The sequence below is a fragment of the Coffea eugenioides genome, chromosome 5, assembly GCF_003713205.1.
Source record: "Coffea eugenioides isolate CCC68of chromosome 5, Ceug_1.0, whole genome shotgun sequence".
Taxonomy (NCBI): Eukaryota; Viridiplantae; Streptophyta; class Magnoliopsida; order Gentianales; family Rubiaceae; genus Coffea; species Coffea eugenioides.
The window spans coordinates 6,054,870-6,116,322 of NC_040039.1; the positions used below are offsets into that span (position 1 = coordinate 6,054,870).

General features: G+C 35.2%; 3 protein-coding genes across 4 annotated transcripts; 1 reads left to right on the plus strand and 2 right to left on the minus strand.

Moving 5' to 3' along the window:
* Window positions 1-17,769: 17,769 nt before the first annotated feature.
* Window positions 17,770-22,166, minus strand: LOC113772085. 2 transcript variants are annotated; one of them, XR_003468472.1, is made up of 3 exons: window positions 21,553-22,166; window positions 18,893-18,981; window positions 17,770-18,057 (listed from the first exon to the last, which is right to left on the minus strand). XR_003468472.1 is itself a non-coding variant. In XM_027316627.1 (2 exons), exons 1-2 carry the CDS (start codon window positions 21,973-21,975, stop codon window positions 18,961-18,963), a joined length of 444 nt encoding a protein of 147 aa, XP_027172428.1. In that variant the 5' UTR covers window positions 21,976-22,166; the 3' UTR covers window positions 18,084-18,960. The 2 variants fall into 2 exon arrangements, 1 of the variants encoding a protein (XP_027172428.1); XM_027316627.1 differs by lacking the exon at window positions 17,770-18,057 and having other exon boundaries at window positions 18,084-18,981.
* A 6,938-nt stretch (window positions 22,167-29,104) lies between these two features.
* On the plus strand, window positions 29,105-32,553 carry LOC113772313. The gene is made up of 2 exons (XM_027316906.1): window positions 29,105-29,775; window positions 32,258-32,553. The coding sequence occupies exons 1-2, from the start codon at window positions 29,353-29,355 to the stop codon at window positions 32,306-32,308; spliced, it is 474 nt and encodes a 157-aa protein (XP_027172707.1). The 5' UTR covers window positions 29,105-29,352; the 3' UTR covers window positions 32,309-32,553.
* A 14,343-nt stretch (window positions 32,554-46,896) lies between these two features.
* Window positions 46,897-60,335, minus strand: LOC113772503 (replication protein A 70 kDa DNA-binding subunit D-like). The gene is made up of 11 exons (XM_027317115.1): window positions 60,247-60,335; window positions 59,400-59,418; window positions 56,533-56,624; window positions 56,351-56,447; window positions 56,130-56,254; window positions 55,936-56,014; window positions 55,716-55,845; window positions 55,486-55,637; window positions 55,274-55,394; window positions 55,034-55,178; window positions 46,897-47,162 (listed from the first exon to the last, which is right to left on the minus strand). The coding sequence occupies exons 3-11, from the start codon at window positions 56,618-56,620 to the stop codon at window positions 47,023-47,025; spliced, it is 1,077 nt and encodes a 358-aa protein (XP_027172916.1). The 5' UTR covers window positions 56,621-56,624; window positions 59,400-59,418; window positions 60,247-60,335; the 3' UTR covers window positions 46,897-47,022.
* Window positions 60,336-61,453: the final 1,118 nt, after the last annotated feature.

Below are 61,453 nucleotides of genomic sequence, written 5' to 3' on the forward strand. Positions count from 1 at the left end.
TAAACAGCTACTGTTTTATTCAAAACTGAATTTTCATGTATTTTATCCGATAAATGAATTGGTTTATGAGAAAATTGGTGTTAAAGAGGTGAAATTTGACGGGAAAATGATACTTTACGATACCAATGGATAACAGTTACAACACAATCACAGATTTGATATTTTAAATAGTGAAGAATCGGTTCCATTTCGATTACATATTTTTTGGGATATTTTTCAAAATAGCACTACAGTTCTTCGAACATAAACTATAGGTACTGTACGTATATGCTATTCTTTTCCCTTTTACACCATTCCTTTGACTTATGTGCTTTCTCATAAAAGATTCTCATTCATTTTTTAAATGGAAAAAATTAATGAAATATGTATAATTCGAATTAAATACTATTTTAATTATTGCCATTTTGCTCATACGTTGCAAGACTGATAAAAAAATCGTAAAGCGTTGCTATTTTTATGAATGACAACTTTTTCTGTAAATGGCCCGCTCTTTATGTCTTTTTTTTATTATATGTCAACGCACCTACTTTTAACGAGCATTTTACATCTAATTTATTTAGTACTATAAACAATGATATTCAGAATGTTTCTTTCCCCTTTAGACCAACAATTTTGACTTGTGAATTTTTGTGCTCTAAGAAAAAAGATTTTCTCTTACCTTTTTTTTAAACTGCAAAAGAAAAAATCAATTTTTCCCCATAAATCTCAAAAATGCTTATTTATACACATACCATCAAGTATGTATACAAGTATAATAACTGTACTGACTAAGTAACGTACTCAGTTTTAATCATTAATAATACATTTTTATGTTATTTTAAATAACTCTAAAATATGGGCTACGTATAAGTTTTTTAAGCATAATACAATATTATGGCCATAAATTAGCATGTTTTTGTCATTAATCAAATTTACTATGTTATAACTAAAACTCACTATTTCTGTATAAAAACATATTTTTACTTCAAATAAACTTACTCCCTCAAAAGTATATTTGGGATATACTATTATAATTTATCTCTTTAAAAAATATGTTTCATATTAATTACAATTTACCTTTTCGACTGCAAAAGTTACTAATTTATTACGTTAATTTACTATTTTGAATGACAAATTTACTCCCTTATTTTTACCCGTAATCCTATTCAAGTGGATAGGTCTAACGGATAATCAAATGGTCACTAAAATTTTTAGAACCTATTATATCATGTCTAAAACTGTGTTGTTTACCATATCGATAGTTATGGGACCATTTTCTCGGATGCTTAAGCTGAACACTTGGGTACTAAATTTATATATGTATATAAATATAATGAAGGCTTGAATCCTTTCGCTTACCTCCACTTTTCCTTCTTCCAAATTATTATCCTGCACGTGTGTCCGATAATCATTTATTATTTCTTAAAATTTCGGTACCTTCTTTACGCACATTTTTTGTCCAAGGCATTTGCAACATTTTTCCATTGGTAATGGGTATATTTGCAAATACATAAATGCCTCTGATTTTAACATGCAATAACACTTTCTGGCCCAACTCGTACGGAAGCCAGTGCTTTATGGTTGCATCCGCAGACGATTCTCGTATATTTCCTCTTCACGCGTTGTGCAACAATTAAACGTCTCTGTTTGGACTGTATATAACGTCAACACGTGTCACTCTCTGCCAGCCTTCCTACCATAGGCATGTTCCCACCATAAAGGTTTCCCCGTCGAGCCAGCCCTTTTCAGACCGACATAGCCGGTTGCCAATCATAGGATCAACTACAAAAGACGCCTTAATATAAGGAGTTGACTAGATTCTCCACTGTAGAATTGACGGATAAGCCCACGTTGTAGTTCTTTGGTTGCTTTGTAATTTATTTGTTTCTTGTCGCTCTTTTGTTTGACCGATTGCTGTCTTTTCTGGGCCACATAGATAGGTGAGTTAATTATTTGAAGCTATTACTTTAGCCTTAGTTGTTTTTCTATTTTCCGCTTATGCCATTCGTTTTGCCTTGATTGAAGATATATGTTACAAGCTGTTTGGCTACTTTGTAATTCATTCTACTTTGGCCCTATTTTGATTGAACCCATTGTTCTCTTCTGTGGACGACAGAGATAGGACTGATAGGTCAGTTTTTGTTTTTATGCTTCTTTGAATTGAAAGATAAAGACGGCTTCTTCTGTTGGAACTTGGAAGCTTCCGTTTGACTCTGAGTAACTTTAATTTTCATATTTGCAATGCTATATATATCAATCGTACCTTTTTCTTTTTTGCCTTATATTGTATTTATGTTATTGCCTATTTTTATGGTACATTTTTGCCCCTTTATTTTCCCTTTTACTAATTGTTTCTGCTTCCCCAGGTCAATTGGTAATTTTGTTACCCGCTGTTGTGCTACGTTTTCGTGTCACGGGGAGTAGGTAAATTTTTTGCCTTTTTGTTTGTTACTAAGACCAAGGTAAGTTTGATAAAATTGAATTTAAAATTTAAAATCTGAATCTATTAAATTATTGAATTGTTAAGTATTAAATATAATATATATGAGTGCATATCACATTTAGTGATAAGTAAATAGTTTATCACTTAATTTTGGGAGCAAATTTTGTATAGAAAATTCAGTGTCACTTAATTAATTCAGATATTCAATTTTTGGTTATCAAACTGTTTGAATATGTTAATATTTGAATTAATTAATTTTAAGTGTTGAACTGAATTATCCAACGGGATCTAAGAGTGTTGCTTTTACCCCTGCATTAAATGCTTGTGATACTTCCAAAATACGTACACATCTCTCTAAACCCCCCCCCCCCCCGCTTCTTGACACTTTCAATTTGTTTTTGTTATTTGCAAACTTATCAGAAAGATATACATTTATAGATTTTTCTTCTTGTTAATGATGATATTTGTTGATTTTTTTTTATCAATTTTACCTTTTTATATATTTACTCTTTTAACAAATAACAAATTGCTGTCTCTTTGCTGTTTTAGGTCCCTTGGTGTTTTCTTTTTTTATATTGCTCTTCATAGTACTTTGTTTCTTGCTTTTACCGTTTTCTTTTGTTTCCAAAAATTTCTTCCTCAGGTGAGTTGCTTTCTTTTGCTTATTCTCAAGAATTCTACATCGTATATTATGCTTATTTTATTTGTTAATATTTCCCTTCTTTTGTTCACTTGTTTGTTCCGGAAAGACCTGGCTCCAATGAGCCATTCTTTTGGTCCTTTATATGCATGCTCATAATTTTTTTTTTATATTTTCCATAATTTACTGGTTTCTTTTATATTCTTAGAATTCGTCTTTCTCATTTTCAATATTTTAATGGTTTTTTTCAATTAATTTCGTAATTCCAGTGGTTCTTCGAATGTTTTGTTTATGAACCACATGCACGTATATAAAAGTATATAAAAGGGTGAATGATTTGCATGGATAGGCAAATAACTACTTAAGTTTTTTTGCTGTATCATTGGCAAATTTATTTGAATTTGTACTAACCAATGATGGTTACAAAATATACCATGCAATGTAAATTCTACCCGGAACAATCAGCTTCAACTTATATAGACATATATATATATATATATATATATATATATATATCTATATGTATGTATCCATTAAGAAAACAAAAAAATATCCATAAAAAAATCCGAAGAAGTTGTGATGTAATCATTGTTACTTTAGCTAGCTAAAGCAAAGAAAATATTATTTCTACCAAATTTAGATTATTTTCATAGCCCTCTTGTTAGCATTTGTTCTTGGTGTTCCTTGAGCTTTTCACTTTATCTTTTATTACACAATTATAATCATGAGTATTTTTTTATTATATTGTAAAGTGGCTCTGTTTGGATTTGACTATTTTTCAAAAACAAGTTTTTCAACTACAATTGCTCCTTTTGGATTGGTCATTTTTTCAAAAATAAGTTTTTCAAATACACTATTACAGTGATATACAATAATTTAAAAAACATCTCATCTATATAATATATCAAATATTTCAAAATTTTTTTATATGCAAAGCTAAAGTAAAATTTTTCAAAAACACCCCTAAAAGTAGCTAATCAAATATCTTTTTGCTTCTGTTATACAACCATATCCATCAATTCATCTTCAAGGTACAATTACTATTTAAAACAAATAAAAAGCTAATACATCCATCTTACTTTACAACTAACTATTATTTTATTCGTTCATTACAGTTTCTCCAATCAATGCATTCTTGATGCAGTATGATGGACCAAACAATGATACATTGGTATTCATTTTATAAAATGTCCCTAATTTACATCAATTTTTCTCCAAAACACATTTAACACATATTTAGATCTTAATTGCAGGTAATACCATCAAAATTTATGCATCACTTGGAACCACACATAAGAAGAAGAGCAATTTTCAAAGTTGAAAACAAATTATGATTTCTAAAACTAAATGAATATCCTCAAAACTCTGGATGGAAAAAATTCATTATTGATCACAATCTGCAGCCAAATTCACTACTACATTTTTTCCACATTGGAGTGATGACATTTAGAGTTCAAATTTTCAACCCAAATCACTACACTAGCTTCTACAAATGGAATATCACCCCTATTGAAGCACATATGCAAAAGTAGCATGGTAACATGATTACTAATAAAATAAATCCATAGAATTTAACAATACAATATCCTATTTATTTATTTAACAATTGCAGGCATTTTTTCTGCAAGAGAAAGTTTCCTCACAAAGTTCACATTTTATGTAGTCGTCAAGCACACAGACACGGAAATTTTAGTAAGCCAAATTTTTTAAAACATATTAACCCATAGACATACAAAAAAATTGCACATAAATTTACTTTAACCATTTACATTATTCTGCAGGAAATTCATCCAGAAGATACTGCACAAATATAATCATCTTCTATTACCAAACAAAAACAATATAACCATCTTCTATTACCAACACAAATGTTGGGACATCAAAGTTAAAGATAATCTTTTAGCCTATGAATGGAAAAAAAAAATGCTATGATACCATATTATTAGACTAGGCTATACTTTCATAATTATCCACTTAGGCATGAACGAATGCATATATTCAAGGGCAAATTATTCAATTGGCCCTTTAACTCTTTGTCTAGGTAAAATTAAGCCCTTCATCTATTTTTTGCTGACTTTAAGCCCTCGAACTTGTAAAATGGGGAACCCGTGACCCTTTCAGCCAGTTTCTCCGGTTTTGCAACTGGAGGACCAATTCACACGAACGCCAGTGTACTTCTTTCAAGGGCATTTTTGTCCTCATATTCTAAGCAAAAAGGGCACACATAGTCCACCTTTCTATTTGATTTCCCTTACCTGCCTTACTCTTCCTTGCGCAACCCCCACGCAATCCCATGGCCGTCTTTGTCGCCACCGCAGCAGCCGCGGCCGTCGCGGCCTCCCAGAAGCTCTCTCCGCTCACAACCCCTCCTCATGACAAGCCCTTCTGCTCTTCCTTCTCAAAAATCCTCTTAAAACCCTGCCACCCCGTCACCCACACCCGCAAAGTCCACTGGACCGGTGTCTCGGCCGCTTCCAAGAATCATATCTCCGACGTCGTCTCCGATGTCTCCGACGATTATGACGACAAACCCAGAGAGGAGTGAGGCAAGCATAATTCAATTAACAAGCGCTTTGATTTGTTAAGTTTTTAAGCTGAAATCCCAAGTTGTTCATTGGAAAAAAAAAAAAAAACCTCATCCTCTTTTGTCAAACAAACTTCGTTGCCTGTTTTCGCGATCAAATTAGTGACTTGGCATGACATGAAAATAAAGAAAAGAAAAGAAAAGAAAAAAGAAAAAGGGTGCAGTTGAAGCAAATGATCGGCTCCACAAATCCTTAAAAGGAACAGAAAAGAAAGATAGGGAAAAAGCCAGCCATGGTTTTTTTACCTGCTGTAGCAAAATCAGCAGGCCAGCAATGGCTGAAGCAAAAATCGAAGCCCATTTCATCTTCTCAACAACTGCTTTTTCACCTCAAGAAATTCAATATATATCCACACGAAGAATGGAATCGCCAGAGTGTTCGAACCCTGATTTTGCAGTCTACTTCTGATTCCGTCAAGCTTCACAAACTCGATGACTTCGATTCCGGTAACTCCATTTTCCTTGCACGCTTTTAGCCATCAGTATGGTAAAAATACGATCTTTGTCTCTGAGTTCATCTTTTTTCAAAGCCCTTTTGCCCATTGGATGTAATGTTCAGTTTCTTTAATTTAATTGTTTTAATCCGTATTGTTTCTTCTTTTTTTTTTTGAATTATTTGTTTACTTTATTGTCATGGGTCATATGCCTGCTACAGGCTCCATGAGTAAGGGAGGGATTAGCAGCATTTTGTTTTTTTTTTTTGTCCTTTTTTGTTAGAACGTCTACTATGTGTGCCCTTTTTGCTTAGAATATGAGGACAAAATTGCCCTTGAAAGAAGCACACTGGCGTTCGTGTGAATTGGTCCTCCGGTTGCAAAACCGGAGAAACTGGCTAAAAGGGCCACGAATTTCCCATTTTACAAGTTCAAGGGCTTAAAGTCAGCAAAAAATAGACGAGGGGCTTAATTTTACCTAGACAAAGAGTTAAAGGGCCAATTGGATAATTTGCCCTATATTCAACGATGAACTTATAAAAGTTGCTCCAATATAAAATAACTATAAAGTTACGCCTTTCAACATTCAATATTTTTCCCATATTCTCCAATTTCATAACTATGCAATACATATGAACTATCTATTTACTTCATCATTAAATTACATTCTATATGATAACCTACCAACAATTCTTTTCAATTACCCTCATTCAATCAAAACTAACTACCTCACTATTGTAAAATATTTTTCTGCATCTTCATACACCACGTTACACAAAAAAAAAAATTAAAAACATTAGCACACAAATGCACTATTAACACGGGTCACGTATGTCCACCCTGCGCATACCGCAGGGCCCTTGGACTAGTTACTAATAAAAGGCAAGATCAATGAATGAAACAGCAGAGAGTTATGGAATTGAAAGCAAGCAGAACAAGAAGACGGAAAGGGAACAATGAAAATGCAGCACACTTAAAGCGAGGTACTTCAGAGGAGAACAAATTTGGAAGATGAAACAAAGAAGAGGGGATTCGTGGCGTTGGCAAAGCATTCTAGGGGCCAGGAAACTGCTAGAAGAAGGTATCAGGAAGAGAGTTGGTGATGGTAGGAGTATAAACATTTGGGATGATAAGTGGATTCCTGAGTCAGCAAACGCAATGGTCAAAACAAAAGGGGGGTTGTAATTTCAGAGTCACAAAAGTTAGTGAGTTGATAAAAGGAGGAGACTGGGATGAGGAAATGCTGGAGGCAAACTTTGAAAAGAAAGATAGAGAGAAGATAAAGAAGATACCAATCGGTCTTTATCCTATAAAAGATCAACTGTATTGGGCATATTCCACTTCTGGATAATATACAGTCAGGTCTGGGTACAGGCTCGTCAAAGACATGCAGAGGCAAAAACAGAGTAAAAGATGGTCAGGGGCTTCAAGCAGTAGAAATGTAAGCAGATCACAGTGTTGGAGGACCTTATGGAAATTGAATACGAAGCAAAAATTAGAACATTTTATATGGAAAAGTTTGCAAAGGATATTGCCTGTGAATGCATCTGTAAGCAAAGGTGTGGAAATGGTGAGCATATGTGTAAGGGGTGTGGTGAAACTCCAGAAACGTTGGAACATGTATTTTTCCATTGCAAAAATGCCCAATTGATATGGAAGCATGCCCCTGTGAGGTGGGATGGGTTGCAACAGTTCTGTAAAAATTTCTGGCTCTGGTGGAATGAGCTAACGGGAGCTGTAGAAGGAGAGCAGGGGGAGGAGCGTATCATTTTAACAGTAAACCTGCTTTGGCAAATCTAGAAAGCCAGAAATGCAGTAGTATATGAAAATAGGACACCAAATCACTTTCATGTTTTGGAAATCACAGGACTTGAGATGTGTTCCATCAAGGAAGGAGAGAATAAAAGTAAATACTGATGCAGCTTTGGACTAGAAGAAAGGAAAGGCAGGATGGGGAGCTGTAGCCTGGAACAGCGAAGGTAAAATTATAGCAGCTTGGGCAATGCCTAGAGGTATCTTTTGTGAGGCAAAACTGGAGGAAGCATTAGCCTTAAGACATTGCTATGGTCAAAGCTGAAAAGGAAGGTTGGAAACAGGAAGAATTTGAATCCGATTGCAAAACCAATATAGACAGGTTAAATGCTAGTGAAGAGGATGATGCAGAGACTACATTCATTCTGTCTGATATCAGAAAGCTAAAACAAAAATTCGATAAATGTTGTTTCTCTTTCACTGGAAGAGAAAACAACTATGTTAGCCATGTCTTAGCAAAATTTGCTGTTAATTGTTTAATTGAGATTGAGTGGAAGAATAACTTCCCAAGCTGGCTGCTTGAAGCAGTAAAAGCTGACGTTAAAGGGCAGTTGCCCAGAGATGTAAATGATTGATTAGTAACGAAAGTCGATTAACGAAAGTCGGTTGCCGGTTGGGAAAAAAAATGAAAGGAAAGAACAAACAGTATGAATATACTTCTTCCTTCCAGAACGACTTTTCATCTCCAAGGCTCTCCATCATCAATCAAACAGCATAGCAGTCAGAAAGAAGAAGAGCGAGTCCTCAGAGCCTGGGCATAGACTTGACAGTATTTCCAGAGATTTACCTTATAAGAGAGCGATAAGAATATTAGGGGCCTAAAAATGTACACGTCACAGGGTAATTATCTTTGCCAGACGTTTTGTCTTTTTTCCAAGCCACGAAGGACTCTTGATATTTTACTACGCTTAATCCAGGAAATCACAAAAGCCAGACGTTTTGTCAGTGTAGAATTTAAGGATGTTTGAACGGCAAAACAATTATTCCATTCCTTTGTCCAGTGACGTGGAGGCTTGCAGCGGAAAAATTAATTAGAGAAAATTGTTTAGAACGTTTGCTAAATGATATATTTCGTTATTTATTTTTAAAATATTAACTTTATATCCTTTGTATGTTCAAGTTCATAAAATTTGATTCTATCCTAAGTTTCCGGCTACTAATTAGTATAAAATTACCACATGACTCGTCATTTTTTATGCACAAAAATATCAAATCTCATCTTTTTAGTAGTAAAAAATAATATGAATTGAGTCAAATTTCACTTTTTAAGAGAAAATCTAAATATGAATTGGGTTAGATCTTATTTTTCTATGAGAAAAAATGAATATAAATTGGCTTATTTATTTAATTACGAATAAGATATGATCTTTTTGCACATAAAAAAATGATCGTGTAGAGGTTACGTTATGAATTCAGAATAATAAGTTATCGAAAATCTGAATTGCTACTAAATTTTATAACTTGATTTTTAAGGGACGTAAAGTTATTATTTTAAAAGTGAATGATGAAAAAAATCATTTGACAAAATATGATGATCATTTTAAATGATTTTTCCAATTAATTAAGGGGAGAGAGAAGAAATAGAAAAAGAAGAGAACAAAGGAAAGAAACACGTGTAGCTAGACGACCACATCGGACGTCACGTGCACCCCGAGCAGCCCATGAATGATGAGAACTCCGAAAGCCCCCAAGCGGCTTTTTATCTATTTTTAGGAACGAACATGCACCTACTATGGGTTTAAATAATTAGTTAATTATGGGTGGAACGAAAATGGGTTAGATTCATTTTGGTATCACCCAAATACCTATTAAATCCCATTTTATTTTTTAAACTGTTTTTTTTCCTTATTAATCAAATGCCTCAGCATTGCTTTGTCTTTTTTATATCATCTTAGTTTGTTTGTTTGACCTTGTAAAACTTCTATACTTCTTTTCATATATTGTGTGGTAATTTTTGAAACTAAACAAAATTTACCAGATATGAAATTCATAAAAGATCAAATTCATGCAAACAAAAAGCATAGATAAGAACTAGTTCAGTGTTTTGCACCAATAAATGATCAATAAACGACCAATTCGCTAGCTTTTAACATAAGGAAACATCAGAAAACAATTAAAGAACATGGAAAGAAGCATACACAAATTCTTCTAAATTTTAAAGCTAAAGCCAATGGTTAAGCATATAATATGTTTGTGGAAGAGCAGGTTAGCACTCAAATCGCTATCAAGAAAGGACAATGCAAATGGTATAAAAATTTTTGACTGCAAGTATATATACAAGTCAAATTAGTAGTTTTAGAGCAAATATCGGATCGATCCCACGGAGAGCTACTTTGCAAGTACTAAGTTCTTACTTACTCTATTATTTAAACTTAATAATCAATTTGAGCAGAAGAAGTTATAATTATTACTGCCTAACTAGTCTTAATTAAATAATTGCAAAGTAATAATGGAGAAAATTCAACACTTGAGTCTAGGGATATAGATTCCACTTATGACATAAACGATACAAATGAATAGATTTACCTCTTGTTAACTAAAGATTCATTTTCAATATTACCAAATCTCATTCTCATGATGAAATGACCTAAAATAGACTAGTTTTCTCTATTCTCATAGTGAATAACTAGGTTTACTCTTACTTACTTTATGAAATGCAAATTTGATGCACCAAATTCATGCAAATAAAGAGCATAGATAAGAACTAGCTCAGTGTTTTGCACCAATAAATGATCAATAAACGACCAATTCGCTAGCTTTTAACACAAGGAAGCATATACAATTCTTCTAAATTTTAAAGCCAAAGCCAATAGTTAAGCATATAATATGTTTGTGGAGAAGCAAGTTAGCACTCAAATCGCTATCAAGAAAGGACGATACAAATGGTAAAAAAGTTTTGATTTTCTTATACTAGTAATTTGGAAAAGGTTTCAGATTTCATGTACTCAATCTAGTGAGGTTTCTTTCCTAAATACTATCATAACAACTTCAACACCCATTGCTAATGAACTTGTAGTGTAGCAAAACTTTGCTTGGTAATTGACTCACAATTTGTATCTGCACATTCTGTTCCCCAAATAGAGAAAAGGGAGACCCAGAAATCCTCAAATTGCATAAAAATTTGAAGTTTCAAAGTTAGATATCCTTCAAGTAGTGCTAGGAAACAGGAAAACGTGCAACAGATCTTTTCATATAATTTGATAACCTTTCAAGAACAAACAACTTTTTCATGATTTATCAGCCAATTGTCTATTGCGCAGCATAACTACATCGGAATTGATCATCATAAAAGTCTGTGTAAAAGACAAAAAGAAATCTTTGTTATCTGTTTAGCTTTCTTATCTGTTGTTGGTGAGAGAGAATAAGATATCTTTGATTCTTGACGGATTCCTTCAAAAAAAAAAAAAAGATTCTTGACGGATGGAAATTGCTGGCCTGCCTAGGAAAGACAAATGCTGGTGTAATATTACGAAACTCTTCAAATAGGTGAGATCTTAATGTACCATTGAAATCTTAATTTTATATATATGTGTGTAAGATTCAATAGAAAAGGTGAAATCTTAATATACCATTGTTTCCTGAAAAATGTTTTTGGGGAACGTTAGAGAGTGGCGTCGTCCAGGGAAAAATGTATGCATCTTAACAAGATCAGCTCAAAGTTTAAGTTTCCAATTTATAAGATATTGGATATTTTAATAAAAAAAACGTTGAATCATTCAGAAGTGTAATTTATGTCTTTTAAAATGAGATTTATGTCTTGAATTTTGTAACCTATGTAATGATTAGGTTTATGAATTCATTTAGTGGATTTTTACTGTTATATAATAAACTTAGACCTTTTCAATTTGTAGTTGAAAATATGGTATTTATTCCTATATTTTAATACTCCTAATTTCTCATCCTATAAATAGAGGCTTTTATCAACCAAGTCTTACACATACTTTGCTATCTTTAGACAGCCTTTTATTTTTCTTTCTCTCACTACTATTGGAGTTGAGAGGGTAAAGAATAGGGTTTGGGTTCAAGTTGTAGTCTTGTACAAAGTTTTTCTTTTATAATAAAGAATAAGTTTTTCTCATTGGACGTAACTTTAGTGATGAAATCGAACCACGTTAAATCTTACGTGTCACTTATCTTTCATGGTTATGGTTTGATTGTCATTAAATTATTATGTACTTGAAATCTCAATAGTTATATATTCTGCGTTTGAATCCCAACAATTACTTCCCGTGGTAGCAAAACGATATCTAGCTTTAGGGAGTGATGCACATAACAAGCTTTTTAGATGCGGTTCAATCCCTCGGGAATAGACGTAGTATATATAGAAGCTTAACTTCATATTTGGCACCTGATTCATAGATTTTGTCCGCCAAGGATGCTCGAGAAGCATATTCCAATAGCATTTTATACACTATGGTATCATCTCTTGGCAAGTAACACCTAGAGGTGGCAAAATGGCCGAGATGAACAGGATTTGCTTAAGTTTGATAGGACCAAATAATATGGATTTAGTACCAACCTTGTCTATATGTGATTTGGAACTAATTTGGACAATCACTTTGGAATGACTTTAGATTGATCTCACCCAATACCTACGGATGGCAGCAGGGCGGGATTGGGACGGGAGGTAGGCGATTGCCCACTACCTCCCCTGCCCCGCCCCGCTTCCTCTGCGGGTGCTCCCCGTGGTGCACTAGAGAGAGAAATTAATGCTTTAATGATCCAAGAAAAGGAGAAAAAGGTGTGGGGATGGATGGATGGATATAAAGTTCTTAGCAGATTTTATTTGTTAAGCTCCTTCTGAATAGGAGAAGAGAAGCTCTCATTTTAGATAGATGTATCGCACCCGTGGAGGAGTAGCAAAGTTTTGAAACATAAAGCAATTAGAAGATATGAAAACTAGATAAAGTAACCAAAGGAGGGTTGCTCAGAGGATTTATGCTAATGATTGTCATCATCATCTTCAGATAATTTCCGTCTTCCACGCATCCCTGTAATGCACAATTCACCTTATTATATTTCAGTGGAAAGTTCTTTCTCTCTTCAGTATCATTTGAAAATTTATCACTTTTCTGTTCAGTTAATTATCTGTTAATCTTGGGAATATCTTTTTGGTAATTAGAGGTACACAAAAAAAGGTTCAGTGTGTCTATTGACACCACATTACAGTTATCGTTTTAGAAGGAATGATATAAAGAAAACTGGGGTGGTAATTAAGTGCTTTTTCTTTGAATTATTGCTGTTTGTACTGTAGCTGAAATGTATGTGTTTGTGATTTTTTTTTTTTTTTTGATAAATATTTTGTAGCTGTTTGACATCTCTGCAATTTTGTGTAGTCAATTGAAATAATTTGGGCTTTCTTTCTTACATGTTGAGCTCTCTGTAAATGAGCAGCTGGCAGTTTAACTTCCATGCTGAAGTAATTCTAGTTGTGGTATTGTGCTAAGAATCAAGAAATTTGGCTTCTCAAGATTCAGAGGTTTAAGGGCTCAAGGTGGCAGACTTGGGATTTCTGATATTATATTTATGTATAGATTTCCCTCTTAACTATGGCTGTGAAGACATTGAATAATATATGGATTAGACGGCGCAATGCCCTTGTGGAGATTGGAAGTGCCATATTATTAAGTACAAAGGAGATGACCAACCAACTGTTGGATCACATTCATGAAGAATGAAACAACAATTTCTTCGTTGAATGAAGTTGTTTTTACTCCTTATGTTGGCTAGATATTTCGAAGTGATGATGAAGCTTTTGAATGTTATAGCAACTTTGCTCGAAAGAATGGGTTCTCAATCAGGAAAGCCTGTCCAACAGAAAGCCAAAATTCAGGGATTTTGTTTGTTACCGTTCAGGATTTAATCAGTCAAGGAAGAAAGCCAATGTGGAGCATCCACTGGATCGAAAATCAGTACTGTGTGGTTGTTATGCAAAAGTGTACCTAACGAAGGAGGTTGTAGATGGCCAAGCTCAATGGTATGTCTCTCAGTTCAGTAATGTTCATAACCACGAGCTAATGGAAGGTGTCTCTCAGTCTCTCAGTGCAGCTACTTCCTACCCACAGAAAAATTCAAGAGGCAGACCAAGAGCGCATCCTTCTACTCTCTAAAGCTGGATTTCCCGTGAATGGAGTTAGAAAATGGTGTTCAACCAAATCAATTGCCTTTTATTGAAAAAGATGTAAGGAATTGTGTCAGGACATGTGAAAAGACAGTTCAAGAAAATGATGCTATGCTGTCTGAGAAGAGGGAACTCAGGTTAGCTGAGTTGGCCACCAGGGAGTAGGGGTGTATTTGGAAAAGACTGAAAAATCGGTTGATCCAATCTAAATTGGATTTCAGATTTCAGTAAAACGGAATTAGGCAAAACTGAAACATATCGAATTTTAATATTTAGTAAAACGGTCAAGAAACGGATATTAAAAATATATTATTGAATGACCGATTACTGGCTGAATTTTTAAAATTTTTACAATATATGCACATATAAATATTAGTTATATCCATACATATTACTAAGTACTAATTAGTAAATAGTAACTAATTATAACTTAACCAGTAGTTGATGACTACATATTACTACTGACAAACTCATTGATTAGTTTAACTATTGACTATTTAACTGCTCTGTGTACTAACCACTAACTATTTGACATTTAGTATTGGTTTACTGCATTACGGAATTGGTTTAGTATTAGTTTACTGCATTACGGATTGATTGGAGTTTGTATTGGGGAAATGACAAGATGCAATGTTGACTTGTTACTTTTTGTTTACTTAATGTAATGATGAGTTGATGACTGATCATGTGCTGGTGTTTTTTTTTTAGTGAAAAGCTGAAAAAACATATGCAATATTATTTTGGTGTAATGATATTTTTGTAGAAAATTGAAATATTTTAGCTTACTATCAACATTTAGAATTTCGGATGTTACCAAACTACCAATTCTCCGACCAAAATCCAGGTGCCGTTTGGCAAAAAGAGATCGGAATCAGGAATTGAAATGATTCCAATTCTTTCTATTTGGATTACATGTATTGGATTTAGAATCTTAGAGTGAATCATTAAAATTTGAGAATTCTCAATCCCTAACAAACTGTGGGGTTTTGGTGGACTCCCAAATTTGACACAATTTGACTTGAAGACTTCAAAAAAGAAAAAAAAACATATCATTTTCATCACTCTATTATGTTGACCCAACATTCATGGTAGCACCTTACCATCAGATTTCCTCTTTCATCTTCTCTCTCATCCCGTATCCATTTCATTATCATCATTTTCTCTCTTCCTTCTCTCTTCACTCTCTCCTCCAACCCTCCATGGCAACAGCCCCAACCTATTTAGTTCTTTCTCTCCTTTCTTGTTAATCTCTCTCTCACTTTCCCTTTTCTTCTCTTTTCACTCTCTTCCTCTCTTCTCCAATACTCCATGGCAGCCGCTCCTCTCCATCTAGTTCTCTCTCCTCTCTATTTTTTTTCTTTTTGTGTAAGCCTTTCTCTCACCTCTTGTCAGTCGCTCTCCCAAGTTCTATAGATTGCAAGGTTGATTGGTGATGGTTAGGTTGAGGTTCAAGAGAATTTGGTGAAGCATGAGTACGTCAAAGTTGGGAAGAAGGAAATCGGAAAAGGGAAAGAAGAAAAAAATAAATAAAAGAAAATAAAAATATAAGTTGATTCCAAAATCTTATAAATATATACCAAACACTAGTCATTGTAATGATACTCTTGATCAAATTTCATACTGAATTTTTGGATGTGATTCTAATTACTCCGATTCCTAAGCTTGAACCAAGGCCCTCTCCCCTCCAATTTATCAAACTAAAGTTTGGATAGTAATCAGATATTTATCTTGACAAACTGATTATTAAATCCCTAAAAAATTTTTTTTTTGAATTCTCGATTACCAGCTGATGAACACCTCTACTAAGGAGGGACTTAAATTCCCCCTTGGGTGTAGGTCGAGAGATCAAATCTCTCGACTTACATTTTCTTAACTAGGCTTCCCTAGAAATTTTCACTAATGGGTGCACGAGGCATCCGTCTAGTTCGGTGGCGGTTCAATCCCCTCTAGGTCTCTATTGACTCCTTTGGCTTCATCCTTTCCCTTTTATGTAAAGTAAGAGTAGGAGTAAGAGTAGAATGGAAATTATCATGTTGAGGGGGAAAAAAAATAAGAGTAGAACGGAAATTATCGTGTTGAGGGAAAAAGAAAGGCTGTCTAAGATGAGACGAGGGAGAATGATCTCCAAGAGCATCTTGAGGCTTGTAATGCCATGGCACAGAAGGATGATGGATTTGTCTATAACTATACTATTGAGGAGTAGAAAATATTGCACGGGCTTATGGAGACTCCATTTGATGGAATATCCAAGGCTGTCCAAGTCGATCTGAAAACTCAAGTTGGGTCAATGATCGTTCCGGTGGGTCCAATGATGTGAGCTCAAGCCAAGCACCTCAATAAGTCACTTCAAGCCCTGGTTTGCATTGTCCAACAATCAATTGGAGCACCAAATATGGAATCCAATCTCGTTACCTTGCTCCAAGCCACAGATGAAGATGATTCTTGAAAGGTCGAATGTTAATTGTTAGTTAGTTGTTATTTTGGACATACTTAATAGCTAAATAAAACAATCCAATCATAAGCTTGGATCCGTTTTTAGTTTCTAGGATTTTGGGCCACATGTTAAGATCCACTTAGTTGTTAAGCCTAGGTTGTTAGGCCCAAGTCTGTTAAACTCATGTTTGGGTACGTTTGTGTCAAGACATTAAAACATCATTTTTCCTCTTTCAATGGCAGAATACAATAATTTGACAACATCGTTCTTGAGGGATTTCTTTCTTTGGCTCTATGAGCTTCCATTGAACATCTAGAATCGTCTAGTGTTCATATTTGGCTAATCAATCAAAAATTACATTCTTGATTGTTGCGTCTTCTAACAAATTCCTAGGATTCGCTAATTTATTTGATTATAGGTCAAGAAGATTTGCAATCAAGGGGATTAGAGGAGTCTGAAATAAAAAATTCCACTTAATTCAAACCTGTGAATATCACCATCGGTCCAAGGTTCGTTGTCGCGATCCTCATCATCAACGGGATTCGTATCACCGTCCGTGCATTTTCAGTTTTTGGCGATGTTGTTACATTTGACACTACTTATCGTTCAATTACTTACAATCAGCAACTTGGGGTTTGGTTTGGCATAAGCAATCATGGGAGCAATTTTGCTCGGCTGTGCTCTCTTACGAGATGAAACATCACAGTCGTTCTCTTGGGCCCTTACAGGTTCACAGTGAAGCCTTGATCTTTCATGTTCTACTTCTTACCTCGCACTTACGGTTACTGTCGTCTCTTTCTCGTACAGGTATTTGGTCATGCAACCTATTTTTGACCAAGTCTCCAACCAGAAAATGCATGGCATATTTTTCTCAAAAATGTCCCAGCTCCCATTTCCCGTCCTCTCAAAAGTGGGGGTGGGATAGCCTTTTTTCGAAGGAAGCATTACTCCGATTCCTTCATCAGAAATAGACTTCGAAACTGAATTGGTGGATTTTTTACATACGAGGGACTATTTTTGCATCGTTTTGTATGTCAGACACTAAAAATGGATTATTTTTTTTCAATGTGAGGACCCATGTTGATCATTCTCCCTCGTAATAAACTTCAGCAATCAAAGCAAAATGTACTGCATATAGCCTCAAATTCTGTTCCACAAGTTGAGCATAAATGTACGAAAACCCAAAATTGTACCTTGTCCCAATTGATAGAAAATGCAACAAAAAATAAAATAAAATAAAATAAAGTACCTTAACTGGATATTAAAATATATGGACAACAGAAAGATGGCAGTGTGTGTGCTAATGTGTGAAATTGTGGAAAAGAAGTAAAACTAAAAATTAAGTGTCATAAATGAATAGCTGGATTTCCTGCTTCTACGTTAGACCGCATATATTTAGACACTGAATGAATGGGTTGACGTCTTAAAACAAATGAGTTCACCTAATTACACTATCACCCAACTACAAGCCCTCCAAACATGCCCAAAACATGTCCAAATTCCCCATTTTGACACCCACAAGTTGTAACATACACATGTTACGCAAGTAAAAAGACTTCCCATCTTCCATGATACAAATGTTGCAGACTTGCCAGGAATTTTGAAAGAACCTAACATTAGAAATAAGGGTAAAAAATGGTGTTAGCTGCAGCAGGGGCATCAATCGCAAGAGGGACACCAACTTATCTAAATTACTTATACATGAGGCCACAGATTCCCACCTGAGTAAACATGGTGACAAGGCAGTTCAGAGATCAAACTGCATATCATTCAAAGCATTCTTTTCCCGCTCCAATATCAGGTAACCTAGATTCTATATAGTGTCCTAAGTTAAAGGCCTCAAAAACAAGAAAATGAATGTTCAGCAATACAACATATTTTGTGCAAAAAGAAGCTATCAACAGGTTTCTGCTGCGTCCCCTCACAACGCATCTAGGTGCCATTCTTGTGGAAAAGGTCATTAAGCTTTAACAGTGTCTTTCGACTTAGCTTGCAAGGATTCTGTCAGTCTTCAAAGAGACTGAAGAGATTAACAGGTTCTGATTTTTTGGCAGTCAAATAGGCCGAAAGAAACAAAACTATGGACAGTGGGAAAAGTGAGACACCATAGGTTGAGTTGGCTCCTACTTCCTGAGGGCTTTCCCAATTTTCAAAAGCTTACCTTACTGAATTTGCAGCCCAGACTATGGATAAAATGACAAATTGCTTAAGGCACTGGAATGCATGTACAAGACGGGTATGAGTTGAAGCTCTAAACTAGAGAGAATAGGAACAACAATACAATTAGCATATCAACGAAAAAACTTGATCAATCGAACATCTGGCCCTAACCAGCTGGGCAGAAGATTCTTATATGGTACCAAAAACAAATCCCTAATCACCAAACGACAGGGTTCATATGCACTATAGCCTTGGTGATATTGATTTTTATCAGTCTGAACTTACCAGACCACTTGCAAGGTAGATAAGCAAATCCAACTTGGTGCTGACTCCTAATAGCCTTGCCAAGTTCTTCACATGTTATTCCGCTCGTTCTAGTCCAATTGATAAGAAAATAACCAATGAGAAAGTTAATTAGTAAAATAAAGACCCAAAAAGGCAAAATACAATGGCAGACGACAAACTAGAAAAGTCATAAGTTCCACATTCTGTGCATCAAAAGCTGTCATGATGTCGACAGTAAGATGAGCAAATAAAGGGGAAACTTAATCACAATTCTGTTCACACCCTATATTAACCAAAACATATCCTGAAATTACATCAGCAGGTGCACTAAAATCAAGAAATTAATCGAGTAATGCCTCCAAAAAAGATTGATGCATAGTTTGTCACACAATAAATAAGAAACTAAATGAGGCTATTATGCTATTGAAATCTGTCAAACGGTTTTCAGAATTCACTTAATAATGGGAGAAAACTACAAAGATGTCATACAAGGCAAAAACTCTAAGCTTATTAATAAGATATCTAAGTGGTGCCAAAAAGTTCCAACCATAGAGTCCAGCATAAATCAAGTACAATGCAAAACAATTCTACTGTAATTGCAGATTGAAACCAGATTTTTTTTCTTGGGACATGAAAAACCTCTGCAATATGAAGCTAAAACACCAACATTGTTATCGTAATATACTTCATCGTTTGCAGATAGGTTAGCAACAGTAACATCAGTCTAATGTCATCTGAGAAAGGTTCAGGCAAAATTTGAAAGGTGATTAAGAGAGTTAACAGAATTTTAAGCAGGACAGTGCTGTTTTGAAGTGCAGGCATTTGTTAGACTTGAGCCACATCAGGGGACGTGTGAAGAAGACAGTGGACCACCTGGATTCATTTGCTACATTTCTGCTTTCAGTGTATAAAAGGCTCATGCCTTTCATGTTCTCTTTCAGCTTTTTGGATAACCTTTCTGACCAGGGAGTTTCTAGCAATAGGCAGGAGATAATGTGGGCATAATTCTTTACACAAATTTGCATAAGATTTGGAGGAGGAAGTCCAGATGAAATAATTGTGGAGTTTAGAAAAATTATGCAAAACGGAACTTTTGGAGATTAAGAGGATAAGTTTGAAACTCCAAAAGCTTTAGTAAGAGGAGATTAAGAGGATAGGTTTGAAACTCCATTCCTTCCTACTCCCATGCGTGAATCCTAGTATGGATCTCTCCAAAACGGAACTTTTGGAGATTAAGAGGATAAGTTTGAAACTCCAAAAGCTTTAGTAAGAGGAGATTAAGAGGATAGGTTTGAAACTCCATTCCTTCCTACTCCCATGCGTGAATCCTAGTATGGATCTCTGTTTATGAGTGGTTTAAAACAAGAGATTACACCAATGGTTAAACTGGTTAAAATCTACCACTTTGCGAGATACCAAGAAAGCTGTTTGAAACTGAATAGATCACTGAACTCTTGGTTCCTTCCCTAAGACTTTCACACTCCTCTTAAAAATGAACATCAACTAATTCTCATAAACGTCAACTAAAAAAGCCTAAACCCGGTCAAAACTCACCAGTTTCTCTTCTGAGCCCCAAAGAAAACCAGAGCAGAAACACAACCAAACTTCCAATAATTTCAGAAAAAAAATTACCCTACGAATTTCCAGGATAAAAGAGAGAAGGGACTCTCTGTCTCAAATGTGATGAACCCTACACTTTCAGGTATGTCTGTAAGAATGCCAACCTGAAATTCATATTGTCAGGAGGGGAGGATTTTGTGATTGCAGAAGAAGGAGAAGAGGGAAGTGATGGATACTGTGACTGTGGAGGGGAGTGATCAGGATACTCTGATGGAACATTCAGTTCATCCTCTAGCTGGGGTTGCTAAGCATAAGACGATTAGAGTTAACGGGAACATTCAAGTGAAGCCGTTGTCCATCTTAATAGACAATGAGAATAGTCATAGCTTAGTGGATGATGGTATAGTCAGGGAGATCAAATGGGAGGTAAGGAGTACCAGCCCACTGCCTGTTACAAATGCAAATGGAGGGAAACTACTCTCTACTAGAGTATGCAGCTTTTTAAATTTTTAAAAATGTGTGATTATGAGTTTCAGCATGTGGTCATAACCTTGAAGTTAAGAGGAAGTGATATGGTGTTTGGAGTGGACTGATTGGCTAAGTACAGCTCCAATGCAGATAGGCTTCTAGCAGTTAAGAATGAAATTGGAGGAGGGTATGTTGACCAAAAATGAAGAGATTTTCCTGAAAAATGACAGCCAACCAAATGGTGTCGTTGTAGGGTGGGGTGGCGTTGTTAGACTCGAGCCACATCATGGACTCGTGTGAAAAGGACGGTGGACTACTTGGACCAGCGAGTTACACTACTGCTTTCAGTGTTTGATAAATTGCCTCAAAAAAATTTCTTTCTAGTACCAGATTTTTCGTCTCACGAAAAGCACTCCGGTGAAGATTGTCAGCTGAATCAAGCACTAATGCACAAAACTCCTACAGTCCACCGTATACGCACCACACATCATTAGCTAAAAGCAATTAAGCAAACACAAAAGAATTGAAACCAAACCCAGTTTGTATCGATCAAGTAGATGAAATGGCACCGGCATAATTTGACCGACACACAAGCACGAGACAGGATTCCAGAAAGGAGAAAGTTCAATTACCACAAGTGAGATTAATTGGCTTGCCATCTTCTCAACACTCCCAAAGAATCCTTTCTTGATTCCTCTGCGCTTCGCTTCTTCTCTGGATACAGTTAATTTCACCAACTCATTGTTTTCTCCCATTTCGAAGACGAAGGCTCTGTTGTCCTTGAGTTCAGAGACTGGTAGCGGGATCCCTTTCACATCTTCACTTTCAAGGGAAACCATCCACTCCGGGTACTTTCGCACCACCTTCTGTATATGCTCCCAATGCTTGACAAATTCTGACGCACTGAAGGCGTAATGGTCCCCTGACTCAATTGTTTTTTCGTCGACAGCCTTCCGTACCCATTGCTTCAATTTCTCCTCATACCCCAGCCTCCACTCTGTGAATTTGACATCCTTACCAGAACGGTTGATAACAAGACAAAGAGCCTTGCCCATTCGACAACCAAAAATGCAGGTCGACTTGTAGCGATTTGTGACGAAGAAAGTAGAGGAATAGGATTTAGAGGAAGTCAGTTAGCCGGAGGGCGGCGGCGTTTCCTTAGATGCACTAGACTGATATGATGAGGAAAGTAGAGGAGCAGGATTTGACAGGAAGTTGGCTAGGGTATTTTCGTCTTAAACCATCAGAAAAGTTACTTTTTAATAAGTTGGAAACGGGTGAAGTGCTAGCGCGAAATTATATGCGGCCGTTTTTAATTTGTGTCCTCGTGTGACCAAAGTCAATTTGGCAGACACTTCAAAGGTTTCCCGTCAGTAACCTCATCTTGAAAACTATTCCCAGACTAATGCACTTTCAAAATATATTCCCTTATTAATCTACTTGTTGCCATATGGACTTTCAGTATGAAAAGTATTCACATTTCCATCTTATATTAAGAGGTACAATCCACATCAATATATTTTTAATACCTTTTCAATAGTTCAAATTTTGCTACTTATGTACAATCTTAAAGATAAATAAAAATATTTCTCTATCTATTATTGAGTTAATTAGTATTTCTCACATTAGATTGGCTCATGTAGCGTGTTAATTTTGAGACTAACACTGATCTAGTTATATTTTCTCTCTCCTATTTTTTTGGAATGTATTCTCTTTTGATAAGTCAAAAAATGCAAGAGAATTTTTTTCGAATTTTCTTTCCCCTTATAGTGGAATTTTTATAGTTCATGTAAACTATGATTATTATGTATCTTGAAATGTTTACTCGTACTTCAAACAATTTGAGTTTTTGCAAACTTCTTAAAATTTACAAAGTTAGGAGGCTGCGATATATAAAATTGCAAGTAACAAGAAAAAAAGAAAGGAACTTGTGATATAATAATCAAGAATAAAGCTAGGAAGGAATAATGGCAGCAAAAAAAAAAGGTTCTTCAGCAAAATCATTGCAATTTGAAGGGTGATCAACAATTTTAAAATACTAATTATGGATCCACTTTCCTTTTTTAATTTATTTACAGAATGTCCTTAAAGCACTAGATAAAGAAAAACTACGTAATATATAAACAAAAGATTTACAAGTTATTTTTTTCCTTTCGTGGGGAGTCTACATGGCAATAACTAGATTAATAAGGGAATAAAAATTGAAAGAGCATTACTTTGGGATTATTTTTTGAAAAGTAGATTATTTTAGCCAAAAACTCGTAAGTATAGTACTCCCTCCGTCCCACTTTGATAGTTCTGTTTCTTTTTTCACACAGTTTAAGAAAAAGTAGTTAACCTTGTTGGAAAAGTAAATTTAGATTGCTATTTTTCTAAAATACCCTCACATTAAATATGGTACAACTTTATGGGAACTTGAATTGATGGTAAAAAAAGAATCAACTCTCATTAAATGGGGTAGGTTTATAGTAACAACTACTTACATTGAATAAGGGTATTTTAGAAAAATTAAAATACAACTACATTCTTTAATTGGAAAGTGGAATACAATTTGGAACAGATGAAAAAGGAATACAGGACTATCAAAGTGGGACAGAGGGAGTATTAAATTAGTTGTTTCTAAATTATTTGATCCGGGAATATTCCAATTCCTAAATCGTTTTTTGGTTCAGCCTTGTTTCCATAAAGCCTGATGCGGTGAACAGTTGTAGCTGGAATCCGATTGTGTGATTGATTCCTTTGTCCATTTGGAAACTAGTTATTAGGAAGTTTAGCCTTCTATAAAGGGTTATTATCACTTTACTCCCTTAACCTTTATAGCTACTATTAGTTTACTTCTAACGTTATTTTTTAGTTAGTTTACTTGCAAAACTAACGATCAAAACAAACAGCGTTATATGATTTAGATGAAATGACATATGTACTCCAAAATAATAGTTGATGACAACAATACTCATTTGTTCTAAAGTTGTACTGAGCGGGAAAAAGAAACATTACATAAGAAAATAAAAAGTTTAGACTTACCAAAAAGTTCAGATAATTTTTTTATACTTACGAAAAAGTTTAGATAAGTCTAGAAAAATTTCATATTATAACCTTGTAACTAAAGTAGTCAAGAAATTAAAAGAAGAAACAAGAAATAAAGAGAAAAAGAATTAAAAAATTAAGGGATTCGTGAATGGTTTAGGAAAAAAAGAGAATAAAAAAAAGGCTAGATATCATTTTAATAGAAAAGGAATTAAAATAAATCAAGACACTTGCAAATGTTATGGGCAAAAAAGAGAAGAAAAAAGGGTTAAGGATATTTTTGTCCTAAAATTTAGTAACAATACAGAAAAAGTCACATGACCAACTTTTCACTCAACTTACTGAGCTGGCTAATGGAAATGGATAAATTGACTAAAAAATAATATTAGATGGTAAACTAAAAATAGCTTTAAAAGTTGGAGGGGCAAAGTGATAATAAGTCGGCTATAAATACTAACAGTATAACAAGTTGTTGCTTGAAAAAAGAGTTGAGTTGTGTTGAGTTTTGAGAGTGAGTTTGAGAAAAACCTTCATAGTTGAGATTTGTGAGTTATCAGGGGCGAAAGGTTACCACTTGATATTGTTATTATTGAGATTTAAGTTAATAAATTGTTCAATATTTGTTTGTATGTTAATTCTCCTCTTTTTTCCATATATTTTCATATATATATATATATTAAGATTGTGCATGTATTTTTGTACCAACAGTAAATATTAAGCACCTGTAGCATATGCTTGAATTAACAGCCATGATAGTTGTAAAAGGGACATGAAAGGTCAAGGTCAAATATCATAGTGATAAAAAGGTAAATAAAGGAGGTAAAATGAACACAAGAAGCACACCAATGAAAGCTTACTAATCATTAAAAGATGTATAAGATACAAGAGATAACACATAAATACCTTGTACAAGATCTATAGCCTTAATAAGGAGTAATCAGACAATTTGACAGAGATGGTGGATCAGTACGGACTACAGAGTAACAGCTCTAATAGCAAAATTTATACAGTGATATATTACAAGATTAAACCATGGTGGAACAATCAGTCCATAAAAACCAGATTACATCCATTCAACCGTTATTTTCTTTCAGATGGTCCTTCCTAGGGGTGCAAACGAACTAAACGACTCACGAGCTGATCATAAGTTAATCAGTGAAAGGATCTACTCAACTCAGCGTTGATAGAGTTCGAGTCGATCTCGGGCAGCTCATTTAGCCAAACAACTCGAGTATTGATCATTTTTAATTAAGGTTGATAGCTCGTTGAATCTTATCGATATAGGTATTAAGTTCTTGTAAATTTCCAAAATACCTCATTTTCTAATCGAGTTCAATACATCGAACTCAAGTTTTAACTCGATTGGATTTGAGTTCGCTCGAGCCCAAATGAATCAAACTCGAGCATCTCAAAAACGTTAGTGAATCGAGCTTGATTCATAGAATTTCAAACTTGATCGAGTCGAGTTGAATCTCGAGCAGTGTAATATCAAGTCGAGGTCGAGTTTAAGTATAGCACTGTTAGGAATCAATTCGACTCATTTCCACCTCTAGCACTTTCTTGCAAGCAGAAGCATATGGGAAAACAAAAATACAAGCAAACACTCTTTTAAGCTAATTCTATAATAGCTATATACTTTGAAAGTAAAGGCAAGAATCGTGAAAGTATGCACTCATATGCTATACAACTATAGAAAGATTGCTCAACGCTAAATGTCAAACAAATTATAAGAAAGAAGAGCGAAAGAATATGGAGCTATACTGTGGAATTCCCCTCTGAAAGCTCAAATCATGAGGGTAAATAATAATTTACTGAATGCAGAAGGCATACAGAAGGCATAATAACGATAATAACTTACTGAATGTGGAGTAAGAGAAGATGAAAAACAATGCATATGATAATAACAAATGAGGGAGCAGAACCAGAAAACCATATTCAATGAAGCTAAAGAAAGAAAAGGGAAAGCATGCCAGGAACTAAAAATGCAGGGAAAAGTCACTACCAATAGCAAGGAAGTCGTTGATTAACTTACGAAAAGAAAGCTATCTACCCTATAAAAGTGGGAGTTACCTGAATGAACAGTAAATGGGTGTCTCAATTAGTTATTTGGCCATCGGTTGATTTGTTTGTCCCATTATGGTCCATTTGCTCGGTGCCATAGATTTGGAGATACTGCTTTAGCCTTAGTTGTTGGCTACTTTCCGCTTGTGCAATTCGTTTTTGCCCTTTATTGAAGACAAGACAGATAGGATGCGGATCTGACTTTTGTGGAGTCTTCAGTCAACTCCACATAAATGGAGAATAAACTTGAGAGGGACACATGTTGATGCTGACATCAAGATATTTATAATAGACAGAGGATTGAAATGATAGCTACACAAAGAGTATTCTAACGGCACAACTAGAAGGATTGAAATGACAACCTTGTTGGTATGCACAACTAGAAGGATTGAAATTTTAACCAAGTATGTTGGATCTGAATTGGATTTAGATAAGATTTGATTCATTAAAATGCCTACTTGAATTTAAATTTAAAATTTTATTCTAACAAGCCTATTATTATATCATTGATTATTCATTTTTCATACCAAATATAATTGTATTTCTACAACATGTAATGTGAGGCAAACCAAATGAAATTTCACACTACGTATTTTTACTAGAATTGTTTCTTTAACTACCCATGATATTAATCTTTTAACTATTATAAAAGCAAAAAAAATAGGTTATAGTGGTTTTGCACTTGGTAACATAAAATTTTGAAAAAAAAATATATGATGGGCATTTTAGGTGTAATTAAAGGTGTAAATAAGTCGAACTCAATAGAATTACTCGCAAGCTTAAGTTCCCGCTGACTGAGTTCAAATAGATCACATAACTTGAAGAGCTCAAGTTTAAACCTAATATGTGAGTCTCGAAAATTTATCGAGTATAAACTAGCTCAATTACACTTCAATATTTATATATAATTTTATATTTATTAGTATAAAATATCTATCATGTCCTTTGTTTAAAAATGTATAAAACATTAGTTTGTATTACTTAAACTTGATTGGGCTCGACTAAACTCAATTGAACTGAATTGAGTTTAATGAAACTTTATTGGGTTGACTAAGCTCAATTAATTGAGCTTGATTGTGCTCGATCTAATTGAACTCAAGTAAGGTAAAATAAATTCGGTTCAAATTCAAACTCAACTTTCAACAACTTAACAAGCAAGGGTTCAACTTCAAGTTTTTTAGTAGTGTATTGCTTGAACTTGATTTGATATAATTGCACATTTAAATGTAATAACATACAGTAATATGTTTCTATATGTTGATGCATTATTTTTGGCAATAAGTAACAATTAAGCATGAGTACAAATTTCCATAAATATTAATTACAATTCTATTATCACAATTTTCTTCACTTGTTTATTAATTTTATAACAAGTGTTCCACAATTAAATATATAACTCGAAACATTTTTTCTACTTGCAATATTTAGTTATCCTACTTTTCAAAAGCGATATAAATAATCGACCACTAAATATCAAACTTACTTGATGTTTAACAATTTTAATAACGAATACTTAAATTTTTGTATCTGTATATATAATTGACAATAGAAAAGATTTATATATGCTTGAGGAGGTAAAATTAGTAAAAAAGTCATGAAGAGGCATCCTTACATTTTTATAAAAAAAAAAATTGCACAGATAAAGTCTAATATTCATAAGGAACATTTCAAGAGGATATAAAACCATTCTAAAAATCCTGGTGGCAAGGTTTCATTTTACGAGGACATAAGCAACTAATTTTTAATATTTTGAGGAACTATGAAAATTTTTCTGAAATCTTGGATTTATTTATGCTCCCTGGTGCTACCATTTCGCCCCACTGGCGCGTAGTTATGCGGAGTATTGTGGACCACAAAAACGCCAAGATTTGACGGCACCGCAGGCCGTCCAGCCATCCCTTTTCAGACTGACATAGCCGGTTGCCAATCATATGATCAACTACAAAAGACGCCTTAATATAAGGCGTTGACTTGATCGTCCACCCTGGAATTGCGGGATAAGATGCACGTTATAGTTCTTTGGTTGCTTTGTAATTTATTTGTTTTTGTCCCTATTGTTTGGCCCATTGCTGCCTTTTTGTGGGCCACGGGGATAGGTGAGTTAATTCTCTGAAGGTATTGCTTTAGCCTTACTTGTTTTCCTATTTTCCGCTTATACCATTCATTTTTGCCTTGATTCAAGATCAATGTTACAAGTTGTTTGGCTGCTTTGTAATTCACTTCTTCTTTGGCCCTATTTTTGATTGACCCATTGTTCTCCTCTGTCGACGACAGGGGTAGGTCAGTTTTTCGTTTTTATGCTTCTTTGAATTGAAAGATGAAAGACGGCTCCTTTCGTTTGAACTTGGAAGCTTCGCCGTTTGACTCTGACTTTCTTTTGTTTTTTATACTTGCAATGCTATATATATCATCCGTACCTTTTTCCTTTTTGCCTTATATTGTATTTTTGTTATTGCCATATTTTTTATGGTACATTTTTGCCCCTTTCTTTTTCCTTTTATAATTTAAAACCCATTTGTCATATCAATAAAATTAATAAATAAAACTACATAATTTTGTATTAAATAAAAAAATTGAATAGATATATTAAACGAGAATCCCATCAACCTTGCATCGCTTCTGCCCACTCTGGGCAGAAAAGTGGACTTTCCTTTTTTTTTTTGTCAGTAACGATACATTTGTATAATTTACTTTATCCTAATCTATTAAACGGAGAATCCCATCTACCTTGCATCGCATCGCTTCTGCTCAGTCTGGGCAGAAAAGTGGACTTTCCTTTTTTTTTTTTGTCAGCAACGATACATTTGTATAACCTACTTTATCCTAATCTAAGGGGGAGGGGGAGCCTAAGGAAACTGTGGTAGAGGACTAATGGATATATAAATTCAACTAAATTAAGGGAGTGTTATGGTACAACTCTTAAATTTTTTTCGTTACAGGTGAGGTTTGAATCCTAGCCTACCGTCCAAGAGGGACTTAGCCCCTCACTGATGGACTTTCCTGCATAGATGTAACCATGTACTTGCTAACGGGAAACCCTTGAAGTGTCTGCCGAATTGACTTTGGTCACTCGAGGACGCAAACTGAAAACGGCCGCATATAATTTCGCGCTAGCACTTCACCCGCTTCCAACTTATTAAAAAGTAACTTTTCTGATGGTTTAAGACGAAAATACCCTAGCCAATTTCTTCTCAAATCCTGCTCCTCTACTTTCTTCATCATATCAGTCTAGTGCATCTAAGGAAACACCGCCGGCCTCCGGCTAACTGACTTCCTCTAAATCCTATTCCTCTACTTTCTTCATCACAAATCGCTACAAGTCGACCTGCATTTCTGGTTGTCGAATGGGCAAGGCTCTTTGTCTTGTTATCAACTGTTCTGGTAAGGATATCAAATTCACAGAGTGGAGGCTGGGGTATGTGGAGGAATTGAAACAGTGGGCACGGAAGCCCTTCGACGAAAAAACAATTAAGTCAGGGGACCATTACGCCTTCAGCGCGTCAGAATTTGCCAAGCATTGGGAGCGTATACAGGAGGTGGTGCGAATGTACCCGGAGTGGACGGTTTCACTTGAAAGTGAAGATGTGAAAGGGATCCCGCTACCAGTCTCTGAACTCAAGGACAACAGAGCCTTCGTCTTCAAAATGGGAGAAAACAATGAGTTGGTGAAATTAACTGTATCCAGAGAAGAAGCGAAGAGCAGAGGAATCAAGAAAGGATTCTTTGGGAGTCTTGAGAAGATGGAAAGGCAATTAATCTCACTTGTGGTAATTGAACTTTCTCCTTTCTAGATTCCTGTCTCGTGCTTGTGTGTCCGTCAAATTATGCCGGTGCCATTTCATCTATTTGATTGATACAAACTGGTTTGGTTTCAATTCTTTTGTGTTTGCTTAATTGCTTTTACCTATTGATGTGTGGTGCGTAAACGGTGGACTGTAGGAGTTTTGTGCATTAGTGCTTGATTCAGCGGACAATCTTTACCGGAGTGCTTTTCGTGAGACGAAAAATCTGGTACTAGAAAGAATTTTTTTTGAGGCAATTCATCGAACACTGAAAGCAGAAGTTTAACTAACTGGTCCGAGTAGTCCACCGTCCTTTTCACACGAGCCCATGATGTGGCTTGAGTCTAACAACGCCACCCCACCCTACAACGACACTATTTGGTTGGCTGTCATTTTTCAGGAAAATCTCTTCATTTTCGTCAACATACCCTCCTCCAATTTCATTATTAGCTTATCTGCATTGGAACTGTACTTAGGCAATCAGTCCACTCCAAACACCATATCACTTCCCCTTAACTTCGAGGTTATGACCACATGCTGAAACTCATAATCACACATTTTCGAAAATTTAAAAGGCTGCATACTCTAGTAGAGAGTAGTTTCCCTGCATTTGCATTTGTAACAGGTAGTGGGCTGGTACTCCTCACTTTCCATTTGATCTCCCTGACTACACCATCATCTACTAAGCTATGACTATTCTCATTGTCTATTAAGATGGATAACGGCTTCACTTGAATGTTCCCGTTAACTCTAATCGTCTTATGCTTAGCAACCCCAGCTGGAGGATGAACTGAAAGTTCCATCAGAGTATCCTGATCAATCCCCTCCACAGTAACAGTATCCATCACTTCCCTCTTCTCCTTCTTCTGCAATCACAAAATCCTCCCCTCCTCCTGACAATGTGAATTTCAGGTTGGCGTTCTTACACACATACCTAAAAGTGTAGGGTTCATCACATTTGAGACAGAGACTCCCTTCACTCTTTTATCCTGGAAATTCGTAGGGCGATTTTTTTCTGAAATTATTGGAAGTTTGGTTGTGTTTCTGCTCTGGTTTTCTTTGGGGTTCAGGAGAGAAACTGGTGCGTTTTGACTGGGTAATGCAACTGGGTTCAGGCTTTTTTAGTTGATGTATTATGAGAATTAGTTGATGTCCATTTTTAAGAGGAGTGTGAAAGTCTCAGGGAAGGAACCAAGTGTTCAGTGATCTATTCAGTTTCAAACAGCTTTCTTGGTATCTTGCAAAGTGGTAGCTTTTAACCAGTTTAACCAATGGTGTAATCTCTTCTTTTATACCACTCATAAACAGAGATCCACAGTAGGATTCATGCATGGGAGTAGCAAGGAATTACTAAAGCTTTTGGAGTTTGAAACCTATCCTCTTAATCTCCAAAAGTTCCGTTTCGCACAAATTTTCTAAACTCCGCAGTCATTCCATCTGGACTTCCTCCTCCAAATCTCATGCAAATTTGTGTAGAGAATTATGCCCATGTTATCTCCTGCCTATTGCCAGAAACTCTCTGGTATCAAATGTCTCCTTCAAGTACATATCAGCAATAGCAGTCTTCTCCCAAAATTACAGAAAGGTTATCCAAAAAGCTGAAAGAGAACGTGAAAGGCATGAGCCTTTTATACACTGAAAGCATAAATGTAACAAATGAATCCAGGGAGTCCACTTTTTTCTTCACACATGTCCCCTGATGTGGCTCAAGTCTAACAAATGCCCCCACTTCAAGACAGGACTGTCCTGCTTAAAATTTTGTTAACTCTCTTAATCACCGTTCAAATTTTGCCTGATCCTTTCTCAGATGACATCAGACTGATGTTACTGTTGCTAACCAATCCGGAAACAACGAAGTATATTACATTAACAATGTTGGAGTAATTAGCTTCATATTGCAGAGGTTTTACATGTCCCAAAAAAAGAAAATATGGTTTCGATCTGCAATTACACTAAAATTTTTTTTAAGTCATGCTGTCTAGCCGTATATTGCGGGCTACAGAACTGTTGTGCATTGTACTTGACTTACACTGGGCTAGTGTGGAACTTTTTGGCACCACTTAGATATCTTATTAATAAGCTTAGAGATTTTGCCTTGTATGACATCTTTGTAGTTTTCTCCCATTTATTAAGTGAATTCTGAAAAACGTTTGACAGATTTCAATAGCATAATAGCCTCATTTAGTTTCTTATTTATCTTGTGGCAAACTATGCATCAATCTCTTTTGGAGGCATTGCTCGATTGATTTCTTGATTTTAGTCGGTTAATATAGGGTGTGAACGGAATTGTAGTTAAGTTTCCCCTTTATTTGCTCATGTTACCATCTACATCATGACAGCTTTTGATGCACAGAGTGTGGAGCTTATAACATTCCTAGTTTGTCGTCTGCTATTGTATTTTGCCTTTTTGGGTCTGTATTTAACTAATTAACTTTCTCATTAGTTATTTTCTTATCAATTGAACTAGAATGAGAAGAAGACTGCTTCTAGCAGTGTGCGCCAGGATGAAAACAAGTGAAGAACTTGGCTTCACATTCTATATCTTCTTATCCATCACCTGGTTTGACTTCAACGCTCTGCACTTCCGTCTCTCTCATTACTCTCTCTCTCTCTCTCTCTCTCTCTCTCAGTTTTTGTAAATTCCTCTTTTGAATACATACAAGTACAAATCTTTTAGTAACAATTTTTCAGGTCAGGTTTCCTTTTGCTTTCTTGCCAAACTCCATCTCAGCCTTGTAAAATTTCCAAAAACCCCCGCCCCAAGTCTTCTGTTTTCTTTTTCGGTAATTTCTGCTTGGATTGGTTTGTTATTTTGGCTTTATATTTGGTTTTCCGTAAATATTTATGAGCTTAACCCCTCCCCCCTCCCCCCCCCCCCCCTTTCAAAAAAAAAAAAGAAAAAAACACTAAAGCATCTCAGGAAATGAAAGAGGCAAAAAACCCCAAAAAAAGAGAGTGGCGATGGTTTCGGTGGAGAAAGATCTCAGGCGTAGGTACGGATGAAGGCAAAAAACTTTTGGGGAGGAAAGAGAGAGGAAGTAATGAAGGGATGCAGATAACATGGTGATGCTGAATAGGGTAGGAAGGAAGCGCTGATTTTGGGGGAAGTAGTAGTTAAGGAAGAAGAGATGCTGATGATTGGGTTATCACGGAGGGTGGGAAGCAAATTTGGGATGAGGGGGGCTCGGTTTACATGTGAGACCGTAGACCAAGTCTATGCAAGTTTTTGCCATGTTGAAAAAGTGCAAAAACGAAATTCCAAAATTGTACCTTGCCCCAATTGATAGAAAATGCAACCAAAAATAAAATAAAATAATACGAAATAAAGTACCATAACTGCATATTAAAATCTATGGACACCAGAAAAGAGTGGCAGTGTGTGCGCTAATGTGTGAAATTCTGTGGAAAATAGGGAAAAACTAAAAATTAAGGGTCATAAATGAATAGCTGGATTTCCTGCATCTACTGTGGGCTGCATGCATTTAGACACTGAATGAATGGGTTGACGTCTTCAGAAAACAAACGAGTTAACTCAATTACACTATCACCCAACTCCAAGCCCTCTGAACATGCCCAAGTTGCCCATTTTGACACCCACAAGTTGTAACATACACATGTTACGCAAGTAAAAAGACTTCCCATCTTCCATGATACAAATGTTGCAGACTTGCCAGGAATTTCGAAAGAACTTAACATTAGAAATAAGGGTAAAAAATGGTGTTAGCTACAGCAGGGGCACCAATCGCAAGAGGTACACCAACTTATCTAAATAACTTGTACATGAGGCCACAGATTCCCACCTGAGGAACCATGGTGGCAAGGCAGTTCAGAGATCAAACTGCATATCACTCAAAGCATTCTTTTCCCCCTCCAATATCAGGTAACCTAGATTATATATAATGTCCTGAGTTAAAGGCCTCAAAAACAAGAAAATGAATGATTAACTTGTGGAAAAGAATTTGAGGCTATATGCAGTACACTTTGCTCCGAGTGGTAAAAGTTTATTACGAGGGAGAATGATTAAAATGGGTCCTCGCATTGAAAAAAAAAAATCCATTTTCTGATTGCATGCCCAAATACCTGTACGAGAAAGAAACGACGGTTACAGTATGTGCGAGGTAAGATAAGAAATAGGATATGAAAGATTATGGCTTCACTACGAACCTGTGAGGCCCAAGAGGACGACTGCGCTGTTTCATCTCGTAAGAGAGCACAGCCCAGCAAAATTGCCCTCCCATGATTGCTTATGCCAGACCAAGTCCCAAGTGGTAGATTGTAAGTAATTGAACTTTAAGTGGTGGTGTCAAATGTAACAACATCACCAAAAGCGGAAAATGCACGGACGGAGTCTCCATGAGCCCGTGCAACGTTTTCTACTCCTCAGTAGTGTAGTTGTAGACTAATCCATCATCCTTGTGTGCCATGGCTTTACAACCCTCAAGATGCTCTTGGAGATCATTCTCCCTCTTCTCATATGAGACAACCATTTTTTTTCCTCCCAAACACGATAATTTCTATTCTACTCTTATTTTTTTCTTCCCAACGTGATAATTTCTGTTCCACCCTTACTCTTACTCCGATTATACACTAAAGGGAAAGGGCAAACCCAAAGGGGTTAATAAAGAATTTGAGGGGATTGAACCGCCACCAGATCAGACGGGTGCTTAGTGCACCCTCTAGCAAAAAAGATTTGATCCCTCGACCTACACCTAAAGGGGGATCTAAGTCCCTTCTTAGTAGGGATGTTCATCGGCTGTTAATCGGGAATTCAATAAAAAAAATTTTGGGGATTTAATAACCGATTTGTCAAGATAAATATCTGATTACCGTTCAAACTTTAGTTTGGTAAATTAGATTTTGGTCGGAGAATTGGTAGTTCGGTAACATCCGAAATTCGAAATGTCGATGATAAGCTAAAATATTTCAATTTTCTATAAAAAAAAAAAATATTATTACACCAAAATAATATTGTATATTTTTTTCAGCTTTTAAATAATAATAATAATAATAATAATAAAAACACCAGCACATGATCAGTCATCAACTCATCATGACATTAAGTAAACAAAAAATAACAAATCAATATTGCATCTTGTCATTTCCCCTGTCCAAACTCCAACCAATTCTGTAATGCAGTAAACCAATACTAAAATGTCAAATAGTTAGTACACAGAGTAGTTAAATAGTCAACTAGTTAAATAGTCAACGGTTAAACTAGTCAATAAGTTTGTTAGTAGTAATATGTAGTTAGTACTTGGTAATATGTATGGATATAACTAATATATATGTGTATATATTCTAAAATTTTAAAAATTCGGCTAGTAATCAACAATTCAATATTGCATTTTTAAAATCTGTTTTTGAACTATTTTACTAACTATTAAAATTGGACATGTTTCAGTTTTGCCGAATTCCATTTTACTGAAATCTGAAATCCAATTTAGATTGGATCAACCGATTTTTCAGTTTTTTCCAAATACACCCCTACTTCCTGATGGCCTACTCAGCTAGCCCGAGTTCCCTCTTCTCAGACAGCATAGCATCATTTTCTTGAACTGTGTCCTGACAAATTTCTTTACATCTTTTTCAATAAAAAGGGATATGGGATAGAAACAGTCATCAGATGGACTGTTTAGGAGCGGTCCTCTCACATGCTCCAACAAGAGGCTCAGCAAGAGCCACGTCGCAAGGGAATAAGTAGGAGACAAAATGATCTCGTTTCAATTAGTAAAGCTAAAAAAAAATAAAAAAAGGATGTCTTAATTTAATAGATTCCGTCACAAAGCTTTAGGACTCCGTTTCGTAGAATCCTGCCCAACTGAACAAGAAGCAATCGTTGAAACAAAAAAGTCCCTTGCATTCCCTCCAAAATAATTACCAATATTCATTCAGCCACAACTCTAGAAAATAGGGCAACATAGCATATGGCAAAATAACATCATAGAATAGGAAAGTGGCAAACCAAGGGCAAAGAAGAAAAATGATGGAAATGCACTGTCACCTAACAAAAATTACAATGAGGAGAAGGAAGAAATAGTGCCAAAAAGGGATAGTCTTGGAAGTGTGAAATCTAAAAAAGCTTAGGGAAGATGAACCCGAATTGTAAAATGGGATATAGGGGTTTCGGGGCAACGACTAAGCAGAGACATACCCTGGTAATAATACTACAAGCTTATTACATAATTGCATATTTTGACAATGGTGTGGAACATTTTTACTTGTTCTTGTTTTAAGCACACAACTTGATCGAAACAGTATAAAAAATAAAATAGAAAGTTTGTTTAGAAAACTGTATGAATACTAGGAGTTAAATATGTTGATGGACCATATGAAGGAGAAAAGTGGAAGAAAATTTGCACAACAAGTGTTTGTAAAAAAGTAAAGGATAACTGTACAACCAATTATTGGTAGGAATTGCTAGTAGAGGATAAACACGAGCCATGAGTTTCCACAATAATAAGAATGGTGTATTCATTATACAACTATATGAGAAACTTTCCACAATAAGTGAGGAGGTTTTGGGTAAATAAAAGAATAGGGAAATTTAAAAGGTTGTATTTTTTTGGGTAAGCAAGCAAACCTTGCTGTGGATATACAATTACTAGGTGTTTATGGGTGATCACTTTGAAATAAACTGAGACACATAGGAAGAGAAAAGGTAAGCAAAATGGCTCATCAAAAGTAGATATATATAGGTGAAGATGTTTAGATGAATCCTAATATCATATTGGATAGCAAAGAGTTTTTTAGATGAACTAATGATAGTGGAGAAATAGTAGGATGCAATGTAAATTAGTAATTGGAACTAATTACTTTACAATTGATTCACATTACTATTGGTTGGGATTTGTATGTGTTATGCTAAATTTACACAATGTTCAATGTGCCTCACATACTGTTAAAAATTGGTTGCAAGATTATTACGCGTGCTTATACATTTTGTTGGTTACGTATTATTTCATGTGACTAATTAGTGACATTGGAGCAATGCTTTGATGCAATTGAAAATCAATAATCCATTAACATAACAATATTAAAACAAGGTATGGAAGATAGACAACATGAGGAAAATTTAAAAAGAAAGGGGGAAGGAGATAGGGAAGTACACACAATATACTAGCATTAACTATTGTTACCTCATGTTTGTGAGTTGATACCTAATTGTACGGCAGCAATCTAGTTGAAATGGATTGTTTTAGAATTGATTGCAATGAGTGTAGATTCTAGGTTATGTGTATTAGTCTGAATGTACGCATGCATTGTTCAGCATACCTGACATAGTGAAAAAGAATGATTACAATGTATTTTAGTAGCATGCCTTTATATCATGTTGAATACCTATTGTTTTATGTGAACAAAGAGTGATAGTGTAGCAATACTCTCATACAATTGTAAATTAGTAATCCATTAGCATAATTATATTTAAGCAAAATCAAGGAGATTAACAATATAAAAGAAAAAATAAAAGCAAGGAGAGGGAAGGGAAGTGCAACACTATGAATGATTAATATTTGTCACTTGATACCTATTTGTATAGTAGCAACCCAGTATTTGAATTTCATGAAGTTAAATTTAATTGGTATGAGTGTGGGTTATAGTATGTATGTGTTAGATTGAATATTCTTGACGTTGAGTGTGTTGAATATGCTATATCATACTTAGCAGTGCATTTAGAATGTATTTGACTATAACAGCATAAACAGTAGCATCCCATAGCAACTGAGGGAGATGTGGCTGGAGTATACATTATATTTATATAAAATATTAGTCTAATTAATATTAATATATTATATAATTATATATTTATATTTATATTATAACATTTGTATAATTATATTTAATTTAATTAGTTACAAACTTATAATAATGATATTATTATACTATATAAATCTATATTATAATTATTTAGTTAAATATAATTATATTTATATAATATATTATAAATTTATTAATATTATATATAATATTAATAAATTTATAATATATATGTATATTTATAAATGTATATTATATGTGCATATAATTATAATATATACATGTATATAATATTAATAAATTATATAATTATAATTATAATTATTATTTTATATATAATAATATATAATAATAACTATATTTAATATGTAATATACATTATATTTATATATATTATATAATTATAACTATATATTTATATTATAACATTTGTATAATTATATTTAATTATATATATAACATTTAATCTAATTAGTTACAAACTTATAATAATGATATTATTAGTTATATGTATTATATAATGTATATTAATCTATGTAATATAATTGATATTATCAATTATACTAATAATTATACATGTTTACTAATAGAAATTATTAATTAGTTATACTAAATTTACTAATACATTTATACTAATATATTTAATTAGTGAAAATTTCTTATATCCTATTTACAAAGAGTCAACTAACCAAACATCAACTATAGTAATGATATACATTCTTGGCACTGAACCAAATAAATGTATTGTAATAATTGATTCCATTCCAAATCCAGGATGAATGATTCCGAATCCGAATCCGATTCCAACATGCGAACCAAACGCCACCTCAATATTTTGTCTGTTTTGCTTACCAATGTGATAAATAGAACTTTGCACTTGAGTTGGTCATGGCGACAAAGTTTCGAAGGGAAATTGACTTCAGTAGTTTCACCTTCAATGTTGTTGATATTTCTCACTTATCACCCAATAACGTGTAATTTTCTAGCTACTTTAATATTCATGATGAAGTACCAAGATTACTGGAGCAAAATGTTGGCTGCGCATCATTTAGATTTATTGAAATTGCTCATATCCCATAACTTGCAAAGCTAGTTGTTTATTGAATATCTTTTTGTGGAAAAATGAATGGCTGGAGTTAAAAAAAAATTATAGAAAAACGATACCAAGTATTGGTTGCTATACACAGCTTAGCTATGTACTTCAGAGCACAATGCTAACTTCAAGGAAATCATAATGACTTTGTAGATTCCAAATAGAACGAGGCTAACTCTTACCAATGCTTGAAGTCGGATGTACACTAAAATCACCACTTGCAAGTTAATAAACAAATGACTATATTTAGATAGTTTTTGCTTATGTTAAGGTCAGTAGATGGAAAAAGTTCATCCATGTTAGAAAAATAATAGCTTTTTTTATAAATTTGTGAATGCAATGAAAATGAATAGTATTGTAGTTGTGTACCTCTTTGTGGCAATTATTGGAGTTATTATCCAGCACATATGTTTGACTACTTATTGGATTTCAATTGATTCCATTAAACAAAATAAAAGTTCTTCTAATACACTAAATTAATTGGTGATATTTTGACCACTGTGTAGTACTTTTACATGAAAACAAATTGATCATGCACACGTGTAGGGAGATCATGTCAAATTTATAGTGCTTGTGTGTTTACATAACAGGAAATAAAGTGTTCCTGATCAGCGTAATGCCATTTACACAAGTTGTACATCCTTATTAATCACTTGTAAACCTCATAACATAAGCGTCATAAATTTAGGACTACTTGAATTTTAGCAATTTAGGATTCCTAACATACCATGAAAACAAACCATTCTTGATCCGTGTAATACCATCTATACAATTTGTAACTCCTTATTAATTACTTATACAATTTCACAATACATGCGTGATAAATTTAGAATTACCTAAGTTTTAGGAATTCGAGATTCCTAATGTAACACAAAATAATCTATTTTCAATTAGTATAATACTATCTACAAAAGTTATACATCCTTATTAATTGCTTTTACAACCTTACAATAAAAGCATCATAAATTTAGCACTACCTGAGATCGAGCAATTTTGGATTCCTAGCACAATATGAAAATAAATCGTTCCTGATCGATGTAACACCGTCTACACAGTTTGCAACTCCTCATTAATTACTTGTGTAATCTTACAACACAAGTGTAATAAATTTAGGACTACCTAAATTCTAGCAATTTTGGACTCCTAATGTAACACAAAATAAACCATTCCCGATTAGTATAAACATTATCTACACAAGTTGAACATCTTCACTAATTGCTCGTACAACTTCACAAGACAAGCATCATAAATTTAGCACCACCTAAATTCTAGCAATTGAGGATTCCTAACACAATACCTGACTAGTGTAACATTGTCTAAACAATTTGCAAGTCCTTATTAATAGTTTGTACAACCCCACAACACAAGTGTGATAAATTTAGAACTACCAAAGTTCTAGCAATTTAGGATGCCTAACATAACATAAATACACCTTTCTTGGTCAGTATAACACCGGTTACACAAGTTGTACATCCTAATTAATTGCATGTACAACTTTACAATATAAGCGTCATAAATTTAGCACTACTTGAGTTCTAGCAATTGAGGATTCCTAACATAACATGAATATAAACCGTTTCTAATTGGTGTAACATCATCTACACAATTGTTTGTAACATCATTTGTAACTCGTTATTAATTGTTTGTACAATCTCACAACATAAGTGTGATAAATTTAAGAATACCTAAGTTCTAGCAATTTAGGATTCGTAATGTAACATGAAATAATTTGTTCTTGATCAATATAACACTATCTACACAAGTTGTGCCTCCTTAATTATTGCTTGTACAAGCTCAAAATACAAGTGTGATAAATTTAGCAACTATTCAGTAGGCTCTAATCATGATAATTGCATTTCTATTATGAAGTTATACAAATAGTGGAAAATCTATTACAAGCCATTTCAAGAACATTACATCCATTCCTCGCCCTCTGTGAACAATTTGCAAATCTGATTGACATGAATATAAATAATTTCATGTTTTGTAATTCACTTTAAACTCTAAAATTTACACAATTGATTTGTCGGTGCCACAAACAAAGATACATAAGAATTTATTGGTTATGTCTCCTAGCTGTGGTGACAGTAATAAACCAGCCTATATATTAAACAGATCACTGTCAATTAAATATGACAAAGGAGGAGGGTTGTACAAGCATGGCAATGATACTCAAATCATCTTCAACAAATACAATTATAGGTTACCTGGACTAATAATAGGACTGCATAGCTTGCTTTTTCGTGTAAGTTTGGTGAAATTGCCAAAGAGGTCTAAACTTTTCACAAAATGCAAGAAAAATATTGTGAGTGAAAAAGGCTCATTTACAACAGCTTATTAGCTATAACAAGTACCTTAAATGATTTCAAAGAAAGCTACATAGTACCCTTGACAAAACTATATTTGTTGTAAAATTTATAAGCATTTTCTTCGTGTCAAACTCCATTCCTGATTGTGGAGTTTCACCTTTTGTCCACTTGCTGCTTTCCATAATGCCAATTCCTAAAAATCACACATGTACGTTAGTTATCACAATATGACCCATTTAATGTACAAGTTGTGCGAAAAGGTTTTACGTGATTATCAATTACCTATAGGGTATATCCACTCAGACGCCAATTGTACAACTACATGAACTCCATGTAGCCAACAAACAACAGTATAGTAAGTTCATTCTCACTTTATGTGTCATAAACATGGCATGATAGTACATAAGAACCAATAACTAGATGCAAATTTAAATAATAGGCTAACTTTTGTAAATTTATGACTACACTAGCATACAAAACATACAGCACTACACCATACCCACTAACAATGTGCAAACTTCACAGAAATATGCAAATATCAACTATACCAAAGTTTCTAGAATGCAATCCAGCTCACATAGCTACATTCACTGCGTTATACAAACCATATAAGGAAGAGAAAGGTGAAGACATAATTATACTCATTCTGACAAATTAACAAATTGCAACTCACAAGGTTTACACTTCTAAAAACACCATGTTCATGAGGTATATCATGTAAATTAGCACTAAATTATGCTAAAGCAAATCCAATCCAAGATGTTACACGAGTTCGAGACTTCTACAACTAGTAAAAAGGGGTTTGTATCACTGCCCTCCATTTTACAATATACATACTGTAATTTTCACATAACAAGATGTACACAATGGGAAACATATTGTACACAACCACACAACATGTGTACACTTAGTTCTTTGTCGATGAGTAACAAATTACACACTCTAACAGACACAAAGTACATCACTTAGTTCTTTATATATATCATGTCATCCACTTAATAGCTTATGACTTACTCATAAATCATATCTGGGCAATGCATACTCTCTAAGGCCCGATAACAAAGTAACGAAATTTACACATGTGCACAAGGGTGGAGCTCAAAAGGACTCAGAGTTAGAGGTAAGGAAGGAAAAAAAATTAACAAAAAGGAAAATAAGAAATCCTAATTTTTACAGGTTCTACTGGTTTTTGGTCGAATCGAGTTTTTGATCAATTTGATCGAGTTTCTATCTAGGCCTGTCAACAGGCCGAGTCCGGGCCGGAATTCATTATTCTGGACCCGGACCCGTCATACCAAATCGGATCCGGATTCGACCCATTTACCCGACGGGTCTTCTACTTTATGTTCCGGATCCGGATCCGACGTACTTTGGATCCGGGTCTGGGTCCGGATCTACTCGAAAAAAATTATGAAAATTTATAATTTCTAATAAAAATGAGAAAAAAATATATTTGTACACTAATTTCTAACTAATACAAAAAAAAAACCAAATAAGAAAATAAATCAAATTGACTTTACTCAAATACATCATCCTAATCAAATTATATTGCTAAATATACATATTTTAAATTATTAATCCATTTATATCCGGATTCGGGTCCAATACGGGTCGGAATACTATATTCCGTATCCGATCCATTTTTTTGGTTGACAAAACGGATCCGGATCCGGGTCTGGATAACGAAATTAAATCCCCTACTCATACCCGCAATAATTTCACGGATCCGGGCCGGGGACCCGGACCGTTGACAAGCCTATTTCTACCGACCTGAGTTTTTAGAATAACTCGAATCGAATACTTGGCCGATTCCTAATTTCACCAATTGGATTGGTCGATCCGGTCCAAGTTTAAATCATGGGTTTGACCTACAGTACAAGGATGTGTGATGCATGGTAGGAATCGGAAAACAATAAAAACGAGAAGCAAGCTCTTCTTGTCCCACTATGGCAGATTACTATATTATTTCTCTGTCCCATTTTATTAATCTTGATTTCTATTTTAGTTTGTCCTAAATTATTTGTTATCGTCTTTAAAAAAAATTGAAAAGAGACCAATCTTTCCTTTTTATCCTTCATTCAATTTTCGAGCATTAAAGTCATTTTTAGCATTAAATGCTTTAACAAACTATTCTAAAATTCAACAATTCAAAAGCAACAAACAAATTTTGAATTTAAATTAAGGAATAATTATGAAAAGAGTTATTTGGTCAAAGATTAAATTCCTTACATTATGTATTAAATTGACCTTAACAAGTAGAATGGGATAGAGGAGTACCGTATTAGTTTAGTCCCACATTTGATAAAGACATCAAACATGGACAAATAGGCTGAACATTTCATATAACAAAGTAATTTCTAATCTACATACGATTAATATAACACATTGATTAAGGAAATTACACAAAAGAAACGAAGACACACTAAAGGAAATGTAACTGCAATTACAAGATATTTATACTATATTGACTTGAATTAAGAGTTGTAAGATGAATCAAGCTACTCAATATTCTAATCGAGTTTGGACATATAAGAGTTCATTTGATTTGGTTAACTAACTAATCAAACTAAATACGAACAGTATTTTGCTTTCAGTATAATTTCAAATTTGGCTAGATTAGCACAAAACTTGTAGTTTGTATGCAAAAAATTTAAAGTGCTCAAACTAGATTATGCTCCTACAGTTGTACAGCCCATTCCAATGATTGATTTTCAGATATCATAATAAAGTTTTTATTTCTTTTAAAAAAAACTCGCTTGAATTTGGCTAGATAAATAAACGAGTCAAATTTGTCAAACTCAATCAATGTGCAGTCAATCATAGATTCTCCCCTAAACTCTATCATTGTGGTTTAAAGGATTAACCACCCCAAAACTTATAATTTACTATGATTTTTTCACCAATAAATGTTTGATGATTCGCCTCTTAAACTAAAATTCTAATTCCATCTATGCACCTAGAGTGATTGAAGAGGCTCGCTTAAAAGAGCAAATGCTCTTTATGGAAAGTAACATGCTAGTACAATGGAAAAAAAAAAACACTAGTATAATGGCTCATAGCTCAACTAAGTTTTCTTTTTATTTTTTTTCACATATGGATAACGTATTCTTTTTTTTTTTTTTTTGTCTCTCACCTTGATATCAATTCTACTAATTACTGCTGTCTATAGTTAAAATAAATACAAAACTAAATGGATAACAGAGAGAAGCCAAATCTCTCTATCCTAAGCCTACAAAAGAAGATTCTAAAGCAAAAAATTAGAATCATCATAGGTGGGAAAGTACATATATATATATATATATATATATATATATATATATATATATTACCAATGTAGATAGATATGGTTACCAATGTATACAAATAAATTTGCCAAAAAAGAGTCTGACCATAACAGATTTGAAAAGCTAGATGTTTATATGAGCACTAAATATAGTAAGGTAGAGTAATACTAATAAGTGAAGTTTAACGGTAAAGCGGACTCTTGAACTGAATGAGATCTTGAATTTGAATCTTTTTCTAGATTTGAATCCTTCTATCTAATTTGAGTGTGTTGTGGGAGATCACAGCATATCGCGGATTTGATGTGTCAGCTTAGGTTTTAAGTGGCTCAAGTCGAGTATGTTCCGGGTCACCCAAAAAAAATAAGTGAAGAAATGAAACCCATCAGTCTTACCGAATAAGGGAGAGTTAACTGAGCAAGAAGAGGAGGATGAAGATTCTCCATTGCCTCCTCGGAGCAAATTTCTGGCTTTTTCCAGCAATAGAGAAGTATCAGTATCTGAAAGAGAAGGCGCGAGGTTTGGCCTGATGGGTTCAGCTTCAGATACTCTCCTCTTCCTCGCTGAATTTCTTGAAATCACAGACTTCTTGATTCTAGTTTTCTACTCCCCTCCCTTTTGTCCCGGATCCGCACGAAAAAGCTTAAGCAATTTGGGGATCTCCCTGTAGCTTCCTGACTTTGCTTTTATTTTTATAAAAGCAAAGTCACTATTTGCTTGTTGTGTGATTGGATTTTGAATTAAGATTTAGCACTTTCGCGGTTTTTCTTTTTCGAATGACATTTTCGCGGTTCATTCGCAATTCGATTACTTAATAACTAGTTTGGGAGTTTATGATAGAAAAGCAAAGGGATAATTTCACATACCCCCTTGAGGTTTAGTCTAATTGCAAGGACCTCCCCTCAATTTTTGATAATTACACTTACCTCCCTTCATCATGTAAAATGATAATAATGTCCTTCATTTAAGAGGGTTATAAGGGGGTTTGTTTTATTGTACAATAGCCTCAATACCATTGACTCTTTTTTGGCAAACCACCACCATGAAGACCAACATCTATTTCAACTTTTTTCAGTTTTTCTTCTTCTCCATATAATGCCATGATTCTATCTGAAATCCTTAAATCCTATGTCTCTGCATAGTATCTTTCAAAGGTCTCATCTCCTCTCTCAGATTATCACCACCATCACCAACAACAATATCAAAACCATCACCATCTCCATCTCTGAATCTACTATATAACTAAGTAATTAGTTCGCAAATTACAACCTTTTTTTTTCCTTTCTTTGGCCCAACCAAACCTCCTCCCAACACCAGCTCAAGAGTTTCCACTTTTCTATCTTAATTTCTTTTTTGCTGATAACGAAACAATTAAATTTCAATTTGTCACATCTATGGAAAATTGGTCTTGGTAGTAAATTAATACTGCAATTTGGGTTTGATTCCAGCAATTTTTTTGCCTCTTTTGCTCCAGGTTGCTCATCTATTGGTCTATGTGTGTTTGCTTCGATGAAAGTTGTGTGTGGATAGTTTAGGTATGTTTGTATATTTTTTTTTGGGTTCATTGTTTCAAAGGTATAGTATTTGTGCTTGTTTTTTTGGATTGATTTCTTTGAGGAAGCAAATCACAGGAGAGGGGCTTTAGTAGATTATCAAGTATTTAGTTTTTTGGGAATTTAAAATTGTTAAAGAGAGGAAGACACAAGCCAATAGTGAGGGATAGTTTTCTTTGGTTTTGTTTCGCAAGGGAAGAAATTAATGGTGAAAAAATATAAATAAAATCACAATGAGGATAATCAAAGGGAAATTTTCCGATGTTATATTATTGGGCCTATTTTGTTACCTAAAAGGTTAAAACTGGGGAGGTAAGTATAATTATTAGAACTTGAGTGTAGGTCCTTGCAATTATGCTAAACCTCGAGGGAGGTATGTGAAATTAATCCAAAAGAAAAGATGGGAAATGTTTAATTATAAAAGAAAAGAAAAAGAAGAGAAAATATTTTAATGTTATTTGAAAATTAAGTAAGAAATGAGAAGACACAGTCCAAATTTAATAATCCAAATTTAGTAAGTTTCACCACTAAATGTTGAAACATTTGACAAAAAGTTCTTTCTTGTCATGATTTTGAGCTTATAAAGGATTCTCACAAAATGCACTCACTCTCAAAAAACAACACAGGCCTTAAGATATAGGCTCTTGATACCACTTTGTTGGTTTTTTAGGGTATAAATTAAAAAATAACACCTTAGTATTGCAAAAAAATAGCTTGTAAAAGACTTGTATGAAACTGGAAATGAATTTATGTTATTCATTTATCAACTCACTATTTATAATAATTACATGAAACAAACTATGATAATTTCTAACTAATAATTATCCTAAAAAATCTCAACAAAACTACTTGATAACATAATGTTCTATTAGCAAATCTTAGCTAAAATGTTTGCTAACAAACCAACATAATCTTTGGTTAACAAATATTATAACAAGACTTATTCTTCTATTAACTAAATTATTATAATATCAAACACAATTTGAAAAAACTTGTAGGAAAAATTGGCATATCTCAACCATTTGAAAAAGCAATAGATACCCAAGAACAGCGAAAAGAAATCAGCTGCACTGGGATAATACTTTGCTGCCATAGCATGAATAATCCACTTAGGTAGAAATACTGTAAGATACTTTTCGAAGAGCAGTCCATTGTAAAACAAAAACATGTTCATCCAATGGTTTGGCATCACCGGCATTTACTAGATACATAACCAAAAGCATAAAGATACATAACCAACATCATGCTAATTTTGTTTTCTTGGTGGTGCTAATCTGAGCAGTTTCGAAGCTGGCTAGAGGGCTGGTTACTCCAAGATTGTCTGTTTCATCGAAATTGCTTGCCATATTGATGCAGATGCTTGTCGAAGGGCTCTTATTCTCTAGTAAACAAAGATGTTCGAGGGAAATAGGTTAGTCATTTAATTTGGACCTTAGACTGAGTAAATCGTATAACACTGATAGGGTGTCAATTGTTGGTTATTTTATTATTAATTTCCCCTTTGTCCTTGGCAAATATTGTGTTAATTATTAATATTTACTTATATTTGGTATTGGGACTTAATTTCAGGGAATGGAGCAGAAAACTACAAAAAAGGAGGGACTTTTTGTAGAAAATTGAGACTCCTAAAAGCTCAATAGACCTGGCCCACAAGGAAGGAAGAAACGGATTTTTCGTTTCTTTGGCTGATGAAGAATTGCTTGGTACTAAGAGTTCTACTAAGAATAGCATACGGAAAGGAGGAAGCATTGATTAGGGCCTGACCCTTTTGGTACCCTTTGTTGACTTATGCGGCGGGGACCACGGAAAAAAGAAAGGCATTAGTCATTGGACTTTGGAAGGAAAGAAACGTAGGAAGCTTTGAGAGTTGTTTTTGTTTAGTATTTGTGGGGACCACTGGATAGATAGCTTTAGTCATCTTCCTTTTGGCTATATAAAGACAATTGTAAGAAAGGCTAGGTAGAGAGTTTTTAGCGTAGTTTTTAGTTTTGTTTCTTTCTTGGCTCTTTTGATGGCCTGAACCTCAATTAAATTACTTGAAGATTTTCTCATGAGGCGTGGCTAAGTTTCTCATCTAGTCGAGGAACAACGGAGGATTTGGTTCTACTAAATTTGTGAGATCGAATTAGTTTTTATTTATTTCCTATTATCTTCTGGTATTTGTCTATCTTCTGCTTTATGTTCATATGGTTGTTTTATTATTCGATTATCCAGGGCCCGGATTCTAGATTAATTCAATAACCTGAAGCCAATTAGGGTAGTTAAATCCGTAATTGTTTAATTATTCTAAACTGGTGGCAACTGGCATGATTGGGTTTGTGTCAGGGAGATAGACAGGCTAACTTAAAGAGACCCTCGTAGCGTGTTGATTGGTTAGAATTAGGCTCTTCTAATTATTCATGCAATTAGGGAATTGAACTTCTATGGTCGTACCTAGGGTTATTTTCTGATTAGAGAAATAGTCAACGGTCGTACCTTGGCTATCGACAAATTGAGGAAGAGTTGGTTGTTTATCGCGTGTATGACAACTATAACTAATTTATCAGATAGTAACTGGAATAATTCTTGCATCTGTGATCAAATTAAGTGAACCATCTCCGAAGTTGTCTCTTGGCTAGAGTTCGTCCATTATTATTTTTATTGTGATAATTAGTTATTTGAGTTGTAGTTATTTTATTTTATTTTAATTTATTCCAAGTAAATTAGTTACTATCATTTTCAAAAACCCCCCATATCTGGAACTTGAAAAGAAATTAAATTATCCCCAGTCCCTGTGGATTCGACCCTGCTTACCGCTATATACAGAATTTGTATTTTATTTAAGCAGGTATTTATTATTGCACAGGTTCGGCACCTGTCAATTTTTGGCGCCGTTGCCGGGGACTGGTGCCTGATTAATTTGTTTCTTTTTGAGTTTATCTTGTTTTCATTTTTTTAATTTATTTTTCTCTTATTTTTTTCTTTTTATTTTTTATTTTTTATGGCTGCTAACACTCCATATTTTGGTGATAGACTGGATTTTGTTTCCGGGGAAGGCGATGAGACTAGTATTTTTGCTAAGTTTGCATATAAAGAGGCAGTAAACTCTATTAGAGAAAGAATGGCTGCTGCAACCTGTAAAATTTGTTTTGCCAGGGATCATTCAACCAGTATGTGCCCCGAATATCAAGATAATCTGAGTGTCCCACTCAATAATTATGGAGATTTTTCACCCTGGTCTCAAACGTGGTATAACTCTAATCCAAACGGGTATGATCAAGGATGGTGGGATAACTCCAGTTATGATTATACAACAGGGCCAATGAATTTTCAGCAGCCAATGAATTTTCAGCAGTCTCAAGAACCATCATCCGTGTCAGGTATGTCTCTTGAAGAGATGATAGAATTACTAGCTGCTAATGTATCTCGAATTCAGCAGGAGACACAAATGATGAGTGAAGAGATGAAAGAAGCAAGGCGTGAATGGGCATTTAAAACGAGCAAATTGATTTCTCCAGTTTATGAAGAATTGCCCTCACCGACTATTATCGACCATGAGGAAGATGAGAGTGCAATTATTCTGACAAATGACATGGTACTGCAAGAGTCTCAAGAAGAAGAATCTAAAGATGCAGTTGAAAAGAAAGTTGAAGAGCAAGAATTGAGACCCCAACATCAAATGGTTCAAGTGAATGAATCCAGTGAACAATCTCCAAATGCGGTGACATCTCCTCCATTCCTTGATCAATCTTTTCCTGACTCTTATTCTTTAATTCCTGTTAGTGAGATTGATTTTATTATACCAGAAAATTTTGAGTTTCATGACAGGAACAATTTAAGAGTCAAGATGGCAAAATATCTCAAACCAGCAAATGCAAGTGAGGGAGGAGTGAATGGAGAATGCAAATTATCATCGACTCGTTTGGCGCCATTCACTAGTCCATGGAAGCCCGTAACTCGTGTGCTCAAGGATTACTCCATCTATGAGGGTTACCAGGATCACATTGAAGATGAAGCATTGAAACGAGCCACAAGATTTTATCCTCCATGAGCAAAGCATAGCATGTCTAGCCAAAGACATTAAAGAAAGGCGCTACTTGGGAGGCAACCCAAGACTATTTGTTTCAGTTTTCATGCATTTTTGAAGTTTTAGTTAAATGTTAGTGTCAATTAATAGTTTGATGTTTGGTGGCAGGGAATTAGCAGTTAGACGTGCCCACGCCAGGTGGTCACGCCTGAGGGAAGGAAATTTTCGTTCAGAATCTGCGGACTCTATAGCAGTTAGACGTGCCCACACCAGGTGGTCACGCCTGAGGGAAAGAAATTTTCGTTCAGGATCTGCGGACTCTATAGCAGTTAGACGTGCCCACGCCTAAGCCAGAGGTTCCTTGAAAAAAAAAAAAAAATCAAAAATTCAAAATAAAAACATTTTCCGTTTTACACCTTCAGTTTTGGTTCTCACAATTCGAGTTTTGAAATTTGAGTGTGCGAAAAAAAATTTTTTTTTTTTTTTTTTTTTTTTCTTTCTTCTTCTTTCTTTCTTCCTTTCTTCCCTGCTGCGCTGTTTCCCTTTTCTTTTATTTCTTCTTTCAGCCGCCATCCTTTCCCCCTAATTATCAATTCCCCCAATCATCAACCTCCACCATCACAGCAGCTCCACTCCGCAACCAAAGCCGCACGACCTCCGCTGCCCACGCCGCGCGCCGCCACCGTTGCTGTCTACCCTCCACCTGCGCACGGCACCACCAATCTCTACCTTTGCAGTCCAGTCAGCCTCTCTCAGCAACAGCTCCAAGCTCCAGCGAGCTCTCCACGGCGCGCGCGCTACCCCAGCGCGCAGCCCAGGCCCCGCGCTCCCTCCCCCTTGCGCGGCCACAGATCACGAACCTCCTCTCCCACAGCGCGCGGCCTTCTCCCTTTTCTCTTGGCCGCGCGTCACTGGCTCGCCCAAGGGAAGCCGCCGCCGCCGTCCCTCACAGCCAAGCAATCGCAGGCCAAAGCCCTCCACCCCAGCTCGTCTCTACACCAGCCAGCCCATCGCCACACGCAGCCGACAGCGCGCCGCCCAGGAGTTTCCTCGCGCGCCGCCTGCCGCTACCACCAGCGTGCCGCACCTCACCAGCTCGCTCCCACCTCAGCCACCAGCTCACGAGCTCGCCAAGCTCCACGGGTAATTCCCCCGCGCACGCCGACAGCTCCTCCCTCGCGAGCCTTTCTGTCCAGCCACGTCATCACCACCTGTCGATTTCCGACAGGTGGAGGTATTGTAATTCCTTCTCCAATTAGCTTAAATTTCTGAAATTTGTGTCTGGATTTCTTGACGGATAAAAGAAGGTGTTATTTGGGCATTTTCTAGGTTAAATTTTGGACAGATTTGGGTTTAATTGATGCCCTAGTGGGGATATTTTCTGCTATTTATTGCAGTGTTGGCTGTTTGATTAACTTTTGCCTGTGACTCACCAGTGGTACTGGTTGAGATATTTTGCATATCATTGTTGCTTCTATTTGCAGCTACTTCCTTATTTTTAAGTTGCAGTTCTTGTGGTTGAGTTGCTGCCGTTGAATTTAATTCTTTCCTGTCTGTGCACCAGTGGTACTGGTTGCGGTGTTGCTTACAATTCTTAAATTTTCTTGAATTCTAATCGGTAGTTGCTGGAATTGCTTGTTTGCTGGGATTCTTAAAATTCTTAAGGCTTGGTATCTTGAAGTGGGTAATTGAATGTCCACTTGGTGACATTTGTTGAGTTTCACTTGCTCCAATTGGTTGAATTCATTGCTTTGTTGGGGTTCCTACTGGTATCACTTGAGTTCTGCTTTGTTAGTTTCTGTATCGTGCCCCTTGATCTTATTTTGACTGAATTGGAGACCCAGTGCATATTCATTCAATTTGCTTTGTTTTTCGGGTACTTTTCTAGCCTTTGGGGTGCCTCAGTTGTGCTTTTTATTAATTGGGATGGCCATGTGGTTCCCTCCTTTCCTGTGTATACACCAGTGGTACTGGTTGTGCTAATTTGCTTACAATTTCTTATTTCGATATGATTGAGCATCTGTGACTGAGTATCCTTCGATCTTGCTGCTTTGTTGGGGTCGTTTTTGGTGTCAATAGAGTATCATTTGGTACTTTCTGCCTGGAATCTATTGCGCTGCCTTTGGTTGGGGTTTATTGCATTTAATTGGTGCATTGGACGGCTCCTGTGCCATTTCCGTTGCTTATTGAAGTAGGTTGCCTCTATTTGCCTTGGGAGTTATTTGCCCCAATTGACTACCATTTTGGTCTTTTCAATTTCTGGTACTGCTTGGCGTTGCTTGGAATTATCAATACTTTGGGTTGGTCATTTGCTTTAATTTTTCCCTATGCCTGCACCAGTGGTACTGGTTGGGGTGTTTTGAATACATTCATGGATTCTATATGGTTGCCTGTCTGATAGCCAACTAATACCTTTGTGATTTGGTTATTGTCCGACTTTTGAACTACTGTTACTGGAGTACCATTTTCTTGAGCCATTTGCTAATTTTAGTAGGTGGAATTGGATACTTGACTGTCCAATTGGAGACAGTTTGCATTTGCTTGTTGAGGGGACCAACCAGGGGCTAACGACTGGGTCCAACTCCGAATGCAAGTTGAGAGACTGGAGACTCGAGTGACCCACCCCTGTTTTGACAACTTCAGGGAAGTACCGTTGCCCTTCTCCTTCCTTTTGCTGTTAGTTTATCACATTGAGGGCAATGTGTGATTTAGGTGTGGGGGGGTCAGTTTTGGGTGCTAGTATTTTTATTTTTAGTTTCTAAAGGTTTTTCCTTTATTTTTAGTTTGATATTTATCTCCCTTTTCATTTATTTTCTTTTCTTTTCTTTTCCTAGTGGTCAGTCCTTAAATGAATACCAAGTTTTGATGCTGGATTGTTGCCTCTAATTATGCTATTGCCAAGTTTTATTAATAAAAGGGTATTAAATTACTGTGGTTGAGTTCATGAACATCTCTCTGGTGAATATCGGTAATTGCTTGACTTTTTCAGTTTTTGGTTAACTTTTTTAGGCATAGGGAATGATAGTTGGCATTTTTCATATGAATTGGTCCAATTATTAATTTTAGTTCTCCGTGTTTGGAAATTTGAGGCTGGCTGCTGTTAATCTTGTGTTGCTTTTAGATATCATACTATATGGTTGTAAATAAGAGGTGACTGTACTCCACTAGTTGTTACTACTGAGTAACCGGGGATCTTCACCTAAAGTGTCGATTCTCGCGTCAAAAGGTAGTAGTTACTATGAGTGCGTGGTCCCGTAGCAATTAGAGCTGAGTAACCGGGCTCCTCCATCTATCAAATGTTGGAGCTCGCATCAAAAGGCTCTAAGGGCTATAGACTAAGTCTTTTGTTATTCAAAAAAAAAAAAGGAAAAAAAAAAAAAGGAAAAAATAAATAAAGATTGGGTTAGTATGTGAATAAGTCAGCTTGCCAGTTTGTGATTTTAATGTCGAGATTTTGGTTAATAGTTGGACCATTTGCTGATAAATGTGAGCAACCATTCCTTTTTCTTAGATTAGTTTGCTTTAAATTGGAAAAATTGGTGGTTGGGAAGCTAACCGGAGTGATTTTTCTTGGATCTTAACTGTGATGCTTGATATATGTTTTTCTGGGTATCTTGGCAATATGATAGTTAGAGCAATAGCCATTGTCAAATTTTGGTGTTCAATTGCTGTTCTTATGCTTGAGGGCAAGCATGATTTAGGTGTGGGGGGAATTGATAGGGTGTCAATTGTTGGTTATTTTATTATTAATTTCCCCTTTGTCCTTGGCAAATATTGTGTTAATTATTAATATTTACTTATATTTGGTATTGGGACTTAATTTCAGGGAATGGAGCAGAAAACTACAAAAAAGGAGGGACTTTTTGTAGAAAATTGAGACTCCTAAAAGCTCAATAGACCTGGCCCACAAGGAAGGAAGAAACGGATTTTTCGTTTCTTTGGCTGATGAAGAATTGCTTGGTACTAAGAGTTCTACTAAGAATAGCATACGGAAAGGAGGAAGCATTGATTAGGGCCTGACCCTTTTGGTACCCTTTGTTGACTTATGCGGCGGGGACCACGGAAAAAAGAAAGGCATTAGTCATTGGACTTTGGAAGGAAAGAAACGTAGGAAGCTTTGAGAGTTGTTTTTGTTTAGTATTTGTGGGGACCACTGGATAGATAGCTTTAGTCATCTTCCTTTTGGCTATATAAAGACAATTGTAAGAAAGGCTAGGTAGAGAGTTTTTAGCGTAGTTTTTAGTTTTGTTTCTTTCTTGGCTCTTTTGATGGCCTGAACCTCAATTAAATTACTTGAAGATTTTCTCATGAGGCGTGGCTAAGTTTCTCATCTAGTCGAGGAACAACGGAGGATTTGGTTCTACTAAATTTGTGAGATCGAATTAGTTTTTATTTATTTCCTATTATCTTCTGGTATTTGTCTATCTTCTGCTTTATGTTCATATGGTTGTTTTATTATTCGATTATCCAGGGCCCGGATTCTAGATTAATTCAATAACCTGAAGCCAATTAGGGTAGTTAAATCCGTAATTGTTTAATTATTCTAAACTGGTGGCAACTGGCATGATTGGGTTTGTGTCAGGGAGATAGACAGGCTAACTTAAAGAGACCCTCGTAGCGTGTTGATTGGTTAGAATTAGGCTCTTCTAATTATTCATGCAATTAGGGAATTGAACTTCTATGGTCGTACCTAGAGTTATTTTCTGATTAGAGAAATAGTCAACGGTCGTACCTTGGCTATCGACAAATTGAGGAAGAGTTGGTTGTTTATCGCGTGTATGACAACTATAACTAATTTATCAGATAGTAACTGGAATAATTCTTGCATCTGTGATCAAATTAAGTGAACCATCTCCGAAGTTGTCTCTTGGCTAGAGTTCGTCCATTATTATTTTTATTGTGATAATTAGTTATTTGAGTTGTAGTTATTTTATTTTATTTTAATTTATTCCAAGTAAATTAGTTACTATCATTTTCAAAAACCCCCCATATCTGGAACTTGAAAAGAAATTAAATTATCCCCAGTCCCTGTGGATTCGACCCTGCTTACCGCTATATACAGAATTTGTATTTTATTTAAGCAGGTATTTATTATTGCACAGGTTCGGCACCTGTCAAACACTGTTAGTAAGTGGTCCAATATTGTCAATATTTGTGAGAATATTATCCTGTGATTCAAGGGGAGTAGCTTGCATTGGAGAGTCCAGTAAGAAAGAACCAGGAGTCTCGAGGGAGTTCTGATGTACCTTCACCCTGATTTTCTTCATAAAAATGCACAACAGTGTAGCGTTGCTGGAGATATCCATAGCGGCTCTGAGCTGGCTGTATCTGGACCGCAAACAGTTTAGTTTTCAGAGCTTCGTGGACATGTTCCAATGGAAGCTCAACATTCTAGTAAAGGGACACAACAACACATTTATTGTTAACAGCATTAGAAATTTGAAAAAGAAATTGAATGAGCAAATTGCCTGCGAAAGGAAGATTACTCTAATAAAGTACTGCATGGCATCCAGAGCAGAGTAAGTCAAAAGCTTCTCAGCTAATTCACCAAATAAAGTAGCTGTTACGTTTCCAGTGTTATCAGCAAGATTAACATCAAAACGGCATCTGTGAAAGAATCTCAAAATCTCAGTAACTAATATGATATTAGAAAAATAATCTAGACAGACATAGATTGACAAAAAGTATGGCGATAGACCTTGGTACAGCTTCCTGGTATTCAGAACATTTGTTACATAAGTATGGATGTCCATGAAAAGCATCAGTTGCTTTGTAGCATTTCTTACATGCCATATACCAGTAACGCTGGAAAATGTTTTGGAATGATAAAGAAGCCTTGACCCAAGCAAACTAACACCAAATGCACCAAAAGTTTAGTCAAATGATAACAATGGCATCTATTTTTCGTGCAAACTTCTCTATTATTACCTTCTGAGTTGGTTGCAAATAAAAAATGAGAGTAAACTTCTGAGGAGATTGTAGAAAGAGATCTGGGTTGTATCGAGTATAAGATTTTTCTTTAATGATCTGAGAAAAAAGCAGTGCATTCTGTCCAGCCCTGATGTCATTTTTTATTATGAGAGATGTAAGCACATAAAAGTATTTTAGTGTGAATTGAATGTGTACAAGAATTAACATTTGCTGGTACCAGATCTTAAGTTGCCTAGCTTCATGAGCAGGAGGATCGACCAGAATAGTTGAATCCAGCCTAGTAGACAGGGTAACCCCTTGCAAAAAGTAGTAAAAGGTAATAATGTTAGTTACTTGTGAGAATATACAGAGACACAATTGTAAGGTAACTCAGTATTGCAAGTGGTATAGCAATTTAATTGGTATAATTACCATTGAAAAACTTAACCTTCAGCCTTCGGCAAATGATAACCGGGAAGTTGTTTATGGTTTCTGCTATCTGTTGGCCTTCAATGTCTATAAACTTATTGAACATTGATAGTTGGAGAGGTATATTTCTGCATTTGTTTACTTAGAAAATATAGTGAGTAAGTTACAGCCAAAAGGAGATCTAGTAACAAGAGCGGTATAAGTTGAGAAAAATGTTTACTAACTCTTCATTGATGATCACAAAATCCTGCACTTTGCCAGGTCCAAATTCATTTGTGAAACTATTTATTGGTAACACAGAGATAACAACTGCCAGGATATCTAACATGCAAAAATAAGTAGCAATGATTAATAGATAATCGAGCTAGGACTACAATAACATATATGAGTCATAATTTTCACTAACCAACAGCTTGCTCTTTCAGCTCCATGAATTGGGCTAATTCTTTAAACATGGTATAGGAGAACTTTGAAGATGTTATATCAACATCCATATACCTACATTACAGAAAGAAAATAATTAGGCTACATTGTATTCCAAGTCACAGGAAGAAAATAATCAGGTTTGCCATTTTTGTGTACCAAGGCCATTGCATCAATATACCTACATCGCATATCTCTAGGTCCACCAATGACAGAGGCTAGCAGGACTATTTCTCAGCCGACTTTGTTTCCATCTATCTCACCTATTGAAAGGCTATCTATTCCTCTTTGCAATATTTCTATCCTCACCTCATTCTGCCTCCTTTGACAATAATCTAGTCTGCATGTTTCAATTTTTATGCAAATATCTAATGCAAATTGTTGTAAGAGCCTGCCTGTATGGAGTAACATAGACCTATCATCATCTCTCATCAGGAATTCACAATAATATTTCTCTAGTAGTGACATTATTTTCATCTGTTTTCCCAGCGGCAGCAGCTGCAAAATATACATTTAAACAACCTGAGAATACTCTAGAGAAGAATAAAAATAATAGGCAAGTTGAAATGGAGTTGTTTAAAACAAAGCTAAAGGGCTTGCCTCTTTGTTTAGGATTACTCAAATCCAGAATACTACTTGATGAGGTGGGATCAAGTTGGTTATTCTCATCACAAGATTCAGATGTCTTCCATTTACTTGAGCATTTTCTTTTGATGTTACGATTCCATCCAGTTTCACCATGATGGAACTGGAGAAGATATTGCAACGAGTCATTGCAACCTTAATAGTGGTGTACGCGATGACTCGTATTAGAAAGGCTGCACGCCCGGATATGAGCACCTTTTTTGAGAGTTCTATCCTCATTTTCACTCCAGATGGCTGCTACTTGTGAGGATGTAGGAAGATTATAGACACGCTGGTCTAAACTGGGATCAAAATTGAGGACAATGTTATGATCTTAGATCAGGGATATTTTTGAGATCTTCAAAGAACTTAGTACAAGGATTGTTGGAAACGATGCACATCAGTAGCTTAGGTGTGCTTTCACAAAAAATCTCTGAAATGTTCAGCCTCTTTGACAGCTCATTTTCTGTATCAAAAAAGTATAGCTAAACTCCAGCAGCCTTACCATCTGATGCCATTAAGCTATTGAGGAATGCGGAAGGCATAGACACCATTGGTGTTCTTAGTAAGTTCTGAGTCGTACTTCGTTCCAACCAAAGTGAGAACTAAATTGTTGTTATAAGATCTAATGGTTTTATGGAATTCAACACTCTCCTTGTCAGTTCCACTAAGCAAACGACATAAATCATAAGGCATTGCAACAAAGGAGGAGGAACTTCTCCTCCAGAGCAGCAAAATTTGCTAGTTCTAGATGGAACTTTTTCGCTCCACAGTATTGGCAGTCAGGAGCATCAGGCAAAATCATAGATTCTCTGGGCAATGAATACAATGCAGATGATCTTGATTGGCCATCATTACTTGTCTTTGCTGTGCGATAAGTATATAGGGCATAAAGATTTTGAGAGGAATAAATAACATTAGCACCATTGCATGGTTAAGAGTAACCAAATAACCAGACGGAAGGAAACTTAAATAGCAACCTGACCTATGGGGCTGCCTGTTTACTGTTGTGGGTTGGGGAGGCCTAGTTGCTAGTTGATAAAGAGGATATTTGACAGAGAAAGACAATGAGCAGAATTGAAGAAAACAGTAACAATAAAGTTACTGAAATCTTTATCAAAGAAACAAAGAATGAACCATTGGATTGAAGGGAATCTTTATCAAAGAAAGAAGGATAAAAAGAACAAAGATAAACAGATAGCGGTAATAGCTCCAGAATTTCTGATAATATGCATGGTGCAGAGGATTCAAGAGACATAGGAATGGTGAACAACCAGGGGTTAAAAAGGAAAAGAACCGTGTAATCTCCAAAATCAGAACCTTCAGAAGTCCCAACATTTGCAGAGGCATTTTCTTGATTCAGAGGTGAGGAGGTATGTCTTGCACACTTCGAGGAATCCAAATTAGCGAATACATTCTCAAACAGTTTGGTCAACCGCTTATCATCTGAATCACCTAATTACGAGGAGCAGTTGAGGTAGATCCAGGGTTCACCTCGCTGTGGCTAAAAGTAGGGCCAAAGATTCAGTATTGACATCATCAATACTGAGCCTAGAATTCGGGCGCTGGACAATTTCTACATGACCTAAGCCTGCCCTAGTAATATAAGTTTTTTGTTCTCTTTTGGCTGTTTGTTTCAGTTGAAGCAGCAGTAGAAGTATTCCTTTTTTCTGCATAAGCCTCTCATCGAACGTTGCAATAACTCATGAGATGACATTTCTGCATAGCACTTACCCCGGTGAGCATTCCTACTTTCTAACTTAAAGGGAAATTTCAAGGTAATGAAAAGATTCAGAAGCCATATTTTTTGGATGAAAAAGACCAGTGATACAGCTAATAGCAAAAGAATACATTCCCACAGGTATGCAAATCAGCAAGTACACAACAAAGGCTAAGCTCTATTTTATTTCAGTAGAAATAAAAAAAGGCAGCTGAAAAGAATTCGAGATTCATAACTGAGAATAAATGAACAAGTAATCTATCTGCAGCACCATCAGGCATGATTTAATCTAACCCAAACAAACAAAATCTAACGAGTAAATCTTAAGCACCTGTAGCATATGCTTGGTTTAACAGCCATGATAGTTATAAGGGACATGAAAGGTCAAGGTCAAATAGCACAGTGATAAAGGAAAATAAAGGAGGCAAAATGAACAGAACAAGCACACAAATGAAAGTTTACTAATCATTAAAAGATGTATAAGAGAGAAGATAACACATACAGACCTTGGAGAGGATCTGCAGCCTTAATAAGAGTTACCTGACAAAAGTTGACAGAGATGGTGGATCAGTCCGGAGTAACAACTTTAATAGCAAAATTTATATAGCCAAATGACATATTACAAGATTAAACCATGCTGGAACAGTCAGTCCATAACAACCAGATTACATTCATTCAACTGTTATTTTCTTTCAGACGGTACTTTCTTGCAAGCAGAAGCATGTGGAAAAACAAAAATATAAGCAAACACTGTAAGCTGACTCTATAATAGCTATATTTTTTGAAAGGAAGGCAAGAATAGGAAAAGTATACACTCACATGCTATACAACTATAGAAAGATTGTTCAGCTCTAAATGGCAAACAAATTACAAAAAAGAAGAGCCAAAGAATATGGACCTATACTGAGGAATTCCCCTTTGAAAGCTCAAATCATGAGGGTAAAGTAAGGATCTCCAACAAATGTTTGAAGCAAGCATACAAAAGGCATGATAACAATAATAACAAACTAAATGCAGAGTAAGAGAAAATGAAAAACAATGGATATGATAATAACAAATGCTGGAGCAGAGCCAGAAAACAATACTGAATGAATCTAAAGAAAGAAAAAAGAAAGCATACCAGGAATTAAAAATGCAGGGAAAAGCCACGAACAAAGATTACCAGTAGCAGGGAAGTTGTTGATTAACATACCAAAAAAAAAAAAAAGCTAAGTTATTACTAATAAAAGGCAAGAGCAATGAATGAAACAGCAGAGCTGAGGAATTGAAAGCAAGCAGAACAAGAAGATGGAAAGGGGAACAATGAAAATGTAACACATTTAAATGAAAGGAAAGAACAAATAGCGTGATTACTTCTTCCATCCAAAACAACTTTTCCAATACAGAGCTCTCCATCATCAATCAAACAATATAGCAGTCAGAAAGAAGAGTGAGTCTTCAGAGCCCGGGCATGGACTCGACAGTTATTATATAACCCGCTTAAAAGAGAGTGATAAGAATACAAGAGGACTAGAAAGGGATACACGTCACAGGGTAATTATCTTTGCCAGACGTTTGTTAGTGCAGAATTTAAGGATGTCTGAAGGACAAACGATTATTCCATTCTTTTGTCCAGTGAAATGGAGGCAGGATTGAAGTGGGGAAATTAATTAGACAAAATTGTTTAAAATGTCTCGTATATTTTGCTATGAATTTTTTCGTTATTCACTTTTAAAATGTTAATTTTACGTCACTTACAAATTTAAATTAACAAAATTTGATTCCATCCAAAGTTTTCGACTACTTTTTAATCTAAAATTACCACATAACCCATATGTAACCATTTTTTATGTACAAATATGTCAAATCTCACCTTCTTAGCAGCAAAAAATAATATGAATTGGGTCAAATCTCACTTTTTTAGAAGAAAAAAGTGAATATGATTTGGGATATATCCTACTTTTTTTAGGGACAAAAATAAATATGGATCAAGTTATTTATTTAATTACAAATAAGATATAACGTTTTTACATTTAAGAAAATGATATGTATAGGTTACATGATTATCAATGAATATTAACAAGTTTAAAATTAAAATTATGAATTTGATTGAAAAATAACACCAAACTTTAGAACAACATTTATAAAGTATGAAATATTTCAAGTATATTAATAGTTTTTAACAACCTAGGGGTCAAACATAATATTGAAAAAGCTTTGACCCCACATTGAAACTTCCCCATTTCTCCCTCTACTTCCTGACGCATACGACAGAGCACTACTGCCAGCGTTTCATTTCTTCTTTCTCCAACCATTCTGCAGCTCCTTTCTTCTTCTTTTTATTTTATTTTATTTTCATTCTTATTTTGTTAGTTATTTATTCTCAAACTCACAAAATATCAAGCTTTTATCTGTTTTCTTTAAAATTTTCTCTTCTTCATCACTCTTTTTTGCATTTTTTTTGGGTCTTTTCTCCTTTTGAATACATCCTAGATCTTGTTTAAGAGAAGGCTAAAGCATTGATTTTTTATGGCTGAGTTGAAATGAAAGAGTGAAAATGAATTTGCAAAGGAGGGAGAGC

Coding starts and splice junctions, on each gene's coding strand:
- LOC113772313 (XM_027316906.1), top strand. CDS start 29,353: ATGGGCAAGGCTCTTTGTCTTGTTATCAACTGTTCTGGTAAGGATATC. Junction 29,776..32,257: donor GGCAATTAATCTCACTTGTG/GTAATTGAACTT, acceptor CAATTGAACTAG/AATGAGAAGAAGACTGCTTC.
- LOC113772085 (XM_027316627.1), bottom strand. CDS start 21,975: ATGGGCAAGGCTCTTTGTCTTGTTATCAACCGTTCTGGTAAGGATGTC. Junction 18,982..21,552: donor GCCAATTAATCTCACTTGTG/GTAATTGAACTT, acceptor CAATTGGACTAG/AACGAGCGGAATAACATGTG.
- LOC113772503 (XM_027317115.1), bottom strand. CDS start 56,620: ATGGATGTTGATATAACATCTTCAAAGTTCTCCTATACCATGTTTAAA. Junction 56,015..56,129: donor GAAGGTTAAGTTTTTCAATG/GTAATTATACCA, acceptor ACTTTTTGCAAG/GGGTTACCCTGTCTACTAGG. Junction 55,395..55,485: donor TACCAGGAAGCTGTACCAAG/GTCTATCGCCAT, acceptor ATTCTTTCACAG/ATGCCGTTTTGATGTTAATC.